At 37.1% G+C, this 72,089-nt stretch overlaps 1 protein-coding gene across 1 annotated transcript; it reads left to right on the top strand.

The window, feature by feature from the left end:
* The first annotated feature begins 16,636 nt into the window (after nucleotides 1-16,636).
* Nucleotides 16,637-67,813, top strand: LOC121423947 (zinc finger SWIM domain-containing protein 5-like). Its single transcript, XM_041619495.1, has 12 exons — nucleotides 16,637-17,051; nucleotides 20,425-20,573; nucleotides 21,781-21,931; nucleotides 43,046-43,216; nucleotides 45,232-45,414; nucleotides 54,540-54,677; nucleotides 55,328-55,534; nucleotides 58,332-58,643; nucleotides 59,042-59,174; nucleotides 59,730-59,887; nucleotides 60,362-61,151; nucleotides 61,720-67,813. Exons 1-12 carry the CDS (start codon nucleotides 16,652-16,654, stop codon nucleotides 62,039-62,041), a joined length of 3,114 nt encoding a protein of 1,037 aa, XP_041475429.1. The 5' UTR covers nucleotides 16,637-16,651; the 3' UTR covers nucleotides 62,042-67,813.
* The last annotated feature ends 4,276 nt before the right edge of the window (nucleotides 67,814-72,089 follow it).

Below are 72,089 nucleotides of genomic sequence, written 5' to 3'. Positions count from 1 at the left end.
CAGTTAAAATATTTCAGCTCATCCAACATTGTGCATTTATTTGTGAGAGCTGCGTTGATGAGAGTTCTGATGCCTTTTGGGTAAAAAGTGATTATGGTGTTTGGCTCTTGTACTTCTTGGGTTTCGACAGCTGCACCTTTATCAACGGTAGTTATTCCAGGATTTTGTGAAAAGCATTATGTATGTATTGAATTTAGGGGAACATTCCATTAAATCCTCCTTTTTCTCTTCACAGGGTGTTAGTTAACTTTATACAAAAAGGGGAGAAAAAGATTGTGTCTAATTGTCTAGTTTTTGTCACCTGATCGGTGGACTGTATAATGCAACACTGCTCAGTGTATGGTATAAATTGGTGTGCCAATTGATGATAATGAAAGAGGAATTCCTGTAAATAATTATGCTGCATGTACGATGTAGAGTATGTCACTATAATTACAGGGCTAGTTGTCCTTGTACTCTACAATGTCCTTAAACATTAGCATGTGAAATTCTTTTTGTCCTGTTGTAAGCCTACAATTCGTGAAGTAAAACTATTTTACTAGTCAGAAAGGTCTATTATCTAGAATTGTAATATGTCATTCAATTGCAGCTCAAAATCATGTGAAATTTTGAAAATTTATCCTGGAATCGTACTGCTTCAGGAAATTAGAGCGATTAGTCCAGTTTGCCACAGAAGGGAACACAAGCAAGGGCTCTGATTCTCTTTGTTTACATTCTGCCTGAATGGAGGAATGCCTAGGAGGGTCAGAGAAAGGTCAGCTATGTTTATACAGACTGAGCTATTTATAGAGCAGGGATTTGCCAGGTTGGGAGAGAGACTGGCAGAGAGAGAGAGAGTGAGAAAGAGAAAGAAGGAGAAGGAAATAAAGAGGGCTGGATGAGTGTAGTCACTAGTCAGACCATCGTGACATCATACTGTTAACATTGTGACATCATAATCCTTGGAGTCAGAATAATGTTCATACTTTGCTTCATGGCGTCGCCTTGGGCTCTTGTTTCCGTCCAGGATAATTGCTGGCTATGGCTTTTATTACAGTTTAACTTGTGTTTTAGTAGAAACAAGAAGTTTATACTTAACCATTCAACGATTGTATTTGAGCTTTGAACCTTTGGCAGGAAAATGTTTGAAGTTGTACACTATCTGTAGTATTGTGTTGTAACATATTAATTGGTGATTCATATTTGTTATTCTTTTATTGAATGAACATTAAATGCTATGATTTGCTCAGTCTTCTTTTATTTTCTTTCTTTTTCTTTTTTTGGCATCCCTCCCCTCCCTCCCTTACTCTTCCCCTCTTTCTCTCTCCTATACCCCCCCATTTCCCTTCCTCTTTCAGCCCTCCTTCCTCTTCTCTCCCCTGAAAGGAAATTCCCTTGAACTTTCTTTATCCCCATTTTCTATGAATTCAACTTCTTCCCATCTGATATGTTTACATATTATATGGCCGACATGTTTATTACAAATTGCAAGACTTTTTATACGTGTAGGCCTGCATGGATTTAATCAGGTCTGCTCTGTTATATTTTTAAGTTTTCTTATAAAAAAATAACTATTCATTTTTCAAATCAATCCTGTTGATATTCACATATCTGTATGCTTTACATACACGTATATGTTTTGTTCATACGAGTGGTTGATGGGTTGTAATGTAAGATTTGTAGTCTTGTATAGCACTTTAGAATATAAACTTCAGTGTTTTATGTGTTCTATTATTATTATTTAGACATGCACCTTACAGCAGAATAATGAATATGTCTTGATTGACCGTGACACAATAATCAAGTGAAAATTGAAATATATTCATTTTATAAATACACATGCATGTATATAGGTCCTACATATACATTTCGATACATGGAGAAGTAGGTCAGACACGCTGTGTATACTGGCGGTGGAATATACTGTACTGCCGTCCAATATATGAACATGTTAACTCATTAGTTATACTGAGCCAAGTCAATTTTGAGTAATTTGTTTTGCGTTTATGGGACTTCCTCTCTCAAAATCGAAATTCACTCGCCACCTCGTGGGCTCCGAGACTCCCTCTGTCCCGGAGAGCCAAGTTAATATTTCACCAAGATAAGGATCAATAATATTGAAGGGAAGGAAATTATAATTCAGAGTTTATTAATCAGAGACATCTATGCAAGTCAAGTACGTTCACAAGAGGGCTCGAAAGAAAGAACAAGGGACTAACATGGGGGAGAGGAAGGGGTAGTTATCATAAATATTTTAAAATGTTTGAATAATGAGATAGAAAGATACTGAGAGAGGCGGAAGAAGGGAAGAAAGAAGTAGTTCATTCAAATTTTGATTTATCGAGATGATTGTTTGCTGCAAGTTCACAATGAAAAATGAAATAATCATTTAATTTTTTTTCTTATGAGTTTTGAGTATGCAGATAAAGACCTGGCAAGAATGTTGGTATGAAATCCTGATATGTAATTTTTTTAACAATTCGTTTATGGCTCTTGCTAATTTTTTCTCATGTCTGTAGTCTAATATGTGAGGAAAGCATATATCATCATATTTAGCCCTAAATGATCCTCTCTCGGAGGGTTCCATTATGTATCAGCTAACATTGTTACTCTCTACAAAATATTTTTGGGGGTAACATTGCGTCCTTCATTCATCCCAATGAAGTTAGTGTAAGATTCACAAGTGAAAAAATGCATCAAGTAATCCTTACGTGTACATTGTTTATTTTTTCTATTTTATTTTTTGCTCTGGTCCCACATACCGTGTTTCCTGCCATGTTATTAAAAATTGTATTTTTCAATAAAGCTGGTCTTTGCCTGGTTTCAAGTTAAGTTAACAAATGTGAATTACTTTATGGTTTGAGCCCAAATTTTGTGGGCATATTTCAGCATTCCTGATTGGCTGGTGGGGGGGGGGGTGGCTCATGTGGGGATGTGCGGTGTGCAGTTACAACAAAAGTTGGCTCTTTTTTGCCCTTTTTTCTTTTGCCTCTTTTTGATCAATTTAGTGAAAATGCATGTAGTTTCCCCAAAGATCCGCCGACCTGCTGTGGATTGCTGAAAGCAAATTTTACTGCTTGGCACAGACTATGTTAGCACGGACCAAAAATGGAAGAATTACTGGAAGGGGGATGACAAATGCAAGTGACGATAGTACAGAGGGTCAAGGCGAGTGTTGGCTTGGGTAGATTGTCTAATTTAATCACAGTCCTTTTAATGGGAAGGCTGCATCCAACGCAAACTGTTATGTGTCGGCCATCTTAATTTGTGAAATTAATCACGGTTGCTTATGGTGAGTGTTAGGACGGAAGGACATCTATGTTTAATCAAATGTTTTTTTAGATAATATGATCAAAACCTGTCCTTCACACTCAAATTTCTCTCTGTAGTCCTTAAATGCTCACAACTGTTCAGTTGGCGCACTTAAATGAAAACTCCTATCGTACAAATGCACTTTAATAGACACTGCACATGTGTAATGAAAAATATCTTGAACATCAGAACATGATAACATGATGATATAATGCACTTTATTTTGTCATCTATCAAGTGCAACTATCCCAAGGCCTATACTTAGAGAAATGAAACTGAACAAATAGATCACTACAAGGTTATGTCATTTAATTACTATTTACGGGGGAAATGTTTGTTTCCAGATTTCAAACTGCAAATATCAGAATTCTTTTATATAATAATTTAGTCTAAAGTTTTGTGTTCATAACAAGTTAAAATTAAGTAGGTCTATGCCAAAAAAATTCAGGTTGTGGGCAAGCATTTTGGCCTATATTCATAGTGCAAAGTTCAGTGTTAGTGTACATGTATAGTCATGTAAAACTCACTCACCTGTACTGCAATTGCAAATATCAATTTCTTTGAAAATGCGGTGCAAGAACGTTGTTGTACATGTTGTACAGCACTGTACATGTACAATGTATGTGCACTAGTAATGTCTGGGGTGTTTTTTTTTTTATTTGGGGGGGATATGACGTATATGTAGGTATTAGCTGTTCATACAGTCACTTAGGATTGGTTTTAGAAATGACTGGTGGTCCTTTCTTATAAGCTACATGTAAATCCACAGCAATAAAAATTTGGTGTGCATCATCATACCTCAAGAAGGAATCACTAGTTGTTCACAAAGCTGCTAGTAACTTTACCAACAGCTAATATGCAATATTAATATAGCGCCTGATCGGGCGTATCGAGCATTCAAGGAATTCCTTCCTACCGGGTACCCATTTACTACACCTGGGTCGAGAGTGGCAAATAAACGCCTTGCCAAAGGACGCTAGTGCTGCAGTGGGATTTGAACCCCGGACCTTGTGGTTCAAAGTCCAAAGACTTATCCACTGAGCCACAACACCTCTACCTTTATGAAAAGGCCCCTTGAATTTTCTTTTGATGCAGTATAATTTTCTAAAATCCATTGCCCTACATATATGCAGAACACAATATTACCATCTTGGTGATTTGTTGTGGAAGGATCGGAACCTATAAATAGTCACCGGTCTTCCTCATACCAGTTTGGAATGGTTTAGGGTGGATCCCACAGGTGTAGGGGAATGTGAAGGTGCCCTTATCGGGCTAGGTCAGGCATTCCAATGCCAGTCCTTGTGGAGGTACCCCTGTTCACACCTGAACTTTAATCTGAAATGGCAATGCAGCATGGATATATATTTTTGCCAGTGGATTGGTGGGTGATTGTTATATATGCACATTTTCTTCAAAAACCTACCACAAATACATAGTTCATAGCATATTACTATTTTCTACATGTAATATGTGGGCTTCAACGGTTGATTGTTGACCAGGGTCCCGTAACACAAAGGTAAGCAATTGTTCGTACGCTTGATTTTTACGATTGATTGTACATTGTAGTCAATAGAATCAATGTAAAAAATGCTTTATGATCAATCGCTAACCTTTGTGTAACGGGACCCAGTTGATGGTACTGATTTCTGTGATTCTCATAGACGTCCTGCATGGACCACATGTTTCAAGAAGGTAAACAGGTTTATGTGTGGTGGTATCGAAACTTGAAAGTGCTGTTCTAATTCATTAGTTCAGTTGTTCGCATGACATTTTAATGTCTCAAATAGACCCATGATTGTCAAATGATTGAAACTTGAATAAAATATGTTATAATTATGATTTCATTAAACTGTTTATGACAAAGACCCTTATTCTAAAGTCAGATGACAAAGCAAGAGCAAAATAAAACCATAAACACTTTATAATTTACTAACGGGTTAACCCGAGGAAGGAATTTGATCTTTGAAGCAGAAGTTTCTCTGAGCTTGAGGGATGAGATTGACTGCCTCTGGGGTCAAATTAGGGTGAAAACTTGGGGTACATGAGACCTTTTTAGGGGGCTATATCTCTCCAAGGGAGGGATATATGCACGCCTGTACATATTAAAATGAGTCATTTGTAGACCAGTGGTCTGTGGAAATCTAGGTACTCCCAAACTGTCAGCACGCTTCATAATCCTTGACAACTTTTACTCTGACTCATGCCTTTCTTCACGAGTTTAGTAGTCTTCCCTCGTTATTGTTTTATGTGAATCAGACAGGTAGGCCTATATTAAAGCAACAATGGTGCATTTCAGAAGTTTTGTTTTTTTTTTGTACAAGTTAAAACTCACTTCTTCCATATTGAATGCACTTTAATGATAATAATGATAATAATGATGATATTAATAATAATAATGATAAACATTATTAGCGCAGCTTTTATATGGATATATTCAGCTGTGCTTGTTCAGAGCTCTTACAATGTATGTCTACACAGCAAATTTTCTTAACTAAAGAGATATGTTTTTAATTATGATTTGAAGAGATTCAAGGATGGAGAGCTTCTTATATCAATTCCATGTCAACTATTTCATAGTTTGGTTGCAGCAAGTTAGATTTAGAAGGAGAATTATATAACACTTGAGAGCAATATTAAACCCTCATACTGTATGTTTTTCCTGTGGGTTGGTGTGCAAAAAAAAGTCTAATAGCATTTCTGGGTTTCCCCAAATATTTAGTTGCAGTAATATGCTTGTGTTTATGTGAATGATCTTTTTTTTAAATTGTTGCTTGGATATTAAAATCAATCTCTGTATATGCCTGTAAGACTACATGTACCTTATCTTAAGTAGGCCCATGTGACAAGGTGGCTGAAGTTCATGTTTTCCTTGAAAGTACCGTTAAGAGACAGTATAATATCTGTCATTATTATTCATACAGACAATTTTAGAGCCCAAATACAAGTGTTATTTTGTTGATGCACTCGACCCACTTAAAAAGTTTGTTGAACTCGCCTAATATTTTTTTCCGAGGTGACACAATATTGAAAATATTGGACTACTAGAAGGGGAATCAGAGTCTCAGGACGGGAGGGTAAGTTAAAAATTATTTGCTAAAATTCTCTCTATGAATAATAATCATAATACTGGATGTCCCATTTTTCGGTCAATACAAGGAAATATAGGACTCGCTTTGCAAAATATTGGACTCCTCTTCAACTCGTCCAATATTTATGCAAAGCTCGTCCAAAATTTCCTTGTATTAACCTCAAGGCAATCCAATATTATATAAGTGAAATCATGAACAGTGGAAGGAGACTGAGTGGAAGAGGACAGTACACTGCAGGCCTGGTACACTGTACTCTATATTCTTTTTTTAGATTGACTGCAAATATGAAAAGGAAAAGATGAATATAAGCATAGATGATGCATTATTCCACTAGAATTTTTCCTTTTCTGTTTTTCCAGTGGACCCGTGGTAGCTTGACGGCCATGCATTAGCGACGACAGGCGACGAGGCCTTTGCCAGCAATAGAATGCATTTAGATCAGTCTTGCAGATGGTTGGTTTTATGAATTCCCGCAGCCAATGGGCAGGGATACCTTGAGAGAGCAGAGGCTCACCAACCTTATCAAAAGTCATTCCCCCAAGAGGAATTGAGAGCAATGAGAGATGGAAAACAGCATAAGAGAGAGAGGCAGAGAAACACGTTGAGTGGAAAAATATCGACAGAGAAGGGAGAAGGAAAGAAAGAATATTATTTGCTGCGAGCTTTTTATCAGTTTCTGTTTGGCTGGTTCTTTTCAAGCGCCAGCCCGCATTACGCACGGAGGTCATGCATTAGAAGTATTTGCAGACATAACAATATTCCCCCACTATACCTCTGCTGCCGTGGAGCAAGGAGACCAGGGAGAGATTGCTGGATGAAAGACCTCGCTTTCTAGTTCTCTTCCTCCCTCTCTCTCGCTGTTCGTAGAACCACTTTATTGGTATGCCAAGCTGGGAGCAACGCAATGCCTGATTGGACTAACAAACGAATGAACGAGCGGGTGAACGAGTGTTCTGAAGTACTCAACTTAGTGGAATAGATCGTCTATTGTGCATACCAACCCTGCTTCTTCCGCCTCCTGCTTTCTTATTCTCTCTCTCTCTCCCATTTTCTCTGTTTTTTAAAATTGCTCCTTATTTTTCTATCAACCACTTTACCTGTATACGTTAAAGGAATAAAGTTCAAGTTCATTGAATTGTCATTTTCTCTTTAGTTTTTTGTTACTTATAGTAATTACTGAACAATACTTTTCTTTCACCATCTCTTACTTTCTCTTCATCCCTCTCCCCTTCCGTTTCTCAACGATGGATCTGCATGAACCACACATCCATCACTGCACACACTTTGCTTTCAGTCTCTTGCTGACTCTCAAACACGTCCTTCCGCCCGCCCGTTCCTTTTTTCCCATTTTGCCTTTGCACGCACACAGCACCAATGAAGGAGTGCAGAGTTCCTAGAAGAGCGAGAGCTTGCGTGACTGCCACATCCCCTAAGCACACACACTTGTCCGTAAAACATCCGTCCCTTCCCGTCTCCCCCACCTCTTCCCTCGTCTCCCCACTTGATGGATTTGCTTTCATTTTGTTTGGTGTCGGCCATCAAACCTGCAGAAGAGAAAGTGAAAGGAAGATGCAGAGGGTGTGTGTGGTTGGATGAATACCACAGGGTAATTCAGCCCTGTTGTAAGGTAACGCTGGTAGAGAGACAAGACCGACCTCAGCATCATCGTTGGCCTTATCCAGCCTCCCCTCTCGTGCTGTGCGACTGAACAAGTAAAAAGCTTTACCATCCATGCCTGTCATGTAGCCACAGGGTCCGTTGGCTGTAATTCGTGGGGCTCGCCCTCAGGCTGTATAAATATTCCAAGCCGAGGGCTGTTTTCTGGGCAGGAGCACGCTCCGCTCTGCCCACAAAATATGTGCATACAGAGAATTTTTCAGGCTTGGAAGAACGCGGGTAAAATGGCGGTTATTCAAGCAGATTGGACGTGGTCAGACCAGTGTCCCATATCTGTGAAATAATCAGCATAATGGTCAATTCAAGAGCATGCAATCAGCATCTCCTTGTATGAAAATGAAATTGTGAAAATACAAGTAATATGAAATCTTTTCTGTGTTTACTTTGAAGTATTGATATCTTATTGTAAATTTCACCTTAAATAAAATAATGCACGCTTTATGTATTTTGGATTTTCAAGCAGTGCAATTGAATAACATGAGGATTTTTCTGTGGAAAATCATAAATGCGTATACAATACTACATGCACGTGTAAGATGAAAAGAAGGGAAGTATATGAAGCAAAGAAAAGCTCTCAAAAACAAATCCTCTAGATGTTCAGTCCTACCAGTAATTCCTCTGGTATTGCCAAAATGGAAACCTATACAATGATTATAAACCAAAGTCTGGTGTCTGTAAACCTCACACTACCAGTCTCTTTCTAGAATAGCCAGAGCTTATTCACAACAACCTATGAAAAAGAATAAGAAGAATCAAAGAAATTAAAAAGCATTAATATTATTACAGTATTAAAGCCTTTTATATTTTTCCAGTGAAAGTTAAGATTGTCTTGCTATTGCTAGTATCTCATCCGGCAATAAAAGTCATTGCTGAGTAGTGGTTATTTGAAAACAAAGGCTTTCATTTGCATTTTGGGTATTGGTTTCGATGCTTCATTGTAAGACATGAACATGCACATCATGAAAACAAAAACTTGTTCACAGAATAATCATAATTGAAAAATGGGATAATGAGCACATTTTTAGTTTCAGATTTTACAAAACCGTTTCTCTAAGAGCAAAGTGCCACAGAGAGCGTTGAAATTTGATAACTATTTTGAGTTATTTTGAAGCTCTACATTGTATCAGAGTTGTAGATGACATTGTAACAAGTATTTTCAAAATAATTCAGGGATTGCTTAGATTTTCTTCTTAAAAGCCAACTACCTGTGTGTATTATGCATCGCATTATTCGTAAGACTGTGCATGAATGTTTTTGATATTTATCCTATTTCATCCTAGAGCTGTGAACAGGGAAAAATTAGTTAAGATATCTATGGTCTGAAAATCAACTTTCAACCCTCAATTGAAAGTGATCATCTTTTTGGTTTGGATTATTGAGATAAGAAAAGGCATTTAATATCCGCAGAAATTTATCAAGCCAAGAAACACGAGTCTTATTTCTCTCACATGAACTTCTATAGCACTAGAAATGATACGAGTAAATTACAACATAAAGGAAGCTATGTAGTATCATGATCGGTAGATATACAAATTTTGTGTATTAGTTGGGCTATGTAAGCGAAACCACATCGTAACAAAAGCCATAAAGCCTTGGATTACTTTGAAATCAATTACCAGAGATAAATGAGAGGGTTGGTATTGTGTTTAGCGTGGGATTTGATCATAAAGTCTTGGTGAACTTACTCATCGTTGAGTACATAAAGTGATCTCTCTTGCATTGCACATACATAGTTATGGTGTCTTTGTGTGCTTTTTTCCCCTTTGCTTTGTGGCAATTGCAGTGGTTTGTTCATTAGCAAATCTGAGAAAATATATTATTTTCATGGGTCAATGTTTTGCCCTATTATTGAATGGATGATGGAACAGTTGTTTAGTCTGATCCTGCATGCTCATTATATTCAAGAGCAATAACTCGAAAGGTGAATCTATGATTAAGCATTTTCCCATCCCATCATTTTCATGCATTGCTCATTTGGGAAAATTGATGTACAGTACATGTACATCTCTTTATTCTCTTACTCCCATATTGCCCTTGTTATTTAAAGTTCTTTAGACTCTATACAGTATTCATTTTTTTTAATTGCACTAAACAAAATGACTTGACTTGACGGGTTGACGTGATTATGTACAGACTTAACGTTCATGACTGAAATATTTTATACATGTAGTCCCACAAATGTCATTTGATGTCGGGTTAGTCTCATTTCTCATTTTTTATGGAAAGACGGTCAATCTATGGGTGTGTCTTATCTTTGAGTGATTAGTACAAGGCATTATAAGCAGCAGTTATTATGAAATGAATATTCCCTTCAACTGGATATTCATATATTCATGGCATAGATCTGGAGGATAAATAGTCCCAGATATGGCCTTTGTCTAGAGATTTTGGCAATATGTACTTGAAGATCACATAATTATAAATTTGCAAACTCTACGTGGCAGTGAAATGTTGAGTGTACATCCTCTTACCCTGTTTATCTCTCTGTACAAATTTGATTCTACAATCACAAGTATGTATTAAAACACAACATGAAATGAAATACTTATGTTATAAAGAAAGTACATGTAAAATTGTTGATTGATATACCTGGGGTGTTTCACAAAAATTTAAGTATGACTTAAGTCGCACTTAAATGCCAACGCGTACATGATATGCAACGCACGATCTTATTGATAGATACGCATTAGTGCTTGTCCTCATGACACGATCTGACCAATGCGGTCAAGCCTTTCATACCGTACGCAACTTGGTATTTAATTGCGACTCTAAAGTCATACTTAAATCTTTGTGAAACACCCCCTGGTTTTCTATGCGAATCTAACTCCCACTTCTGTTATTTTTTAGCATTAGCATCAACCTTGATTTTTGGATTTTATTTCAAATGAGGACGAGTAAAAACACTTGGTCACATTTAAAGTTCACCAGGAATATAAAATATACATGTAACCTTTCTTTATCTTGAAAATAATATTTACCAAAAACTTGACTTTGCCAAAGTATATATTTATTGTTAGCTGATGTGTTTGAGGGCATGAATAAATTTAAGTTGTTTCTTGTTTAAATATTAACTACGTGTTGGCTTAACGTTAACCATTCTTATGTTTTTATATGCCCAAATTCAGTAAATACTCATTCCTGTGTCGTGCTGCTTGAGAAAGCATAGTGCAAGTGGTTGGTACACTTTTCAGCTATGCAAGTAAAAGTGGAAAATAAAATAACAGTCTGAATGCACATTGATTTGATACATTGCTTGCATTCAAATCAATGTAAGGAAATAATTCTAGTTTACTATCAACAAAGTTAGCCTAAATATTGTTTTCAGTAGCCTGAATCCAAGGCTAATGAGAATTGTTCTACAGCTTTGAATGTTATGTTGTGCAGATTCAAAATAGACTTTTTCATGTTATCCATCGTAAAATCACAAGCCATGTTGCAAATACATGTACATGTATAACAGCATGAAAATCATCATTATTCTTAATTTCTAGAAGATTTCCCGAATCAGATCTATAATGTATGATAGAGACATTGAAAATATCAGTGCAATATAATGCTTTTGTACTTGGCCTTGCCTTGCAAGTCCACTTGATGCAGTAAAATGCTCTGCTTTGGAAATTCTGTTATGTTACTATCTAGTGTCATGTTCAAATGGAGAAGTGAATGTGCTTGGTTTGGATAAACTAATGATATAAACAAAACCTCCCCTAAACATAACAAGTTTTGTGGTAATCATTTCAGCTGAAAATCTATTTCACTTGCCTGAAAAAATCCTTGAAAAAAAAGTTTTACATCTTCAAAAGAAAATATTGTGGTTTTATAAACCATTGACCTTTTTGTCTTTTGACATGAACTGATGAACCTTGTTCTTGCATTTCTTTTCCCAAAGTTATTTATCTTGTCTGCTGTGACCAAATTAAGACCTATATATCATATCGACCCTAATGTTGGTCGTTCTACTGTGAGAATTTTTGCTTGCCCAATTCTGGCAAGTAGTTTGGTCTTTACTTCATTTAACACTTGCCCGACTTTAACTTTTACTTGCCCCGGGCAATCGGGCAAGTGCTTATGTAGTACCCTGATTTCAGTTTGGATTACAAGCAATCTTTAAAGAAAACATTTCGTATTTCATCTGCGCTCTGCCAGGACCATGAGTAGCAAACTATGCAGAATAACATCGCAAAATCTAAGAGTAGGGTCCATGCTTACATTATATGGTTTCCATAATACATGGTTGCCATGGTGACATCACTGTATGTGAAACTTGGTTATGTAAAGAGCTTGAATTGCATTGGGTCTAAGGGGTATTGTCACAAGTCTGCTCAAATATCATTTGAATACCACAGGCAATGGGACAAATCCTTTATTTGAATATTCGTTGAGGATGTCCAGTTGGAGGTTGGGTGAATATAAAGTGGGGATGCAATTAGATGGAAAAGGACTTCTTCGATGCTGTATTTGTCATCCTATTAGGATTGATGAAGAGCGTGGTTGAGGGACTCTTCCCTCTCACGTCCATCCTTGGTAGAAATCCGATCGGGCGTTGGACCTAGAGGGTGTAGCTTGATCTAGAGCTGCTTGTCGAGAAGCCCATCTCGGCTACATGCCCTTGCATGTCGGCCCTCTCTACCGGCCATCACCGAACACTGGGCTCCATCTCCAAGGTATTGATTTGGGCGTCCAAGTAACGCGGAAAGCAGATCGGCAGCCCCGCATGTGCAGGAGGGCACTTGAGAGAGGCGAGCGGCCGCATTAGCATGGGGGACTGGAAGCGATCTCGCTGGCCAGTTTTCCCCCCTGCTCCGGCAAGTGGCTCTCTTGTGCTGCACTTTCGATTTTCTCTCCAGGGTGATACTGCCCCGCATTTTAACATCTGTGTATTGGTTTCACCAGGGTTTGTGCTCTCATCAGTGCCCTGTCTCGCATCCCATCTCGTTTTCTCCCGGAATCCAGTTCTCGTTCGATTTTGTAAATTCTTTTAAAGTCTGTCGTTTCTTTGGTGTTGACTTCCTTGCAAAGTTTCCATAACAGGTGATATGTAGGCCTAGATATATGTGTATCATTATCACCTCTGAATGATCATGAATCTGGCTGTCTGCGAGATTGGTCTTTTATATTATTATTCATTGTGAGGATTTGACTTAATTTCGAATGTACTTAGATTTTAAAGTTAGATATATTTGGAAGCCTGATTTTTTTCAGATAACTTTAATGGTTTTGATAGGATAAAACAACCTGTAAATTTTGTATGTCCTTAAAATTAGATCTACACCTGCTATGCCTGATTGTTTTTCTGATAAAATTAATATAAGGAATGATTTTAATAGGAATTGGTATAAAGGTATGTCCATCTGTTCATCTGGGTTCCCATTTTGCCGCAGTATTTCTCCTTTCATCCCTTTTTTTGTGTTCCTCCAAACTGTATTATGGGATATTGCATGAGAGTTTGTGTAAACCCTGCGTGTCTGTAGGCATGTGGTGTGATAGAATTACTAAGCTGTCTTAAAACACGAGACCAGCTGAACTTGCAGGGTGAAACTCTTAAATGCGTTCTATTACTAATCTGGTTCTGAGGGCAAGATTAGCAACGAGTCCCCCTCTCTTAATCTCTTCTCTTTCAAAACCTTGGATTTTGAGTAAGCTTTCTGCAAAAGTAACATTGGAAAATAGTGCAAGGCGCTCTGACTTTCCTCCCAATCTTTAGTGTAGATCTTTACTTGGCAATCTTAACCACTCTGAAACTCTCATTTCCCTTCGAAACTGTTTTTGCATGGCCTTTACTTGTGTGCAAGAAATCTAATCCCATGTAATATTTTCTGTACATTTATATTTCTTTAATACCGGCTATCATATTTTTATTAATCATAATTTTGTGTCCGCAAATGGGTAAGAAGTACTAAGAACAACTGTCAAATAAAGATTGTTATTTGACAGCCAGATGTTAGAATGAATCCTTGGAGTTTTTAGGAGATTGATACGCTTTTCATCATTGTCACAAGTACATTTATATGATTTTTTTTGTAATAAATTAATTCACTTTGTATGAAATTTCAAAAGTTTTTGAATGAAAGTCTGTGTTATTTTACAGTGAAAGGATCCACTCTTCCCATATCTTGTCAACATATCTGACAAAACTAGTTGTCTTTGTGAATGTTCATTTTCTCTCGTGTGATTGATCCTTAATTGTGTGTTATCTCTTGTGTGAACGATACATCCCTTCCATCATCTCACTGTGTTTACCTCGGTCAGTGTTGTGGGTGTAATCGTGGACGGGGTAGCTTGTCAAAGGTTCCCTGCCAGATTTCAGATCTCGCCTGCTTGGTTTTCACCTTGGCTTCAGCTCGGCTTCAAACCCCGCGCAGGCCGACAGGAGGTTCTTGGCTTAAACTTTGGGCCCAGCTAAAGGAACTAGATAGCAAGAGAAAGGGAAGCAGGGCGTGTCTTACTGTATATCACAGTACCTGGTGTGGATTAGGTGACATGCTAGAGCTTGACAGCTTTACAACACGTCGTCATTTGAGCGTAATAGTGATTTAGAAATTATGGGTCAATTTCGATATTGGAGGAAAAAAAATCATTTTATGATTAATAGGGGTAAGGTATCAAGAGGATATACATGTATGAAAAAGGGAAAAAAATGAAAGAAGCTAACCTGCACTTGGCCGAAAAGTAAGGTTAAGTTTACTTCAGTGAATGAACTTGAGAGGGTGGTGTTTTTAAAAGCCTGAGATTATTTATGCAACCATAGTTGGTCTCGTTTTGATTTTGTTTATGCTTTGAGTCGTGCAGTTGCTAATCGCTAGGCTTTCCCCAGATGTACTTGTTTCATGACATTCTCTCTTTATAATTTCATACTGTCTAGATGCTTTGAAGTCATGCAGGTTGTATTGTGCTCCATGCTTTTATGTTTTGTGGCAACCCCCTCCCCTCTCCTCAACTCTTATTTCTTCCATTCCAGACGGATCTTTCAATAGATTTGCCATCAACAGATGAAAAGAATAATTACCGGTGTAATAAAACATATGCTTTGTATGTCGGGATGATTATTCATGCTAAGTGATTTGCTGAAAAATTCAACGATCACAAATAATTCCATGGCCCCAAGCTACAGCTGTAGTAAATCATACTTTTTGCGTTCCCCTGCCTGAGTTATTGTCCGCATGAGAATACTTCTACCATGCAAATATGAAAATAGTAAATCATTCCCAAGCCAACGTATAATAAATGAAGTTGGCTACTGCGCTAGATTTATAAATCATGCTAGATGCAGATCAACCTCGTGCAGTCCCCTTGATTGTAAAGCAGTACTAAATGACTTAATTGAAGTAATTTGTCATTGGAGCCTTTTTTTGATGTATTGTTAAGAGAAAGAGAGAGGATAATATCTTACACAAAAGGAAATACCACTTACAAACAAGAATATGATATCATACAATTTATCAGAATTAATTAGGTCATGTCATTGATTACCGTACATGTTATTGTCCTCATAATGATATTGAAATGTGCTTCTTTGTTCAGGTTTGTACGAATCTATTTTAATCTCTGGAATTCTTCCACAAATTTGACCCTCTTACAATCGTTAATCCTCTGAAATCTCAAAATTTGCATAATATGGCATATGATTTGTACAGAAAATGTACATATATTTAAAAAATCTAAATTGGCGATTAGAAACTTCAAGAGGAAAGGATTACTATGCGATACAATGCAGTCAGGCAAGGGAACTTTACCAAAATGGTATTAAAATTTAAATTATGAGGATTCTTAATGGAAGCACTTAAAAAAGAAGAAAAATATTTTTTTTCACTATGCAGTACCAATACAGTGCATGTGTACATCATGAATTATTCAAGATCCTACTAACCACATTTGAATGCTTGCTATAAAGATAAAATCGGCATGCAATTATTTACCGAAAGTGCTTGAGTACTAAATATAAAAGTTAAAGTTAGGTGTGTACAGACTGTAATACAGTACTTGTAGTTGAATTTCATGGTACGTGTACCTGCATTGCCAACTAAAACCACTGTGGAATACATGTATGTGGCATACATAAAAGATGTATAATGATATGCAAATTTTATCAGGCAATGAATTAACAACAATGCCCTCTATTATTACCATTCTGTACGTGTGCCAGATGGATGTTGAGAATAAAACAATGCCATTGGGCATTTGAGTTATCGGTGTGAATTATGAATTATTGAAAGGATGCCAAGGTGGACTTATTCCAAAATACAGTATGTTTCAGTTATTATTTGAATGTGGCATGCTACAAACTTATCACTTTTGTTCAGTAATTTGTTTCAGACAGCTAGACTAAAATGTGTGTCAGATTGATGATATTGGGTGCTGTTTATTTTCTTATTTCCCTCTTTTTTTTTTTGGGGGGGGTTCAGATTACGATTCTTTTTTTCTCTTGCCTATTATAACTCTGTTTCGTATGATTTTGCATGTTATCTGGTGTTTCCTTTTGTCATTGTTCTCTTTTGATTCTTATCGATCAAAGAGATTGATTTTTAGAAGTGTCTCCTTTGGCATGATACTTAATACCTGATATTCAATTTAAATTGTGTTAGTGTTTCTAAACCATGATCTCACTTCTACAAATTCTTTTTTTTTCCACCTCAGGGTTCCATCTTAGTGGTACGGTCAGTGAACCCAGCGGTCAACTATACGAGCCAGAACAGAGGCATAGGGTATCGATTAGCTTTGATCGCTGCAAGATCACTGCGGTGACCTGCACCTGTGGCAACCGCGACATCTTCTGGTGCCAACATGTGGTGGCGCTCTCACTTCACAGAATCCGGCGGGCGCGGGAAGTCCAGCTGCGCCTGCCCATCTCCGAGACGTTGCTTCAGATGGATCGGGAACAACTCCAGAAATTTGCTCAGTACCTCATCGCCGCACATCACACAAATGTCCTGCCAACGGCGCAAAAACTCGCAGACGAGATCCTGCAGTCAAAGTCAGAAATCAACCAGCTCGCAGGTAACTTAAAGCTTCTGTTTTAGTGAACCTATACGTTTAAGCTTCCTAGGTAGAGTTAAATGTCTTTGTCTGTAGTTGTATATGGCCAAGGAAAGTTTAGTAGGAAGTATGAGATAGAGAAACCACTTGCTGTCTGCAAACTTCCTGACAAAGATTGCTTTCTACCCTCTATTTCCTCTCTTCGAATCAACAAACAATGAAGTTCTTTGGCTGAAAACAGAGATGAAAGTGAAATGGCTAGGTTTAATGTGTGGCAACAGACAATATAATATAATCCCTGGCAAAGCCTCTCATTGAAACCAAAGACTCGGAAACATCTGATACTCTAAAATAATCAAAGTGGTGCTTTAGGATTTGAACGCTATCACGAAGGCCTGCAGAAGAGTGTCATCGGCCTACGTTGTAAATTGTCACAAATTTATGTGAAACTTTTGTAACCAGACCCTTTGTTTTGAGTTTTGAATGTTTGTAAGAGGTTTGGTCTTGGCACTCTTAACCTTCTACTACATGAACCTTGATTCATGGAGCCAGCCCTTGAAGCAAAATGCCTCAACGTTGCCTGATACTGAAAACAGGAGGAGGTAAAAGGGCCGACGGAAGATCCACCAAATCTGCAGGAAATTACTGGAAATGGCTCGATCAGCTGGCGCACCCGCTGAAGATCCACCGCTCCGTTGACAACAAGGAAGCTCGGTGCATTAAAACACTGACTTTCCTTGCTCCTTGGCGGGGCAGCTCTCTGCCAATTGCTAGTTTCCATCTTCTTGGGGTGACACGGAAAATGACAAGGTCTAAGCCACTCTTCAACAATCACAGGTGTAGCATGTTGATACCTGAACGGTTGCACACAGTCAGAAGATTGATCTTGTCATTCCTTGATCTGAACTCCAATCCAGTCATGCCTCTCACCAGTTCTAAATATATATGCATTTGGTGACTTGTTCTGCAGTGCATTTGATTGTAATACATGTACTGTATGTACATGTAGGTCATATGCAGGGAGCCTATTTATAGATATCAATGACTATATGGAAATTGACAGATTGCCAGGGAGTCCTGAAATTCCATTGATCCTGAATATGGGCAGTATTAATGCTGGTTTTTGGTAGGATTATTGACTTGAATTTGAGTATTTCATGCTTAACCCGAACTAGATATTCAAATATGCAGTTATGTGGAATTGCAAATCCTGAGTACAACAAGCAGAGAAATTTTAGCTTTTCCTGCAACTTGGTAATCATTGTTTAACAAATCATCCATTCAAGTTTTAAGTTACTCTGGTCAAAGTTCACTTTTAATTTTGCTACAATTGAATAAAAAATTAAAAGGGTAAATCCTCCCAATTACATGGTTTCGTGGAATAAATTATAATTTCACGGAAGAGCAAATCTTTCTGTTCCTCACAGAGCGTTTGCTGATACTCCATATTCTCTTCCTTCCTGTCTCGAGTTCCCTGCAACAAAATACTGAAACGAATGCCGGAATCCTGGATGTTATTTACTCTACATGTAGGTCAGTGCCCAATGCCGCAGAAATTTCATACAAGAAAAAAAAATTGAACTCCTCGTCTTGTGCCCTCTAAACAGAAAGATGTCAAACCAGTAGGTGGAATTCAAAATAAAAGCCATTTACCACTGCACCAAAGCAAACCATTGTGCTTCATTTAGATGTGGAACTGGAACGGAAGAAACGTGGATTGAATGAGGATATAGAAACGAGTGACCCAATTGAGGCCGACTTTATTTGGGTGTTCGGTAGGGTTCTGTGCTCAGTCATTGATTATAGGGAGGGTTGAATAGGATGGTAAAAATGAATCGTTACCTTGGCATTTCCACCTTCCTCTGGCTTCATTGATTCTCATAAGCTTTGCTGCAATTCTCTCTTTTTCACTCCATATGCAGAGAAGGCTTGACATAACAATGAAAACATGAGCGGTGTGTTGATATTTTCAGTTACGGAATGCATTATTATCTGTATTTCCATAGTGAAAACATTTGCGGAACCAGTACCTTCCTTGGTGAGGGTGCGATGTGGGTTTACTGGGTTAGTGGTTCTGGCTCTTGTCTCTCTAACAGAGGGTCATGGGTTGTAAACCCAGCCATGGCTGTTTTCCTTCAGCAAGAAAATCATCCATATTGTGCTGCATTTGACCCGGGTGAGGTGGCTGTGAATGGGTTCCTGGTAGTTATAAAATTTTATTGTCCTTTGTAAGAAGCACTGTAGAAATCCAGCTATTATTATAATGATGATGATGCTAGAGCAGGGGAAATATTTGATATTGGAAATATCAGAGGGAACACTAACACGCCATGTAGCCCTACAACTGTTTTTTTTCCCGCATGCGATCTGGGATGAAGGTTAATATACCCTTTAGGTTAATGAAGGTTAATATCCCCATTTGGAGCATTATGGCCCAGTGGATTAGTCTCCTGACTTTGAAACAGAGGGTCGTGGGTTCGAATCCCAGCCATGGCATAATTTCCTTCAAGAAATTCATCCACATTGTGCTGCACTCAACCCAGGTGAGGTGAATGGGTATCTGGCAGGAATTTATTCCTTGAAATGCCACTGTAAAAGGCTGCAGGGCTAAAGCCTGGTAATAATATCCAAGTCCTTTGGAAGCACATAGGGGCGTTATGATGGCATGATGTGATATGCACTATCTAACTGCGTTATTATCCCCTAACAAGAATAAGTCCCTTGACTTCTGTCGGTTCATTTGCAATGCTGCATTACAACATGGACTTTTAGAGCGTTTGGATCATTAGATGGCTTGTGAAAATGATTTAATAATTTCCTGCTGTTTGCTTATTACTTTCATTTCCGTGGATGTACATGTAGAGTTTGGGATTTTAATGAGCCATTAGTGGTATTTCAAAGAAAAATTACTGGAGCTGATTTGCAGAGATCTACTAGATTCATTTATATTAGTTAAAAACCTGAGATTTTTCAAATGGACTCAACTTGTGTACATGTACATTTAACCAAATGTTGTGTAAAATATTAGCCACATTGGATTTGATAATTGCATGGATTAGCTGAATTTTTAGGGAAAATTAAATTTGTGAAGATAATTTGCTTAGATCCCATAGATCATTAATTCATTAATTGATGTTCAGTACCTAGGAATCCTAGGATTTCCCAAATTAACTCAACTTTTGTGCACCAACTTTTGTGTATACATGTTATACCAATCACATTCAATCTTTCAGGAAATTTACCCCTTATTGGATGAAGTCATTTGTACCCCAATCTAAGAGTTTATTATCAGTTGATGATTGTGTAGTTTCTAAAGCATTGCAAACTACACTTTTTACCAAATCAATCTGAAAAATGTATCTTTATGTACATTGTATATTTGTGCTTGCCTCAGGTGCACCTGACCCTACAGCTGGAGCCAGTATAGATGACGATAGCTGTTGGCATCTCGACGAAGAACAGGTCCAAGAACAGGTCAAACTCTATCTTCAGCAGGGAAGCTATTATGACTCGGGGAAACAACTTAACTCATTATTTGCCAAGGTGAAAATCTTCAGACATGATGATGATGACAATGATGATGATATTGATGATATTGAAGATGATGATGATGATGATGATGATGATGATAATGATATTGATGATAATGATATTGATGATAATGATGATGATGATGACGATGGGGATGATGATGATGATGATGATGATGATGATGAAGATGATAATGATATCGATGACATTGATGACAATGATATTGATGATGATGATGATAATGATATTGATGATAATGAAGATGATGATGAGGATGGTGATGATGATATGATGATGATGAGGATGGTGATGATGATATGATGATGATGATGAGCAGTGATGATGAGTAGTGATGATGATGATGGCGATGATAGTAATGATACGGATGATGATAATGATATTGATGATAATGAAGAGGGTGATGATATTGATAATAACAAGAAGTAAAGTAACAACATTCAAAGGGCCATTGATATGAATGTTTCAAAGTGCCTAGGTGGAGTGATTTTCTGATATTTCACAACTAATCATAGTTCTAAACTCAACCAAAAAAAAAAAAAAAAGAATAATTAGTGAAAAAATATTATAATTTATATTTTTATAAAATTCAATCAATTAAATTTTCAATAAAATTAGATATTGTATAATTGTCTTCTTTATCCTTGTCTTAATGGAGAAACTAATGTGGGTGGTATTAGCAAAGAGTCTAAATGTACATGGAAATGAAGTGTAATCCCCTCCCCCTTTGCAAAATAACATTCCATATTTTAGCAAATTATCCAAACAATTTGGTTCTATGAAGTATTTCAGACTGAACGTTGGGAAGTTGGGTTTTATTAGTGTTAATAAGGGTGTAATATAATGTAAAGATGAAGTTAAATTATTAATAATTTACAGTTTATGAAGCAGTTTGTCATGACTGGCAATCACTGTGGTACCTCAAGAGCCAACATAAATCAATGTTTTTTGTTATCATGGTATTAATGACCAAGTTATCATTGATCATAAATTTCATGGAAAGGGGCCCTGCAGTTTACAACATTGTTAAAAAAATTGTGTTTGTTGTCACTGGTGCATTAGGAAACTCTGTTCAGAATGGAATTTAGAAAAATAAGAAGTATTTTGGCATTCCTCTTCATTCCATACTTTCTGTATTAAACTTATCCTCTTAAACAGTGATCTTTCTCTAAAGAAACGAAACATTTCCCATTTTCACCAGGTACGAGAAATGTTACGGGTTAGAGACTCCAACGGAGCACGCATGTTAACGTTAATCACAGAACAGTTCATGGTAGACCCTAGGTTGCAACTATGGAGACAACAGGGGACGCCCATGACAGACAAACACAGACAACTCTGGGACCAACTAGGTAAGTCTCTCTCTTGAAGTGTTCCCCAAGAGTTCTTGGCCCTGTCTTACGAAGAGTTGCGATAGACTTTAATCATTCTCAAATTGTGATCTAAATTTGTGTAGTTTAAGAGATATGAATTTTAGATCAATTGCAACTCGAGTCTGACTGAAGCTATCGCATCTCTTGGTAAGATGGAGCCCTGTTGGCCGAGGTATATATTTTTTTATTTTCCAGTGTTAGAATGAGGCTGAGCACCAGCAGAGTGGTACTCCTGTCATAATGCTCTATGGCAGGTTGTACCTACGGTCACAGTTGTACCGTAGTCTCACCAGCGGAACTGAATCCAGCCCGACCAAAGCTATTAGGTTATTACCATTGGCATACCATTGGTCGGCTTAGAGTCTGTTTTGTTAGGGTTGACTGTAACATTACTGACTGAAAGGGTAGTTGCCATTCGATATCCTCAGTAGTAAGCTGGATCTACACCTTCTGTTTCCAGGACTTCTCAGGTTGTATCTAGTGTTTCTAGCCAGGGTCTCTGCTTGGACAAATAAGACTTCCCTGGAACATCTGTTTGCAGAGTCGAATGTAAAAACCTTGGCCTTGATCATGCACTAATCCTAATCAAACCTTGATCGTTTTCTTGCTGTATTATCAAAATAGACCCATATCATAAATTACAATCCTAAACCTGCTTGTCCCATAAAAGATGATGGAAGAAATGCTACAGAACCAACTGTTCAGTACCCGAGAACTACAGAATGTGTTCTCTGTATTAACTCCCTTTTCAAGCCTCTGTGATGTCTGTTTTGGAGTTGAAAATTCATGTTCGGTTTCGAGCACAGAGATTTGAATCAAAATAATCTTTAATTATACTTAAGACATTTATTTTTCTTTGATTGTAAACTGATATCCTCATAAAATCATTTTACATTTGCTATTTTTGCTTTTTGAAATGCTTCACACTTTAAAAATAGAATGTTGTAAATTAAGGGAAGTCCTATGAGATCAGAGACTGAATAAGATGATCGTGCTAGATTATCTAAGGGGCATCAGTATAGGGCCAATATCAACAGAGTCCAAGTCTCTGACCTGTCAATATATGATGCTAATAATGTTAGAATACAGACTTCCTAGGGGGATGAAAAGATTCAATTTCTGAATTCTTGGCTGCAAGTTTTGAGCCAAAAACGAAAGCCAGTTGTCGAGTCTATTCTAGCATGACGGAGCAATTTGTTTAATGGGTGTCATCGGTATTTCATTTCCATTGTTTCCATTTACTTGTCAAAAGACATCTTTCCATGCTAGACAAAAAGTCCCGAGCGCTGTCCAAGATGTTTTCGATTTGACAAGACTCTGTTAGTTGCCTGATCTTCTGGCTCATGAAGCGGTACTGTGTTTGTGACATTACAGATGCGTGTCTTCCAATTGTTCTGAAATTAATCTAATTTGTAGTCTGCCTTACATTAATAATCAATAAGATTTTTCTTTAATTCGTAAAGTTTCTGATTGTGATAGCCTTGTGGATGTTTGCCCTTCAGTTCTTTGAGAAGATGCTCATGTACAAACATGAATAGTTTCTAGCAAATAACGATGTTTAGTTTTAAGTACAGTCCTAATGATTGTTTAGCTATTATACTTTTCCTTGAAGTGTTCTCTAGGTCCATGCAATTCTCAAAAGCAAACTGAGATAACAGTGTATCTTGAAAAGCACTGCATGTGTATTACAAGTTAATATAACAAATACCGGACTGACAGTTGTGTCGATGTGAAGTTGCACCATGAGAACTGTCTTGACATTGGACATTAGTCTGTGGCACATGGAGCAGTGTCACATGTTACTTGGAAAGAGCGGAGACACGTTTGGCCTGAATTCCCACAATGACAAGGCATCGGGACTCTCCTGTCCGCTTCCGCAACCTCCCCCTTTTTCCTGACCGCCATTCTTACGTATCGTGATTCAGACGGACAGAGAAAGAAGGAGAGAGTGACAAATTCAAAGTACGTTCACCCCTTCTCCCAAGACTTTGCCACAAACCAGAGGAAAGAAAAAAAAAGTTGATTAAGACTTAATTAGCAGGGGCTAATGAGAGGTGATGGCTGTGGGCCTAATCACCTTCTCATCGCGTTTGGGTGCTCCGTTGGCGGACTGCTGGCGTGTAGTGGGAGGGCGCCAAATTGTGATTCTCTTCCTGCCTCTTATCAGGCTCAAGGGGGTGACGGAGAGAGAGAAACATGTGAATCACTATTTGAGGCAGTTTGGAATGGGAAGTAAGGCAAAATGAGGGTGAGATTGTAGAGGTAGTCCACAAGGTTCGTAATAGAAAGAATTAGAACCACAGCATCGCTGATTCTAATTAGACCAGCCCAGCCACGGAAAAGACAATATATGGAAATGCCCATGGTGCGTGCCTCATGGCAGAATGAAGTAAAACTGATAGGCTGTTGCAAGGGGAGCACGGCCGAGTAATCAGATTTTGGCACACAACCCCAAATCATATTGTCTGAGTGTACGGGGAAAGGATGTATGGCGATTAGGGGCTGTGCTCATATGGTGCTTTTGGCAAGGATATTTTTGGTCAGGATGGTTTGTATTTCTGTTAGGAGATGAAATCAGGCTGCGCCCATGGTTAGATAACACTTCGGTTTATCACACTTTTCCTGTGAGCCCTTACGTTCTTGCTCTGCATTAATATAACTCTTGCTTTTATAGTACAGCACTCCGTGTGAGACGAACAGTGAGATAGAAGTTAGTTTCACGCTATTTTGAATCCTTATGTTTCCTGTTGATGTGTACTTCCTAAAAATATAGGTCATATTTGTTCTTTAGATTTCTAAGGAAATTTTATCAAATTAGTTACAAGTTTTGTGTATTGTCCTCTCTGTGCATGTATATTAGGTCTGTGTTTTCCTAGAGTAGTATCCACAAGAAGGACAGTATATATTTTTAGATCGCGTTTTAAAGGAGTGATCATGAATGGTTATTGCTTCAAGTATTAGGTAATGGTAAACCACAGAACCTTTATACATGTACGTATAGGTATATAGAGATTGTTTCTTGTATGAGAATTGACTGAACTTTAAATCCGTGCTGGTTATTTAGTGCTGCAATGAAATTGGGTTACTGCTCTGTTCAGAAACAATTGGCCAGAGTTTGATGGAAGAGAAAGGAAAGGCCTGCGTGTGTTTAGGTTATGACACATGAGCACACGTGGGTAGCTTGCCGGCGAGATCGATCTCTCTCCCACAACGCAAGGCTGCAGAACTGAGGAAGTTGGTCATTGCATGACGTGATGGCCCAGTGTATTTTTGTCTGGCTCGAGTTCTACTGGCCATGCAGCATCCCCTCGTTGAAGCGCTAACACAAGCCAGGACAGAACGCGGAGCCCTTAATCTCGGCCTGCCATCAGATCCGCGGAGCCCTTGCGAGTCATCGCCATACCTTAAGCCAATTTGCTCCCCACGATCCCTTCTTAGTTAGGAAGACCGTGAAGGAGAGTGAAAGAGACGAGCGCCGCGGGATCATGCAATCAAGCAGCGGTTTCCTGGTTAGCCTCTGTCGCTGCATTATGATGGGCAGCAGCTTACCCCTTCACAGCCCCTCTCCGCATAACCCACTCCCTTCCCTCTTAGCTCATCATTTTGTTGATTGGAGAATGAGTCTCCCATCCTATTGTATTGACCTTTCTGTCCATTATGGTGGCTGCAAACAAGCCAAGAAATGCCAAATTTCTTGAGCACAGTTGACCCACTGGGAAATTCCATTAGAATGCATCATTCTGTACAGTTCCTACTTTGGATTTCTGGATATATAACATGGAGTTATGTACAGCCCCACACCCTTGTTTATGTAGGGGACAGAATTATATAGCATGAGTTGTATTTGTGTGTTTCGAATGTATTTGACAATAGTGTGAAATGTTTGAACACAATAGCAATTTTCATCGTGACCTAAATCTTTCTGGATAATATGCCAGTTGTGTGTTTGAATGGCATCTCTAGTTCTCTACAATGAATTCCAGTACAAATTACAGCAGGATATAATACCATTTCAGAAAAACTAATAAAATGCAAAATGATGAAATTTACAACAATTAACTTTAATATTAGCACGTACACATCTCATAATATGTAAGCATGGCTGCACTACTGTGCACATGGAATTTCGTTCCCTGAGTTATTTTCCTCATTTTTATTACATCTACATATATTGAAATGGAGGAAAAGAGCCTCTTGTTTGACCCCGCAAAGAAATCAGCAAGATACTCCTTCAGCATTCTTTTGTCATTTGCTTGTGATTAATCTATTTCACGAGAGCATTAATTACTGAAGGGGGAGGAGAGACAGAGCAGCCCTCTTCTTTGCCTCTCTGCTCCTCGCAATGCTCGTTAAAGAAGAGGGATGAGTAAGAGAGGATTGTGGGAAGTCTCCTGTGTAATCCACGAGGAGGTGATGCGTTATGAGGGGAGACAAGTGTCGGGTGAGGAAGCAGCCTGGAGTACTCCGCTCTTCGGCTGCACCGCACATAACACGGAGGGCTTCATGTAGAAGCTGCAGGCCATTGCGTGTAGTCCCACACATCCATTCGCGTGTCATGTATGAACTCGAACTGTGGTGAAATTATTAGAGGGGGGCAGGGGTTTCCTCGACTTTGAAAGAAAATTGCAGGAGACTGATGAAGCCTTCTGAAGGAAGGTCTGTGTTGAGCTCTAAAAATCTGGGAGATTAGATATCGATTGTTCTGAACAAATGTTAAAAAAAGTTGTCCAATGTTTTCACGGGAATGTGAGTCGTCTGTATAGTTTGAGAACCTTGCATTGCCTTGCAGCTAAGCAGACATGTATCTTTTGACTGCGGATGTTATCACGGTGATTACTATCCAATTTTGTCTCGATTGCGCACATTTCAATGATAAAGTCTTTGTCTCATTTGATATTGAAACCACAAGTATTTGCTTGAATACCATAACATTTCCATTGCGTTGCTCTTACCATGTGTGTAATTTTTTTTAAACACTGTTTCAATCTAGTGGAAAGTCTGTCCAACAAATTATTGGCAAGACTTGATAGGCATGAAGACTAGAGCCCCTTTGTAAATCATGACTGATGCCTCTCCTCCTCCTCTGCCAAGCATCTGATTTCTACTTCATTAAGAAGAGACACAGGAGACAGGGGAAAGAGGATCTAAACGAGAAGCGTGTGTTTATAAGCAGAAGAATCAGCTGTCGTTGCGGCACAGTTGGAGATGCTTGGCTTGCATCAGCGTCGCCTACAAGCCCTGGTGCCAAGGATAGAATCATCCCCGCTTTTCTCCCCCCTTGCTGATTTTCTCTCGTTGGTTGAGGGTTCTGTGGAAGGCACGCCCTCATGTGAGCTCCTGCTTCCAGTCATTTCCGTGCTGTCTTGTTGACATGGGGGACTGGGATACTCGAGGAAAAATTGAGATGTTTCACGGAAAGGGATTGAAGGATAAGAAAAATGTGATTGTTTAGAAGTAAAAGACTTAGGCACCCATATGATAAATTATCAAAGAATGAATAATACTCAATATGAACAACTAAAATGATTGCTTAATTCTATAAGTTGCTGACTGGTGCTCTTCAAAAGTGTCCTGTAAAATTGATTTCCTTTATAGGGATATTGAAAGGGTTGCACAATTACAAGAAGGTGCATAAATCCACCCTTATCAACTCCCTCCTCCCTCTCCTTTCACACCTATCTTAACATGTACCCCTGGTGACATTCACACAAGGATTTCTTCCCTGTCCCCCGATCAATCATTTAATGTTAATGTGAACAGGAAATATGGCAACATTTTATATTCCACTCCAATTTTTGTACACATTAAGATACTATATTTGGTCATAGTCGCCATCACTATAAGCAATCACTTGTTTTGTTCACTGTACGTCAGTGAAGGGGTTCCAAATGGGTGTCACATTGTGGCATTGAGCAATATGCAGTCCAAATCGGGTATCTGAATGAGTTTTTAAATTCCCAACTATATTGGTAGTCTAGTTTTCAACCACTGTATGACTGTACTGAGGATCGGAAGGAGGTACATCATGTATTGCAGAGGAAATTCCCTGCACCACACTGTATGATCAACACCTTGTATTCCATCCATTCCCTTATAATATGTACAAGGTATATTCACTCATTCCTGATAGTAGCCTTTCTTGACAGGCTGTGTTGTTCTGGTAAACCTTCATTTCTCTCAAATTCACTGAGTGGTGAAATTGTCATGTTTTCTGATTTTTTTTTCTTTCTTTCAGGCCACTCTTCTCTTGGGGAGTGGATCCAGTTTCCTTCAGATCATTGTGTATCTTTGACTTTAGAATGCCATTTGCCTATTTCTAAGCATGTTGCATAGTCCTTGAAAGACAGTGATGATCAGTGACTATTTGTTATAAGCTCCTAAAATCCTTCTGATTGACTCAGGGCAAATTTATCAGTGAAAAAAAAAGCACTGTCAAGTTCATTCACAAAACACTTGGCAGTTCTTGAACACTGAGCATTGTTCAAACGTGATTCATAAAGCAGTTGATACTTTCCTTGAATCCCTGAGACTATATCTGTAGGAAGGACCCTCCCAAGTTAACATAGCCCCTATCTCACCCTCTTCTTCTTTGTTGGATAATTACATTGCCTGTCGGTGGCAGCTGTGGCCCCAGTTGTTGCTCATTGGTTTAATGAACAGGACCACTTGTCACTTTTCGCTGTCGACTGGAATCAGGGGTTGTCCTCCGATTAGAGTGATACAGTTCCTTCCTGTCTTCCCAATTTGCTTTTCTTTCTCCCCTCCTGAGGTACGAAACCCGCGACCCGAACCGATCACGGCTTCTCAGGAACTGACTCCCTAAAGAGACAGAGACAAAGAACATCTTGTCACATGCTAATTTGCTCAATTATGGAATGTTCAGAAGTCTGTACTGTGTCATGTTTGATCTGTGTAGTCATGAAGCTTCTGCCCCATCAACCGTTGTTTGATAACAGATCGTGAAAGAGGTGTTGAGACCATCATTTCAATTTTGCATTTAGAGTTCACAGCAAAAACTGTGGTGTTAACCGGTGTACATAGAGGACCACACCAGTTATTTTACACTAGTGTTAAATTGGTGGTGTTAGTTTTACACCTATAGGTGTTATTACAACACCTTTTGTTGTTACATTTACACTCTTTGGTGTTACGTTTAATCTCTAGGGTGTAATTTTCACACCTCAGGGTGTGGTCCTCTATTAACACCAATTGGTGTCAGTTTTAACACTGCTGTTTTTATAGTGTTGAGACTGTCATACATAAAAGAAAAGCATTGTGAAACAAGCTAGAATACAATAAAACACAATAGAACACAAAAGAACACCTTGAAACATTAATTAAATACAGATTGTGCAAGTTTCAAATTCTGTTCTGTAGTCAGACATTTTTTTTTATGTGTGACAAGTTGAGATCCATTCTGTTCTTTTAAGAAATCTTTAATATTTCCATATTTGGGTTATTTCAGACATTAGTTTTCATTTTATAGAATGAATGAACCAACTTATAGAGAATGCATATACAAATACCTTGGTGCTTTTGCTTCTCAAATGCCTTTGATATCAGATGTAGGTTAATATTTCTTTGAATAATTAATTCAAATTGGTCTCTTTCCATTATCTTTTTCTGCTCAATTTTCTTTAAAATATTTTTCCACCTAATTCAGATTGATCAACATTAAACAAATCCTTTTATGCCGTTCTGTTTCTAATGTATCATTAGAGAAATTTGGTGTCACCCCCCTTCTATTTCAAAGTCACAACTGCGTACATATAGGGCAATGTTCCAGATAGCATCACATGGCTTTGATTGAGTCTTCATTTATTCAGTTCTCACTGTAGATGCGTTGTCTGTATTTTATAATTCCAGCAAGACATAAAAAAATAAGGACCCCATTACAGTAGAGGTTACTTGTTCAGCAAATCAGCCACACATGCGGCCTATCTCAAGCAATTACTGAAAAGGGATTGACAATTTATGTTTCAATCTTATCTCTTTGTAAACAAAAGAGGTAGTTTGTGATTCTTTTGATATTGTTTCATTTCATCTTACAAGCTGTCAAATGAAAATTTAGTCTTACAATTTTGTTTGAACAACGAAAAAATACTGTTTTTGTCAAACCCAAAGATTTTATTTGTGTGTTTAGGGTGAGAAAGATTTGAAGGGAATGTTCACCCAGACTGTAAAGTTTGAACGGAACCTTCACCCCAATAATAAAGCAGAATATTATAACCAGGTCTTTGAAAGATTTAGGAGTTCAGTATGTCTTTACTCTAGAGTTAAGAATAGTAAACACATTTTGACAATCTTATGTAAAAAGGTATAACCAGAAAGCAAATGTTATACAAATTATACAAATTGAAAGGTAAATATGAATTTTTAAGAATGCCATTTGTGTGTACATTAAACTTGTCATCATAACTCAAAGCACGACTGAGTTCTTTTCACACTCTTTGAGTCAGTGTACTTTATAAATGATCTAATTAACCTCATCCAACAATCTCTTATGCAATACAATTAGCTACATGTGATTAAACCCTTCCATGTGTCCAAACTCTACGCAATTGCTTGACGGATAACAATAGCGGCCTGCTCATCACTGGTTATTAGCAAACGACCCACCCCTCAATTAACATGAATCTCGGATGAAACAACTATTCTTTTCTTTATGATGTCATTATCAATTAATAACATTAATGCCAGTTGAGGATTGTTGTCGTCAAGATTCCTGGCATCACTGGTGACAAAAGATTGACTTTTTGTTTAATTAGATTAAGATAATGGCTTTGATATCTGTTGATATATGTCAAATATTGGCAAAAATATTCCACCGGGGCTGGGATTCTTCGATTTCATGTTTTCATCAAGGAAACATAAGCCATACATGGTCCTGTGTTGTAGCCAGGTTCTAGAATAAGGTTGAATAATCCTCTGATTCTTGGTAACTATCAAGAGCTTTGATCCAATCCTGATTCTATGGGGCATCCATTAATATAACCACAACCTTCACAATCATGAAAGTGTAATGCAACCCATGGATTGAAAATACATGAAAAGATAAAGAAGATCTCCCCTCAAAATGTTTTAAAAGGCCCTTCTAAGTTGCAAAAGATCGCTGTTACATTAATTACAATTTATTTGAAATCTTATTTTGAATGAGCAGAAGTCTGGGAGGTTTATCACTCACATGGCAAGGGGTAAAAGGAATGTACATACAGTTCTTGATATCTTGGCAAGTTCTATTGTTTAATACATAGTAATATTGCTATTTAAGATATTATGCAATGCTGTTTAATGTAAACCTTACAGCAATTGTTTAATAGTTTAAAACATCCATGCCTTAATAATCCATAGAGAATTAGATTTTAAAAAAAACTTTGTTGTTAAAGATTCAAAAAGGTCATTCTAATTTGCAAAAGATCCATTAAAGTTGATGTTGTTAAAACATTTTAAAGGGGAAGTTCACCCTGACAAAAAGTTTATTGTAAAAATAGCAGAAAAAATAATAAAAAATATTGCCGAAGGTTTGAAAAAAATTCATCAACTAATTAAAAAGTTATTAGAATTTCAATTATTTGATTTGTGACGTCATATGCGAGCTGCATTCCTACATAGCGAATGGTAAAAAATCAATGAAATGTCATTTTCTCAGAAAATTGAAAATGGTTTTCACTGTACCTTTTGTATATCAATAGATCAATCATTTCACACCTGATCATTAATAGAAAACAAAATTAAGTCATCAGGAACCATACAAAATTTTAAATTCATGAATTTTATATTACATAACACATGGGGCAGCTGCTCGTTTATGACGTCACAAATCCAAAACTTTGAACTGTAATAGCTCTCTTACTCTTTAACGGATTTTCCTCAAACCTTCACCAATATTTTTTACTATTTTTTCTGCTATTTTTACAACAAAGTTTTTTTCTGGGTGAACTTCCCCTTTAAACAACTTATGGGTTCATACAGTATTAGAATTGTATAAAAAAATTAAGTGTTTTTACTGTGTAGAGATGGATCAGAGGCCCATTTCATATAGGACTTACAACTGTTGCAACTTTGCCATTATGGCAACTACCATGGTAATCTTGATTGTAATTGGCTGTTGAGCCCTGTAACCATGGTAGTTGCCATAATGGCAAAGTTACAACAGTTGCAAGTTCTTTATGTAACAGGGGTCCCAGATTCTTCTAATGGAGCGAAAATGACTACATTCACTGGGGGAAGTCCATCCTGCCATTAATTGGTTTTGATAGAAGTGGGTGCATTGAGAAGAACTATTCAGTGGTAGTAACACTGAAAAGAGATTGAAAGTAACAAAAGTGATGGCTTACAAATCACAGTCAAAGAAACAATCAGAAAATCCATGCAGTTTTTAACCCCCCCCCCCCTTTATGGGTTCTGAAGAGATGATTATTGTTTTCCTGGTAACATTGAGGAGTATCAATGGGTGTTATAAGGAATTAATATAGGACAGGTTTGAATAGTTGAATACAATAAATGGCAACAGCACTTATCATTACATCATATTAACACTACATATTGCATGTTATTTCATGTAAAAATTTCAGTGTTAAATTTTCTAATATTACGTGTTTATAATTTTTTGCTCCCTGAATTATAAGTATTTTTTATATTGTCTACATATATTTGCTGAAATTATGATGATGATGATAAATATTGATAATCATGATAATGGTGATGATGATGATGACGACGACGACGATGGTGATGATGATGATGATGACGATTATTAGGCCTATAACACTAAACAGTGACAATAGCAAACTATTTTCAGGTATTGGGCAGAATACAAGAAATACCACTCTTTGAGAACTGCATAATCAAACTACATTATTGTTGGGAAATATGGCATTCTGAATTGTGAGCAGAAGATTAGTTGAGATAATGGATGGCAAATATTGGGCACAAAGAAACTCCAGTATGGATGCGGCTAGAGAATTCCGCCACCTGTGTACATTCTAATGGGAGTGGATAATAACCATTATCAACCATTACTTGGATGAGAAGAAAAAAACCACATCTGAGTTTGGACAAACTTGTTGATTGAAGCCATATCGGCTGGTATCGCATATGAAAACTAAGACCTTGTTGTGTGTTGGATTTACAAATTGAAATTAAAATTCATATTCAGTTTTTTCCAACAGAAAAAATACTTATTCAGTATTTACATTTGTAATAAAATTCAATGATATATAGTTGAAGAAATTTACAAACATAGAATTAGAAATATTTTTTAGGAAATTTCTAATTGAGAACTTATATCAGAACACTGAGTATCTGTAGAAATGCATTATTAATCGTAATATATCTAATATATATAACTTTCATGAAAATGAATTTGATTAGCCATCTTCCATACATGTATACAGTATATTCATTTTACATGTACGTATATACCCTTCTGACGTGTTGATTTTTGATGGTGAACACATACTATTTTACTGAAATATAGTAGGTTACTCAATCTGAAATAATTGAGAACAATTAATGCTTGGTGGAAAAAATATTTTTAAATGAATTTCTGCATACAGTTGTTCCCCTCATTATTCCTTAATTTTTACCCTTATACTCTCTGCTACCGGTAGAAACATTATTATTATCAGCCCCTCTATATTTTATAGCCATATGTGTGTGTGTGTGTGTGTTATATCCATAAAACTGAGGCATAATTAGTAACATCCTATGATTAATATGCAGAGAATTTTAATGAAATCTGCAAATCTGTTCTTAATGACTTGAACAAATTATTACATCAATTGCTCTGCCATTTGTGCGGTGGTATCACGTCGGCGAATCACCCTGCGTTGCACCGAATTTATGCGACATTTCCTCCAACTTACTCAGAATGTATAGTTGAATATCAGGCCATGATTTGGGGTCTGTATTGCTGTGGATATTTACCCCACCCCCTCGCTTTTCTTGGTACTTAATGAATTTATTCCCCCACCTGTTATGTATCTCTCTCTCTTCTTTTCTTCTGTTTAATTTACCAATTACCCCCCCCCATCTCTCAACAGGCAATTGTACATTTTCTTTTAGCATAATGTTGAGTACAAACTTCATCTTGATTCACTTTCACACAAATTACTGGGATCTCTGTAATTTGTCGTCTTTAAAGCATTATATTTATATGAAATTTGTAAAAAAATAGTAATACTCTTCGCTGTGGTTATGGCCATTTGAAGTCTGGATTAAGTTCAAATTCTAAAGATTTGTATTACAATTTCAAATCAATTAAAATCTAATCTTGAAGGTTTAAATCCAATATACTAGGCCTGATCATGTTTTTTTCTTTCTTGTTGCTCCTTCCCACCCCCAGATCTCCTCCTCTCCATCCCTCCCCGTGGTGTCTCTCCCCCGCCCTCCCCTCACCCTTTATCCTCCCATCTTCACCCTCTAATTCCCTCACTCATTTGTCTAAAGCAATTATCAGGTACCAGGTCTATGTGACACTTATCAGAGGAATATGTGGAAGGATTCAATTAGTTTGTATCACCAGGTTAATCTAGGTTCCTTGTAGGTTTTAGTCCATGCTAAAAATATTGAGCATATAATTTTATTTTTTCAAGTTGAGTGAGTTCTCCAGAGAGAATCCAAATGTTCTTCTGCAGTATATCAACTGTAAATTATGGATAATTGGACTTAAACGACATTGCAAACAAATGTCAGGTGATTTTATTTTCATCCATTTGTATTCAGACAAATTTTGTGAAAATACATGTACCTATGAACTTTTATCTATAGATTGAAATTTTACACAAGTTGCTGCTTTGTATGTTACTGATGAATTAAGATGTTAGGATATTAAGACAAAAATAATGAGAGAAAAAAACTTCTTGTATATAATCATCTTACATTACATCCGTTACTTTTCTTTGAAACAGAAATACTTACACTTAATGGGACGGAATAGATAGCTTTATGAAATTTAAGCCCCCTCTGATACTGTTTTGTATAGAACATAAATACAACCTTTGTTGTAAGAAGAGAGGGTAGTTTGACTGTGAAAAAGTGTAGCAGAGTTGAAGGGTTGATATTAACGTGGATGTTAGAGACTGTTCTCCTTTCGCTTTCTAAAACTAGTTTACTAGAAACTGGTTCAGGAAACCAGATTGGAAGATCGCTTTGCTAGCGTTCCCACTTGATCACACGAAAGTGGTTTTCAAAATCACTTCGCGTAAAGCAATCTTGTTGCTATGGAAATGCTCTCAGTGGGGTGACACGTTTCGCACGAAATTCGAAATCGCAGCATAGGCATCATAAACCTGTAGTGTGGAGTAGCGTGCTCAAAATGTGTGAATATCGCTTCATGAAGAACAGTTAGGTCCTCACACTAAAACCAGTTTAGCAAGGCAAAGCCATCTCAAAAAGTACATCACGAGGTGGTTTTCCGAACTGGTTTGGAAGATCGCTTCCAAGACTGCTTCGACCGTTCTCACTACGCGTTTTAACTAGTTTCCACTAAACTAGTTTTAGGAATGTCGTGAGAACGGTGCCATAGTTTGCTTTGAAGAAAGGTCGAGTTTCACAGTCCAAACCAGCATATTTGCAAAAATATGGGTTTTATTCTGTGAAAGTCCCTTCCTTGCTGCTATCATGATCCATGGGGTAACCTAATCCAGTTACTACTACCGCTCTCGGTTCGGTCAGCGAGAATTGGTCACTCAGGAGTAACTGGATGTCCAGATATTAGTGTGACGGAATAGAAAGAGGAAAGAGAGGGGTAGATAATGAGTAAGGAGGAAAGAGGGGGGGGGGGTGTGCGAATGAGAGCTAGGGTTGGAGAGAGAAATAGAAGAAGAGGAGAGAGGGAGGAAGAGAGGGGGGTAGAGAGAGACAAAGACAGATATAAGAGTAACAAAAAATACACACATGCCAACAGAGCACAAGAAAATGAGATTTCATAATTTTATTGTAGCAGTAGACTGAAGGAGCTGAAAGAGAGAGTAATAGGAAAAATAAGGAGAGATGGTCTGGGTATCGGGAGTAACGGCGTAAAGCTAGAGAAAAAGATGACGAGCGCGTAGTGACTGTCCTTGCTTGCCTTATCTTGCCCAGCATGAGTGCGGCGGTTGATTAGGAGTGCGCGTTGTCAACCAAAGCAGACTATCACCAATAGGGTAGGATTACGCTAGCCTCCTTCATCATCGCTCGCGATGCAGATAGCGTGAGAGGGAAAGGGGGAATACAGGAATAATTCTGTAAGCGCAGGTACCATTACCTCTGCTCAATTCCCTTTGGGAAGACCAAATTTCATATCGATGTGGGTAGTATCGTTTTCTGATTACGACTATTTTTCTGCTTCCTTTATCTTGTACATGAAGTGAATGTAAAAGCAGATAGCATGGAGAGTAAGGAGAGACCTGCCTGGGTTATCATTTTAAACCATGTGCAAAATAGATTTCCATTTTATCAGTTACAAAAACTCAAACACAGAGAAATCTTCATATTCATTTCAGTCTTGTTGGTATTCATCACAAAAAAGAATATTTTTGTATCTTTATTCTTTCTAAAGTTATTTGTTAATTTATGCAAGTTTAGTAATTGTTTTCAATGAATATAGTTTTGAAATATTACTTCCGGCATACAGCAGTGATTTGTCAAAGGGATATGGCTCCAAGTACAGCTCGGTATTATGATATTGTATTGACCAAATATTACCTTTATTTATGTAGGTCAGCTCAGCAGGAGAGAATTATTCGGTAAATCCTCTAAACCAGATAATTCAAATTTCAGTATTCCAAATCATCTCAAACTTTTCCTTCTGTAAACATCCCAAGTAAATCTCTTTCCAATTACTGCCAATATGCAGCTTGTCATTTATTCATAGGAAAAACTGAAGAAAAGGATGAATTTAAAGAGTGGGCCGTGTCATTTTCCTGACAGATATTTGCTGCGTGACTTGGTGTATTCTTTGGCGACAGATTAAACGGTCAGTCGGCCTGCGTCACCGTCACGGAATCATGGCAAAAAAATCCAGCCATATTCAGCCCTGAAAATTGCAAATAATTTTAGAAACAGTTGTCTGAGCAGTAACTGGAGGAGCTGTCACATTTTGTGCAAATTTTTGGGCTGCCGCGGCAACGGCTCTTCAAAATGTCGTCGTTTATCATCTTCCACTCAACTACTCATTCGCTTCTTCCTCTCATCTCATCTCTCTCTCTTTCTTTTTCTCTCTTTCTCCCTCTTTTCTCTTTGTTACACTATTTTGTTATTTCCCATTCTTTCTCTTTCTCTTCCTATATTTCTCTCCCACTTTGCCTCTCTCTTACACTTTCAACGATGCCTTTCCAAGGAGCTCTCCTTGGTCTTTCCATCTGTCTGTATACAGGGAATTGTTAGTGGACTAACAAATAGTGTTTCGTTCATTAATTTTCTTTAGTTTTCTTTCCCTTTCGACTTTCTCCTCTCCTCTCCCCCTCTCTCTCTTTGTGACTCTCACTCTCATCCCTTCCCTTTTATCTGTATATCTCTCCTTATATATATATATATGTATATATATCACTCTCTCTCTTGTGCAGTCTCTGTCATGGTGTCTCCCATTTCCTTGTTCATATTCATTTTAATATGCTTGTCATTCTCCAGACAGAGAAGCGTGTAAAAGGTCTTGTGACATATCCGCTGCCCCTCTCTCCCTCTCCTTCTCTCACATTGATGCAGGAATTCTCTACAACACCGGAGGGATACAATCTAAAACAGACATCAATTCCTTGGTCTGGTAACAATGATTTGGACTTCATGCCTATTTGCAGTGGCACACTCATTGGTTATGCATTGGAGATGTGCCGAGAATGATTAGGAGGAAATTTAGAGAGAATGATCGTGCAGATGTATTGTTAGGAGGGAGGAGTGTAGGGAGAATGTTCTCCGTTTTCTTCTTTACTGTCGTCTTTGTATCATCAGTTTGGCATTGTTTGTACAGGATTTGCTCCCCACCACTGCACATGATATGGGCCGGACTTGAATTTGCATTCATTATTCCAAGAAGTCGTTGGGAACGGGTTCAAAAAGCCTGGGAGACTAGACACGGGATCCAGCCCCGTTTTTCAAGCCAGATTATATCTCGACATCATTTGAATAATGCACCACTTGGAGGCTCCGTCACATCATAGGAATTTGAGCGAGCCTTCTCATTTATCCAAGACGGCGGGGCTTGAAAGGTATCCCCCTCCGTCGTAGAGGTTGTAGCCCTCCCCGCTGACAAGTGGAAACCTCAATATGCGCAGTCCATGTAAACCACCCCATGCCCTGTTTGTGCATGCATTAGTAGCAAGGCCCTCCCAAAGTTATCATTTGAAACCAAAGCGCTGTGACCAAATACATCACTCCCCAACCAAGCCCGGTTGTCACACGGGGGGCATCGATAACGGCTGCGGAGAGGGAAATCGCGTCTAACGATAATACGGCGCGCTGTGAAAATGTTGGCTCTGGCCCCAAAAACTCCTCCGGTTACTCGGCGACGTCCAATGCATTTGCAAATAAATGAAAGCGGCTGCGATGCGAGGGTACTTCATTATCGACGGGCAAAGCGTTGCAGCCTGCTTTAATCAGTATGCCTAATAACAGTGCTTTGTCACACAGGCTCAGGGCACCTGAAGCGCGGGATGACTCTCTATCTATCTAGTCTTATCTCAAGTACTCCGATTCATTTTATTGTCATTTTAATTGAATTCACCCACAGGTACCCCTTTCATTACGATTTAGCCATATATTTCTATGTACATGTAGGAGCTTGAACTTGTGTGATCGATGCTGGTATCATAATAATTTATTGTCTTTTTAACCCCTACAGAAATTTAAGAGGCTGCAGGCTAGTAACTCTAGCATGCGACTAGCAGGGCGCTCGCTTAATAAGCAAGTGCATGCTAGCGAACAGTTCCTGCTTGCTAAAAGATCGCTAACTATTACTCTGCACGCATATTACACACTTATTAAGCTAGCCGCATGCTAGTTACTAGCTTGTGCAAGCTTGTCACAAGCTTGCCGCAAGCTTGAACATTTATGTGAGGGAATATTCCAATATCCAACACATGCGCAGATGGGGAGGGATTTTTGTTCGATTTTTTGAAGCCCCCCCCCCCCCACATCATCCCTCCATCTTATTTCATTCAATTCACTTTCTAAAAATACCATGTTTGTTTTATCTTCTTTCCCTCATTCCTCCCCTTTTCTTTATTTACCTTTTATCTGTCTCACTCTATCTGTCCCTCCGTCAGCTTTTCTTTCTGTGTAAATGTCTGCCTGTAGGTCTCTCTCATCTCATTCTCCGCTAGCTTCCCTTGTACGATTTCTCCTATTGAATATCTAATTATTGCAAGGTATTCTCGTATTTTCTGCCCGAGCAAGAAATAGAAATCTATGGGCGAATGTCAAATCGTGCTATGCCAACCGGCATCCATTGCAACTGCTTTGTGTGTTTCATTATCAAACCATTTTCTATCGGACAAAGAATGAAATGTTAATGGCTCTCTATCCAAATGAATAGGCAAATCAATATTATATGGATGAATTCTTTTCTGACATGGAGGCACTGATTCAGGTTTAAACTATAAAGAAATTGATCAGTGCAAACCAACACGGATTTATGGTGCTGTTTATACTTGATTGCATAGATCCCATATTTCAAAATTGCCTATCAAACTCTTAACAGAATCTGAGTTTCTTGTAAATAAAATTATGATTTCTCAGATGCAAAACTTCATTCAACCTCACAAGAGGAAGTATTGGGTTTGCTTTTATTTTTTTTAAAACAAAGAAATGGATTGATAATAATCAGGTGAAACACGTCATGGAAGGCTTTAATCATTTAAGTGACTGTTGCGTGGAGTCTAGCAAAGCAGCATGTATCTCCATTGATTAACGATGCGGGAGTTCTCATTTGAATAATGAAGGTACGCTGGACCGGTCAGGTTTATAGGAGCGAGTGCTGACCTTCTCCTGCATGGCTTTAGGCCTTGGCTTCGAATTTACTTTATTCATCAAACACTGAATTTGATAATACATGTACACCCGGTCATTTCATGGCTAATGCAATATATCAATTGAATTTAATGAAAGTATGCTAATGCATATATCTCATTAAAACATCTCTGGTAAATGAAACACATGCAATATGGAATTTTTTTCTGTATGATTTTGATAAGTAGTCTGAATTAATTAAGCCACTATACTGAAATGATTCCTTTGTGAGAATTAGTAACTTTGAACTTAGCCAAATCTATTAACTGCCTAATAGTTGGCTATATTCTAGTATGTTTTTTTTTTCAAACAGGTGACCTATATCATTTTCACACTCACTCATCTAGCAATACAGAAACAAATATTTGCTGAACAGTTTAACATGTATTTTAATCAATGTATGCAAAGTTAACAATCAATATTATCAATCATATTGCAGGGCTCAATATAAATTTTACCTATTTTGCAAAGTGTATTATCAATCAGTTTGATGCAACCTGCAAAGAGGGACATATCACAAATTATTTAACTGTTGAACGTCTATGTAAAACAGTTACACTGTATGTTATCAATCATATTTCAGGGCTCGGTCAAATGATCACACTTTACTACTTAACTTTATTATCATGCAAGTATAGACTCAGTTGGGGCATCCATAAGGTCGAGTTTACGGGTTACCAGAGTTGGATGCAACCTGTCACGTTACTTATTAGGCCCTACCCTCTCCCAAGCCTAGCGTTTACCTCTTCCTCTCACAGGTAGAGACCTCTTGCAGGAAACTACAGACCGTTCCAACAAAAATAAGGGCACAGCTTGTAAAACAAGAACCAGGGAACAAATTTCCATAAAATACATGTAAAAGAAAATACTGATATAAGTTTACTCCATTATTGTCATTATCATCAGTGTTGTTTTCATTTGATAATGTATTTGTCATTTTAATAATGATCATGATTCTATTGATGACTCCAAGCAGACAGGTAATGTCTATATTTATTTCAAATGGAAGACATGTGGCCATCTGTGTGATTGTTAAAATTCAGGTCAAAATAGGAGATATACATTGAAGACATGTACACGTACGTTGTGAAAAAAAATTAATTTGGCCTAATTCCATTGGGTAGAGCCAACATGTGCCATCCTTTATAAGTTGACATATTTTGTGGATTGTGTTTGTTTGAGTAGCATGTAGTGCCCAACTGGTACATGAACCTGAGACACCTCTAGCCCAGTTCCTTGCTTTCCTTGAACAAATATTGAGTGAGTTGAGAGAAAATAGATTATAAATCATATCTGAAGACACAGTTCAAGATTAGGATGAGGGAGTGTATTTCTCTCCTGTAGGGGGATGTTACCATTTAAAGATACATGACATGTTTCTGTTTTATTTGTGACTCTATCGACAACAACAACGATGCAGGACTCGGCTTGGTTGAAGATATTCTTGATGGTAGTTAAAGAGATATATTCACTGGTTGCAAGGAGAGTGTTTTATCTCTCAATCTCGGCCATTTTCTTTTTTGGCTTTGGTCCTATCCAGTACCCAGGGAGCATCTCATGAAAGAAAATGATTTTCACCGACTGTTGTTATAAGCTACTAAAATCTTTGCAACTGATTGGCTCAGAGTGTGAGTGAATAATCACTGAATATCTCGTTCTTTTTTTTGTTGCTAGCCATAGAAGCCAAGCTAAATACCTGTAGACTCCCCCCCCCCCTTATATATGGAGTGTCGACTGCAAAACCTACAGTTTACCTGAGTATCTTCATCATGAAGTACTCCTTTGGCTATGCTTGTATCCTTAATCCTAACTTGATTTTACCAATTCAATCAAATATAAGAATGTATCCATCTTTAGAAATATACAGAAAATATGCATATATCATCAATTTTCTCTAAAACATAGGTGAACTTCAAATCGAAGGATTCATTGTTGAACGTGGATATCTTCAACTTCCTTGGGTGTGAATTGCAATTTTGACATATACCATGTTTTTAATTCAAGACAAAAGTGCTTTGAAACAGATGTAGAGGGGAAACAACTGTTTCCTCCGATACTCGCCAGTGAATCTTGTTCCATTCTTTCATAACAGTACATGTATATCCGACAGCAAGCATCTGTCCTTTGAATTTAAGAGCAAAAGCACCACTAGGAAATTATCGGATGGGGTGCAACTTTTACGATCACCATGTTTGGAATTTCACCAAACACTGTGGAACACGAGAGGCGACAGATAAGAGGAGATAGCCGCGATGTTTGTTCGAAATAAAACCCATCTCTCGCTCAAGCAGGTGTACATTAATCAGTTGCATGTTCGTATGGAGGAAGCGAGATAGCGCATCTGAGGGATGGTTTCGTGCACCGTATCCACTTTCTCCATGTCCCAAAACATCTTGGATGATAGTTTTATCAGATACAACCAGTTCACTTTCTTTTTCTTCCTGATATCTTTCTGTTCCGCTATCGTTTCCCTTGTTCTTTACTACTATGATAAATGTCATATTTCATGCAACCAAACTGAAAAGACGAGGTAAATGGCTGCAATGTGGTGGTTCAGCGTCGGGAGAAAAGGTTTCTTACAGATGCAGAAAGTAAATTCAAATACATTATTTTTTCCTTTGAAAATCTTGAAAGCATTCTTGTCATTTGAAGGAATATTTGTGCATTTTATTTTCTTGTTAACTCTATCTTGACTTCTACACTGTCATTTTCAAGGATTAAAAATATATCCAGATTGCTTGTGAATATTTAGTATTCAGAATCTTGAAGATTTTTGTAATGTATTTCATTTAAAAAGGCCAATATTTCACAAGCATCTGCTTTTGGGGGGACCTAACCATTTTATTGCATGTATTATGCTTTGTAATTGATCTATATTTCATATTGGTTTAAATAAAATTAATTGAATTTATTTTTTTTTGTAATCTGAAAGCATTCAAATTCCAATCTTAAATCTAAATCTAATGTCCAGCTGGTCACTACCGATCTGATTTATTTCAAATCCTTGAATTTTAGAGTGCATACATTCAAAAATAAATTTCAAAAATCATTTATATTTTATATTACAATTTATCATTTATATCATTATTTCATTTTTGTTATTTTCAGGTTTACTATGGATGGTAGTGGTAATGAATCCAGGTTACTCAAAACGAGAGAAAGAACATTGGAGAGTGAGATTACGGCAATGGAGTTCCAATGACCTTTGCCCTCTGGAAGACGCAGACGCTCGTAGTAATATTCCCAACCCAGGACCAGGTGCAATAAACAATGTGGCAGGTAAGGAGAAAATGGCAGTTTGTTGTTTGTTAGACATGAAGCATATTCTGACCCCCTTGATCACAAGAGTTAAATTTCGAGAACTTGTTCAAAATTCCAGATGATTATTATCCGCATTCAAAATGACTAAAAGAAGACCCTTATTGGTAAGTTATTGAAGTTACTGGCTATTGCAGTATGGTCTGATAATAATGCAAGTTTTTGTTTTCTTTTTTTGTGTCTCCTTTCTCTCGTTTTTGTCTCACCTGCGAAGCTGAGTGAGACTATAGGCGCCGCTTTTCCGACGGCGGCGGCGGCGGCGGCGTCAACATCAAATCTTAACCTGAGGTTAAGTTTTTGAAATGACATCATAACTTAGAAAGTATATGGACCTAGTTCATGAAACTTGGCCATAAGGTTAATCAAGTATTACTGAACATCCTATTAAAGTTTCATGTCACATGACGAAGGTCAAAGGTCATTTAGGGTCAATGAACTTAGACCATGTTGGAGGAATCAACATTGAAATCTTAACCTGAGGTTAAGTTTTTGAAATGTCATCATAACTTAGAAAATATATGGACCTAGTTCATGAAACTTGGACATAAGGTCAATCAAGTATCACTGAACATCCTGCATGAGTTTCACGTCACATGACCAAGGTCAAAGGTCATTTAGGGTCAATGAACTTTGGCCAAATTGGGGATATCTGTTGAATTCCCATCATAACTTTGAAAGTTTATGGATCTGATTCATGAAACTTGGACATAATAGTAATCAAGCATCACTGAATATTTTGTGCAAGTTTCAGGCCTAATGATTAAGGTCAAAGGTCATTTAGGGTCAATGAACTTTGGCCGAATCGGGGGTATCTGTTGAATTACCATCATAACTTTGAAACTTTATTGGTCTAGTTCATTAAACTTGGACATATGAGTAATCAAATATCACTGAACATCCTGTGCGCATTTCAGGTCACATGACCAAGGTCAAAGGTCAATGAACTTTGGCCGAATTGGGTGTATCAGTTGAATTACCATCAAAACTTTGAAACTTTATTGGTCTAGTTCATTAAACTTGGACATATGAGTAATCAAATATCACTGAACATCCTGTTCGAGTTTCAGGTCACATGATCAAGGTCAAAGGTCATGTAAGGTCAATGAACTTTGGCCATGTTGGGGTTTTTTGTTGAATAACCATCATATCTCTGTAAGTTTATTGGTCTAGTTCATAAAAAGTGGACATAAGAGTAACCATGTATCACTGAACATCTTGTGCGAGTTAGAGTAGTATTCAAAGTCAGCACTGCTGCTATATTGAACCGCGTGATGCAGGTGAGACGGCCAGAGGCATTCCACTTGTTAAGGAAATATATATATATATATATATATATATATATATATATTCTCTCTCTCTCTTTCTTTTCTTGTAACAAATTGATATTAAAACAAGTTTACGATTACTTATAATAGCACATTATAAAAACATAAACTTTGGGGATGATAAAGCCCTTACCTTTGCAACTTCTTGAAGACTCTAGGTACCTTCATCTCACATTCAGAAAATTATGAGAAATAAACAGACAAAGTTGACAAAATATGTATGTTTGTGAAAGAATTACTGTCTTTGTGTATAATGTTCCTATGCAGGTTCCATAATTTAGTCAATAAACATCAGTTAGATCAAAAGAATGAAAAACAAAATACTTTTAAGAGCACCAGTTTATATGAGATTTTTATATTTATGATGCAGTAAAATCCAAAATAAAAATTTTGTGCCCTTTCATTATTGAACCAACAAGTTTTGTTTTGTCTATACCATGCTATTTCAGTCGAAATCATTATGATAATTTTGTAAACGGTGAAACTATATATCTTGTCAATATCCCTGTTTTTTGTGTTATTAGTTTCAATTTCCTATGCCCACAATTACAGTATGATTATACACAAAAAAAGTGATTTTGAAGAATGCCTTGCTTTAAAACGAAGGAGAAATTAAATTAAAAATGATTTTTCCGCCATGTTTTCCCTCAGGACCGTCGGCGAATGGCGACAGACCGAGGACGATCTTCACGAGGGCGATAGAGGCGTGCGACCTTCAGTGGTGTGATAACCACTTACAAAATGTCTTGAACAAAGACTACTTCATGTGTGTGCACCATATCAAAGATATGGATTATGGACTATTCAACCAATCAGCCTTCCCACTTTGGTCAGGTTAGTACGGAGCTTTCGTCAGCTTTCAAATAATAATGTCTCTGTTTTCCTCATCTTGCAGCCATGGATATGACGTTATTTTCTAATTCTGGTGTCTTGTTTTTGTGTTTTGTCTCGCATCACAGTGGTTCTCTAGATCTGTCTGCTGTGCATCCTTGCTTTCTGTTCTCTCCTGCGTTTCTCTTTTCTGCATCTGGAGGTTGTTTTCACTTTTTCTTCAGGGTTTTTTACTTCAATTTTTCTTGTTGTCTTCTGTTGACTTTGTTTTGTCACTCTTTTATGTCCCTCTCACTTTCTTATCTATTCACCATCAACTTGAAATCGTTCATTTTGATTCCTCTCTCTCTGCCCATTTTCCAATGAAGTATAGTATTTTTTCACCCCCCCCCCATTACTCTCCTCTCTCTCCAATCAAACCTTTTGTATGGCTTCCTCTAGTCTGCAGGCACAGACACTGATTGGAACTTAGATCAACAAGTGGGTCTTCACAAAACACTAGCGCATATAATACTTGCTGAGATCAATGTCAGAGCGAGAGTGCCTCCAGTACAGAAGTCATTGTAGGCTGGGCATTCAGACCATTTAGCTGGAGTGAAGGGTTAGCGCAGCAGATTAAACTACCCCTTTCCTGTCTTATACATCCTCTAATCAATTTCTTCTTCCAAATTTCTTCCTCCAAATTGATCGCCTTTTCTCCCGCTAGTAATTCCGGCATTGACCCTTCTGTTTACTTTTTTTCTGACCTTTTTCTGTTGTTTTCTTTCTCTATCTGACTGATACTTAACTTTTTAACTGTCATTAGCTCTATCTTTCATTTTGTTCTCTGTAATCTTCATCTGACCTCTCTTCCTTTCTCTTACTCTCTTTTCATCTATCTCCCCTTCTATGTTTCTGTCCCTCATTTGCATCTTTGGGAAACAAAATGTAATCTGGCACCATCCTTCGTAGTGTTGCTGCAACCTCCGACGATGCATCTCGCCGGCATCTTGATATTATTGCAAATATCACAAATGTACAAAACTTTTCCGAAAAGAACTCGGTAAAATTTCTCAACAATACAGCGCTACAATACGTAAACACAAAAGACGAAAACTATTTGCGCGATCGATCGAGTTTGCAGAGCTGCCAGATTCCCTTGATGACGTATAATCACGTGACTAGTGAGCTCGAGAGTTTTCGATCTTTTTCTGGAGGCGGGGCTTATGAGCATGAGAAACTATTAAATTAATTTCTAAAACCAGCAATATTTTATTAATCCTAGATAAATAAATCAAATTAATAATGTTAAAATTCTTAGAAAAACAATTGAAAACTAATAAGAGCAAAATGTAGTTGCATGACTCAGAACCTTTAAATCAGAATTCTCTTGAATTCATCCAATCCACCACTATCACCATCATTCTAGCTATTTTATCATTCCTTTCTCAAAATATGTTTTAGGCTTCATTTTCCATCACCTCTATCTCAAATTATCTCCCATAATAGTAGTTTGTACCATGTCTGCTTCTAGTTATACTTATTTTAAAACTTAATGACGCTCTCATATTTCAAATATTCCTGTGTACTTGTTTTCTAACCTCGTGCATGTTGATTTGTTTTTCTCACATTTTTTTGTTTTTTGGTTTGTCTCATTTCACACACCTCCATCAGCCATTCCCCTCATTCCGCTCACACACCCACGGTGTACCTCCCATTAAGCCGGGACCGGTATCCAATAATAGAAGGGGGTAAGCTATTACCCTAGTCCCTCTGCATAATTCTAGCCCTAGGAGGGTATTACGTTTAATGAGTAGGGTGGATGCACTTTCTAAGGTGTGGATTGGAATACTCAATAGGATTGAAGCTTAGTTCAGAAGAACCGTGTGTACTGCTGTGTGATGTATGTTCACCATTAGCAATATGTGCTGTGGATACAGGAATTTTGTACAAGAGAGGGATTGGGAGGAAAATGATCAAAGCTCTTTAAGTTTTTCTTCTACAATGTTGAAGTATTAAAAGAGGATAGTTGCTCCCCCCACCATCTATCTTATGCAGCTTCTGCACACCAGTAGAAAACAGTCTGCCATAAACTATGTTCTTGTGTCTTGCAGGGATAGAGTGAGGCCACTTTTGAAAACATTCTTCCATAGACGGTGTGCACTTGGCCCGATGCCAAGGCCAAGTCCAGCCGAATGTGGTCTTGAGGTCGGCCTCGACCATATCCCAACAGTGCAGTTACGTTACGAAATTAAGATTACAAAATTCTATAAGATGCATCGTATCAGGATCCACTTGTCCACTTTTATAAGTTCCACACTGAAAGAAGTTTGCAGCCAAGGGAATGCCTTTATTTTTCCATCAACAAAATGGCAATCCCCTGGATAACTAGCCGCCAAGCTCAGTGAATTGCACAGCGAAACTTATATGAATTGAAAGTAGACACACATTTGGAGCGAAATTCAGTGTTGTCAATTTGAACTCATGATTGCAAGTATTCAATTATTTTTATTCCAATCATATATGTCATTCTGCTGCTGCCTTATGCATGCAATGCTCATTTGTTATTAGCATATAAGTCAGTTGATTCCTCTCCCAATATCTTAAGACTAACCATGAAGCATGTTACTATTAAAGATTCATTACATTTTTTATCAGAATGAGGCTTTGTGCAATCAGTAGGAAAAAGCAAAGTTCAATGATCATAAGAATCTGGAAATCATAGTTAGGGCCCAGGGGGATGAAAATATTGGTATTTTCTTTCTTTCTTTGATAATCATAGTAATAATAATAGTGATAGTACTTGTTTATATAGCAGCTAGTTCTTGAATTTATCAGAGATCTTGAAGAGCTCTGCAATATTGCAGCATAATCACCCTTGCTTTAGCAGAGCAGCTGTTACTTTTTCCATGTGTTTCAAGGAACAATTCCTGCCAGGTGCGTGTACCCATTTGCATAACCTGGGTTGAGTGCAGCACAATGTTGGTAAATTTTTTGCTGAAGGAAAACGGGCCATTGCTGGGATTTGAACCAGGGGTGTGAGAGTTCAGATTTTTATCTGATTTGAGATTTTTTGTTTTGATTTTCAGCTGAATTTCAGCTTTATATTTGGCTTTCCTCTACAAAAAGTATAGGAGCTCTTTCTATTTCAGACTTTTTCAATACTCTTCAGCTTTTTTCAAATCTTTTTATTTGTGACCACTCACATCCCTGATTTGAACCCAGGACCCTCTGTTTCAGAGTCCGGAGGCTAATCCACTTGGCCACAATGCTCCACAATCAATCGTTCTTTCAATCTTTCCCTCCATCCCTATCTCCCATTTGATCTACATTCTCTCTTTCCTTCTCTGCCAGTTATAAGTGCATTAAGGGTGTGCTGTCGGCCAGGCCTAGCTTGTCTGCTTGCTTACTGGCTGGCTGAGAGCCTGTCTGTCGATGCTCGCCTCTCCCTCCAGAGTGAGTGATGCTTGTTGCCGTGAGCGATGCATCCAAGCACTCTACCACACAACCACCAGGGCATGCCTAGTTCTCATTCACAGACCTTCATAGCATAGTAGAAAATCACATGTATTTAAATATTTTTCCCTTCCATAAACTACTTAAATCCTTGGTTATTGAGATATATATTGAATCCAATAAATAGGTGTGCCCTGCTATATACATGTAAAAGACATTTCACAATATACTGGAATTATCCATAATAGACCAAGTGCATCAAAACTGTTTACCTATATAATTATGCGAATTGTCTACTGAAGATAAAGCAGTTGTGGAGGTTTTTGCACAGAAGGTTTGATTTGAACTTTGTTTCCATTGCAAGCTTTTGAAATTATCCCAAGTAGATGTGTACAAGTTTAACTGTTGGTATCACAGAACATAGATAAATTAATACAAGTGAGACTGGGTAGAAGACTAGCTGTGAGGTTCCTGCAGCCAATAAAAATGCTGAGATAATGGTCCACATGATATTCATTCAACTTGAAAGCTAATTCATTAGCAATCCGCATGGAGAGATGGACAGAGATTAAGAGGACACGAGAAAGGGATAAAATGATGGAAAGATGGAGACAGAGAGATAAAGGGGAAAGAAACAGAGACGGAGACAGAGTTTAGAGGATTTAAATGAGATGTTTAAGAATGATATGCTTTGAAGATGAGGGTATCACATTTTAGTTGCATGAATATTCATAATCGGATCTCAAAATAGATGTTAAATAGAGATAATGAGAGCTGAATAAAATAAAGGGGGAAGAAATAAAGTGCTTAAGGGAAAAGGGATTATAATGAATAGGTTGGGGTATTTACACAGCATATTAAAAGAAAGGGGTGCTTAATAAAAGGGGGGGGGGGAGAAATGAATAAAGGATGAGAAGGGAACGGGTTGATTGAGAATAAGAAAGACATTGATAAACATAGAGAAACTGCTATGGCAAAGAGAGACAAAATGAGAAGGGGAGATATATGAGCGTGAGGAAGAAAGCATCATCAAGCGTTTTTGATGTGAAATGAACGGAGCTCCGCTAATTTTTTGTTTTGTGTCCGTGGACATTGTTGGGCAGGGAGCGAATGATTGGAAACCAACTGTAGCGTGAACCCCAATGCTGATGGGCATTATGCCCGCATTTTTCAAAGTAATTACGGCTCATTGCCACGCTTTAAAGTGTTCTATTATAGATCACACATTGTATTGTAATTCAGAATAGTCTTTACATGGCATTATTTATTCACTATAATGGAATATCATTATATTATCATGAAATAGAGCCATTCCTTTTGAGGAGGAGGATGTTCATGGGCGTAACAATTTTATTTTGTTTGAAAATGTTGCTATAGAATGTTCAATGATTGTACCGAATTTGTCAAACATTTCATTTTCTCCCTTTATTCTACCTATCTCTCTGCTTTTAAGTCATTTTACTACATCGAGGACAATTATGATTTAATGTCATACTGTAATTATAAAGGTTAACTGATTCAAAATTTTATAGGAATGATGGAAAAATAAGTCTGGATTTATTTGTATGATAAAACGAAAGTGCAAAGTAGCAATACTTTAGATTTTCTTTTCATTACAAAATGTTTCCAGTTCTTCAATTTTAACACAAATAATCAAAATCACAACAGATTGATGCCTCTGATTCATGCGTAGCATTGTGAAATCAAATTATTCGAAACTAGGTATAAATATTTGTGCAGTAAATTGTGCCTACCCTGCCTAACGCCGAGCCCCAAATACGTTATATGTTGGATAATCAGGAGATGGCGATATTATCATAGAGTGGCCATGAATCGATTACTGCAGGTTACTTGCATACCGACAGTTGATGAGAACATGCCTAGACTACAATCCAGCTACCAGTCTCATCTTTTCCTTGTGGATGGGAGCATTTTCCTCAACCATACAATTTATTCTTTTGAGGCATTTGAGCTTGGAGCACTCACTTCTTATAACATAACTACGTTTCCGTGACATGTGATTCACGGTGTGTGCTTGAAAGCATGACAGTTTCAATACTACCAAAGAATTATGGTTGAAATGGCAAATATTGAATGTACTGTCATCTCTACTTACATTGGTAGTATTCCTTCAGTATAAAAACAGTCTCAAAAGCATATAGTTTGAACTATTTCATCTTTCGATTATTTGAGAAGCGATATGATTAAATCTAATTTAAAAAGAAATCGGATTCATTTCTTTGATGATACTATATAGAGAAGCCTATGTTATGGAAATGAATCCTTACTGCTAATTTCAATTTAGTACCTCATTTAGAGACAGTGATTTTCGGTTTAAAAAAAATGGCCTTTTCCATTTCTGAAAATCTGTAATTCCGTTTCAACTTTATCTAAAAATGGAAATTCCATCTTCTCACTGAACATATACACAACAAAAACCTGAATTCCATTTTGCAAAGGTGAATTCCATTAATTTTTACATGAAAATTGTAAGAACCAAACAGAATTTCTATTTTATTTACCTGCAAATGGAAAATTTTTGTCCGTGCTCATCTAATATATTATATATGATTTCTTTTCCAATATGGATTTAATATCTAATTGTATGTGTAGGAGTAGATGATTGATATGAGTAAAATAGAAGTAAGCCTACTTGAATTAATTTCTTGAGTTTTAGAAGCTAATTTGCATCCTGTTTGTGTGCATGTTTACATCATAGCAGTGCCACAGTAGGGAGTTGTACGTTTTCTTGCAGTAAAATAAGATCAAACTCTGCCTCTCGGAAGAGTCCAAACCCCCTTTCCTTTGCTTTCTCTGAAGTGAGAAAGGGTCCCACTGGTGTATTCTTTTTTATTACTTCTTCCTGACCCTATTCACACAACCAGAGTCATGGTATATAGCTTTAAAACACTTCTGTATGTTCGCTGTAACTTAGAAGAAGATTATGTATGATAGGAATGAGGAGGCGGTTTGTTTTGTGTTGCTATGTCAGTCCACTGATTGAACTCTAAAGATGGCGAAGTTGGCTCTGTTGTTATAGGGTCTGCCTGTCAACCTAAAGATGGTGGTTTGGAGTCCGCCCCAGGCGGATGACTGAAGCCTGCATTGTGTGTAAACGTCTCACCCCTGTTCCATAGATGCAGGCTATGTAACAGTGGAAAACATCCCGTTCCTTGGATAGGATGCTAAATTGAGGTCCTGTGCAGAGGAGGGTTGCCACCTTTGCACGTTACGAACCCGTTGCACCGATCGTATTAGAGTGGGGGGAAACCCCGGTGTAGCGGTCCAGCTGCACTTCGCCAATCTGTTATATCGGAGGAGAGACCTGCGGGTGGGTCACTGATTCAGTTCGCTTTTCACCTCCCAGGCATGGGTGATGCCAAAAAATAATAATTAGAAATACGTTCCATCTTGCGTAAACATACCAAGATGGGTCTTCGAGCATCATTTTGAAAAACAGCCTTAAAAAATCTTGCCCAATGCATTCATCATTGGCCAATCACTGCATACTATAAATGGTTAAACTCTGTCACATTGCTTTTGTGCATTTGTGATGCTTTATTTCTTTTGGCAAAAAAAAATGATTTTTAAGATGATATTTTCATAGCTGCTGCAAATATTAGTTAAAATAGCTTCTGATTAAGTAGTGAATATGAACAGGGTCGGTACATAAAGGTCAAATCTGTAATCTCCTTTTCTCCCCAGTTCGCACATTAATTCCAAATCTCGGAAAAGAGAACCGAGTGGTGGAAAGGCAATTTAATTTGGATTTGGAAATCAGAATAAATGCAGATGGAGCGGTGAGAGACTGGATTGCCACATACACTCACAATATTTGTGGAAAAACCATCAACTTCCACAGAAATTGCCTGGGTCAAATATTTGAATGGTTTTCTGGAAAATTGAGGAGGGGAATGATGGGAAGAGAGAAGTGTGTTGTAGATCTGAGAGTGAATTTGTGACTTGAAGTTTGACGGAAAAAGAAGCCGGAAATTGTTTTCTGATTTGTCTGATTATGAGTGGGAGAGAGAGAGAGTGGGGGGGGGGGGGGGGGTGAGAGAGGGAGAGAAAGACATGTTGAGTTGAAAAACCTTAATGAGCTGTTGTTGCCAGAAAATAGTGTTTACAGGTTGTTGTTTCTTATAAGTTGTGAGTGGTGATTATTTCCATGGAAGTAGCAAAATGGAAAATAAAGATTCTTCAAAATGTATTTTCATTTCATGTGCCAAACGATGATAGATAGGCATTTCAAATTGAGCATTCTAAATTTCGTTACCATGGTTGTTGGTTTTTATATTCAAAAGCTTGAATTGAAATAGTACTATAACAAGAATGAGTGAGATGAACAGAAATGGTAGAATTGATAATGAGTAATATAATTTCCGTATACAGATGTTTCCAAGGGCAAGATAAATGAAAGAACAGATATGGAAGAAATATAGGCTTACTAGTAACATGCCACACAAGAGTAAAATGATGTACATGTAGTAAAGTTTAAAATAGGAAGAACAATATCCTTTTTTTTTTATCAGAAGTGAATTATCAAGTTTAGGATTTATTGAGAAATAGTAAGCAATCTGAGAATAATATTAATGTACAATATGATGTTCTAAAATATAAGCTATTTCTATTAAAATAGAATTCGTTTAGGATTAGTTCAGTTTAGAATAAGAGGTGCAAATACATTTGGAACATTCCACAACATTCTCATATCTGTTAAAATAGGTTTGTCATTCCTCGCTCAGTATGCCACTCTTTGAATAATGAACCTATCCCAGCTCTGCAGTCGTCAATATACGACCTCCGTTCTTTTCTGTCGGTGCGTTACTTTTTGACCTCAATGGCCTTAGTGACACCGTTAGCAATCTGTGTGGCGTGTGCAGCCTTTGTCGCCTTACACAATGCCATAGTTTGATTGATGGCTGGGCCCAAGTTCTCTTATTTACTCGCTTTTCAAGGTTTCGTTCCTCTCTCAGTTCGGTCGAGTGCAGCGGCATGGAGCCGAGTTAGAAGATCTAGCATTGCGTGTTATTTCACCTGTGTCATGGATACATGTTGGGAATATGGGATTTATGTGAAGAATGAGAGGCGTGGAAAAGGATCTTTTTGCCCCCTTTTTATCGATGAAACCCTCCCTTTTGATATGCCTTTATGTGCTTTGCCACCCAGTTTCAAGAAGTTTTTTTATTGGAATGATTCTTTAATTTTGTTCTTGAATATTAATAGGTCATTGTTGCTATGTACCACTTTTCATTGAGAGATCTGAGGGGGCAAAGTTTTCCTCAAAAAACTCATTTTGTGTGAAAAATATTCTCACCTGTGAAATGTGATTATGTAAACTTATGAAAATTTAATGACTCCTGACTCAAATTCTATGAATCCATTTTTTCTATGGCTTTTGTCTTTGAATTTTAATTTTATGTGTCCCGTGAAATTTCATGACTTCTGACTCTCAAATTCCATAAATCCTTTTCTTTTATCAGGCTTTTGTCTTTTAAATGTTAATTCAGACTACTGAGGGTTTTAGTAGTGGATATTTTCATATATATATAATTTTTCAAGATGCAAGCATACAGTATATAACTGTCCAGTATTCTTGCTCTTTGCTTTGATTTATTGAAAATACGCGTACATGTCTTACCGGGGTTAAACTTTGTTTTTTCTCTTTTTTTCTTTCCTTTGTATTCTTTCAGAACATTTACCAACAGCTTGTGCCAGAGTAGATGCTCTACGTTCCCATGGTTACCCGAAAGAAGCATTACGTCTCGCCGTCTCCATTGTTAGATACCTCAAGAAAGTACAGCAGGACCACCTCAAACAAGCTAAACACAGTAAGTATATATTTTATTTTTTTAAATAGTAAGTAGATATATCTGACCTGCCACCCTGTCCTGTGATACCAGAGTAATTGTAAAACAAACTCTTTGTGTTTCTCATTGCTTGTTGAACTTTGCAACCTCAAAATTTGACAGTATGAAGAAGAAAAATTGCTCTTTCAGCTATGCTAATTTTGTAGTTTTTACCTTTTGAAGACAAAGTAGGTGTTTTAGCTATTTACCGAGAATCTTCCCTCTTTACTTATCCTTGGTTTTGGGGGATGGCTGGTAATATATTACCGCATACTGTATCTCACCCAGAAATTTGTCAAAGGTCAAATCATCTTTTGATGGGTGTTCATCTACTTTTATTCCGGTTTTTGAAATATACCTGTTATTGCATTATTGGGTTGTTTTATCAATTATGCAGACTCTACTATCATTATGTTTCGAGTTTTATGATTCAAGTACTGTTCCTCACACTTTACCACCCTTGACCTAGTTTTATGGAACTTGGTATCGATAACAAATGTAAGACTTTCCCCAACTTATTTGCTCACAGCCAATCAAAAGACAGCATTTCAGTAGCTTGCAATGCTATCATTGATTGCATTTTTTTGGGAAACAAGGCCCTTGATCATCTCTTCCCTTTCCCTACCCGTCAGGTGCTCGCAAATCAAAACGGAAATGCTCTCAGACGAACATGACGGCCAGCGAGGTGTTCTACAACAGCAGTAGCAGTAGCAACATCGTGCGGGATGCAAGCGAGGCGTGGATCGGTCATCCGTTGGATCCCATCGGATGTTTATTGGACACCCTTCTTGAGGCATCCAGTGCTAACCCAGATGCTATGGACGGTGGTGATGGTGGTGGTAAGTATTTTGTTACCCCCCCCCCATTGAAGACCTGGGGGTGTTTCACAAGTATTTAAGTGTGACATTGAATTGCCCCAGTTGCATGCCATATATAACACATCAATGCTTTGGTCAAATCTTATGTGCACGCATTATATATCATGTGCAAGTCTACACCAATCTTGACTTCAAGTCACATCTAAATCTTTGTGAAACACCCCCTCCCCCCTCTTTGTGGGCATTTCATAAAGCTATTAATAAAGTTATGCACAACTTTATGATCAACTGGAACATTTTGTACATGTAGGTGCTAAATCAGTTACCAATTAGGCATTAGGTATATATATTAGGGACACCAATCGCGTGTTAAGTCATTTGTAAGTTACGAACAGCTTTATCAAATACCCCCAAGGTCTTCAGTATGATGCAAGTCCACCTCTTGGCCTAATTGACTTAATATGAGAAATTGCTGCTTATTCACATGTCCATCTTGTGTGTCAGTCATATACCGAAATTGAAGTACCACAAATGAATGAAAAACTGACCAGAATTCCTCTTTGGACAAGCACATTTTGTTTTCTTGACCTACTTGAAATGAACTGTCATGGACTTAGGTCATTCAAATATACAGATACTCAATGTCTTGCCTGGTATAGCAGCCTTTCATCTCAAATGCATGGGCATTGTGCACAAACCATTTTATGAAAGCTATTCTACAGTATTATTTGCACTCACCAAATTCTTCTCTGAACACTGCAATTATTTTTTTTTTGCTGAAGATACCCTGAAAGACAATCCCATCCTCAACTGAAGTGCATTTGTATGGACAGAATGGAGACCAAAAAAAAAACTCATTCAATGCTTTATTGCATACATTGTAATTGTGCTTGGTAGTACAATTTGTAAACATGATGTAGTTCTTTCATTTGCAAGAATATCATCATCATCCTCTGTCTCCTGTTTATTGCATCATTTATAGAGTGATCACCATCTTTGTGTACACTACAAAATTTGTTTTTGGACTTCCTTCCAATGCTGGTGTTAGTGTTAGTTAACACCTGATGTTAAAGATTGCATGCTGAAATAACTTTAGTCAGTTTCTGTTTTTATAAAGAGATAAATTCATTTTTTTCACTTCATATTGGCAACATTTACATGTAATACAGTGAAATTACAACTTGTAGTATTCAACCAAATAATCATTAAACTATGTAGTTTACTCAAAGCTATATTAATGAATAAATCATTATAGAAGTAAACACAGGGACAATTTCAGCACCTCTAGAACAATGCCTTGTTCATTCAGCCATTTTTGGCATACAATAGCAGCAGTTTCCCCCTTCAAGATAACAGGGGTTTCTGGAGTGTGATTTGAGTTTGTAGTTCCAGAGATCTTTTCTTAATTTCCATGTAGGAAGCATTGTAAGGAAGGCCACATGCCAGATATGTACTCGTTACTCAAACGGAGAACGCTAGAAGGAAATCGACATGGGCACAGATTGCTCATAAAGTGGTACCCCCATACTCCATAGAACAGTCCTGTAGGGGTTGTGAGGGAAAGACGTCAGAAGAACCTTACTCTCTTCAGAGTTTTGACTTTCACTAATGGGGATTTTTAGTTAGAATGATGTAATTTCTAAATCTAATTCTCAGCGGTAATGCAGAGCGATGATCTTGATCATCGATCAGTTTTCTTCAGGGAAAGGATTGTGTGAAATCTTGTAAAGTCAGGCTTGCATTTCCATCAGTTTATTTTCTCATGGAGATTTGTGTTGTAAGGCTCACAAGCTTCCATTCTAGTTTTTCAATAGACCTTTTTTGTTCATATACATGTACATGTATTTGATAAAGATATGTTTGATGTTTGATTTATTCATATGAAATTTATTTTTCAAATGGATTTAAAAGGGAAGTTCACCCTGATAAAAAGCTTATAGTGTAAATAACAGAAAGAAATAATACAAAATATCGATGACCGTTTGAGGAAACCAATCAAAAATTCAAATATTTGTTAGATGTTTTTGGATTTGAAATGTGCGAGCAATTTTCCATGTATTGTGAAAGTGAAAAAAACAAACAATGAAATTTCATTGTTTCTTGACACATACTTCCATCTCAAGATCATCATTATGTGTACATGTATGAATCCTCGTCATCCGTTACCTCGGACATAACCTAGATTATGATTGAAATCTTTTAGTTTCTTAACATTTTCATAGTTCTTCTTTTTCATGTATGACTGAAATTGCTGATGCACATGTGACGATCATTAATTATTACAAGTCTATGAATCCCCTACATATCCTGCCTCAGACCTGACCTGAATCATGATTGAATTCTTTTTGTCGATTACATTTTACAAGTTCTTCTTTTCCTGAGATGATTGATTTGAAAAGTAATGGTGTACATGTTAGTGAAGCCATACTGCATATAAAGCCTTCAAGATACATGCACAGTGTGTGTGTATGTAATTCATGTCTACCGGAGTGCAATGGAAAGCCAGTTCGCAAATAACAATCCCCAAACTGATCTTTCTAATCAATGTAGACATACTCCTTGGAAAGGGAATCATTAAGCTCTAGCAAGGCAGCAAGAAAATTTAATGTTCCCATGGTAATTGGACTTTGATAGGCCAGACTGCCTAGATAAGCTTTGAATTATAAAAATTTGCTATGGCTAACCCATGAGGGTTTTTGGACTGTGTATTGCACACTACCAATCTACACTATTATTGTTATCATTATGAATAACTGGTACTTGGTATAAAGTTAATGATTTAAATACAGCTCCTCTTTTCTCTAATCCTTTGGTCTAGGCTTGTCAAGCGGTCCCTCAACCAGTGGGTCATCGTCCACCCAGTCGTCTTCATCCTCGGCAAGTCATGCGAATAACAAATACAGGCACGTCAGAGTGACTGGGTCCAACGATCCCTTGGAGTCCTATCTCACGCTCGCGTACGAGGTAGCGGTCATCGGGCTCGGTCAGCAGAGGGTCATGCCCATGGGGCTCTACGCCCAGGACAAGGCTTGCAGGGCAGAGGAGGAACTTATCACAAGGCATAGTGAGATTCTGATGGACCATGATCTGGTCCAGGTCTTACAACAGCAGGCTAATACCCTGATGGAAGGTGAGGGGTAGTAAGGGGTGAAGGTACCAGTGGAAAGGGGGGGGGGGTAAACCAGGACCAATGGACATTTCGTGGGGTAAAGGCACCTGTGAAAAGGCGGGGGTGAACCAGGATCAATTGGCATTCAGAGGGGCAAAGATACATGTAGCAGTAATAGGGGATAAACCAAGATCAATGGACATTTAGAGGGGTAAAGGTACCGGTGGAAAGGGGGTATACCAAGATCAATGGGCATGTTAAAAGGGTAAAGATACCAGTGGAAAAGTGGTATACCAAGATCAATGGATAGCTTATAATATCAATAGCCAGTGAAAATCACTGGCTATTTAGTTGCATGAAATGCTCACTTGGTAGGGATTTTTTAAAACAAACCAATATGATTTCTTATTTTTATTCAGGTACTGCCAGTGGTCTTGGTAGCACAGTACGACCTGAGAGCTTTCCAATGCACACATTTGGTCGATATCTCTTCCAGACGCTCCTCCCATACAACGCAGACCTGGCCTATAAGGTTGGACTACGCGCCATGAGGTAAAATAATCATTAGCTTTCGGGATATAACTTTTTTTTAATAAAAGCAAAAGATTGAAATTACTTTCTTGTGCTTCATCCAGTTTTGATGACATTTTCAGGGTGATGTCTGTTTGATTTTTCATATTCAGTTTGACTTGCCGTTGGATTTGTCTTTTCACGTCAATTCAGTAATAATCACATAAGTAAATATATGTTCATGAAATTTGAGGATCAAATACCATACAAAGCCAAAATTTTATATGATACGAGTTATAGTAGTTAAGAATTTATATAGGGCTTAATATAATGGCAAATGTAGATAAATGCCCTCTCAAAGGGCGCAAGTGCTGCATTGGGATTCAAACCCGGACCTTTTGGTTCCAAATCAGGAGACTTATCCACTGAGCCACACACCTTATTTCCCCAGGGGTTCAATATTAAAACTTGTTTATTTGGTATAATATATTATCATTATTATTGGCAAAGACAAAAGATTCATTATCGAATTCTTTGGATTTGGTAAATATATCTCCCTGTTGTAAATAGTAAGTAAATTTCAACCTCTTCAAACAGATTGCCTATCCTGGAGGAAGGGACATCGGGAAGCGGTGGATTAACTGCTAGTAGTATGAACGCTGTCCTGATGGGTCGATATCCTCGATGGTTTGTTCTGGGTCATATCGAGTCTCAACAGTGTGAACTGGCTAGCTGCATGATCACCGCCGCTAAAGGTAAGATGTTCCTCATTGTCTACAATTTAGATGGGACACGCAAGTAACTTGGAAGGTTCTCGGTGGTTACTATGAACACTTGCATGAAAATGTAATAGACTGACATGACAGAGATCAGTTGTCAAGCACAAGTTCAATAGTGAGTGCTGTTGCCTCTTTTTTTAGACAGCTCTATTTTAGGTTTACTTTACCACTTTAATCAGGGTGCCGAGAGAGAAGATAAAATGAGTGGTAATTTTGAATATTGGATGTGTTTTATTTTGTGGAAAGAGTTATACTTATTCCATGTTGTGTTGACAAAGATGGCATGAGCAACAACAGTGAAGGTTCTTTCTATTCAATTCGATTCAATTCAATTTGATTTTATTCCATACTATATAAAAAAATATATCAACAGGTATCCTTTTGCATGGATTGTAGTCTGTAATACATAGAATAATATAATGTAAATGAATTCATTTCTTGATTTGTCAGATGATCCTCGTCGTCTGCGGAATGTTCTTGAGGCCGCCCAACGTCACATCCACAGCGCATCGCAGCTCTTCAAGCTCGCACAGGATGCCTTCAAGGTGGCCACGCCCGTCGACGGCCCCACCCACTGCACCCTCCTCAAGGCGACCTTTGACCTCGGCCTGCACATCATGCGCATGACGCTGGCCAACATGAACTGGAGGCGGCGGGACATGGTGCATTGGATGGTCCGTTGCGCCACCGAGATCGGAATCGATGCCCTCATCACCGTGATGCAGTCGTGGTACACGCTATTCTCGCCTACGGAAGCGACGACAATGGTCGCGACCACAGTCATGTCACCTACCACCGCCATTAGATTGAACTTAGACATAAGAGCACAGGAGGAACTTGCAAGGTGTGCTCGGAGTGTAGCTTTACAATGTGCCGCGAAGGATCCACCTTCTTGTGCACTATGTGCTTTAACTCTATGTGAAAAAGACACTGTAGCCTTCAAGGCCGCCTATCAAATAGTCGTGGACGCAGCGGCAGGAGCCATGAACTCGCAGCAGCTCTTCACGATAGCACGGTACATGGAGCATCGTGGGTATGCCACGCTGGCCTACGACCTGGCCGTCTTGGCCATGAGGAATCTATCTCTGGGGTACAACCAGGACACGCATCCAGCAATAAACGACGTGTACTGGGCGTGTGCACTCAGTCACTCGTTGGGCAAAGAGCAGCTGAGTAATATGATCCCTCTAGTGGTCAAGAGTGTCCAGTGTGCCTCTGTCCTTGCTGATGTTCTGCATAGGTCAGTAACATTCTTTTACAATAATTTTTTCTTGTGTGTGTATCATTGATATCAGTAGCTGGATAGAGCTAGAATACGCTCTTTTGAGGCCATTAAAAGTACTCAATAAGGTCAAAAGGTCATGCGCACAAAGTTTCACACTTTTTTTCTACTTTGTGTGCATGTTTTTTGTTACTCGTTGGTATAATACTGGCCCATATTATACTGTTAAATGTGTACTTGGAGTACTCTTGCTTTGCTCGAAGGTCGAAGGTCATGCGTGTGGCAACATACAACAAGCTCCATCCAGCTTTTGGATATCAATGGTGTGTATTTACTCTTATTGAAAACTAAAAACAAACAAGATGTAACAACAATCAACTTACAAATATTTTTAATGAGTTGCTTGAAAATGAATGTATCATGACATAGATAGGAACTTGTAAAATTTCAATTAACATTAGAACAAGGTGCTATTGAAAGGGTTTAGATTAGGCCTTCAAATCAAAAGACCATGAATAAAGATAATTCTTAAAACAAGCCAATCAACTGTTCTCTAATGAAGTGTATTTTATCTTTTTGTGTTTAGATGTACTTTAACAGCCCCTGGTGTTGGTTGTCCGCCTGATGCCAAACGTCGCTGCATCAAACTCTTGCCATACGACAAAGATCCCATGCGTCAACTCCTCGATGCGGCCATCGCAGCTTACATCAACACCGCCCATTCCCGCCTCACGCACATCTCCCCGCGCCACTACGGCGACTTCATCGAGTTCCTCGGGAAGGCCAGGGAGACGTTTTACCTCGCGCCCGATGGCCACATGCGCTTCACAAAACTCATAGATGACCTTAAGATCATGTACCGGGGGAAAAAGAAACTCATGCATCTTGTCCGGGAGAGATTCGGATGACGCTGGGCCATAGAGGGCACCCTTGCAACCCCAAACCATGGCATGACGTCGGGAGGAGGCGTCGAAGTGTTTGTGCCGGTTGTGGGTATCCTATGGGTGTGACATTTACTGCAGGGGCAATATGCAAATTTTCTCTTTTTGTTGTTGTTTTATTTTGTCAAATTCCTAGATATGGAAAAGAATATAACCGATTCTAGCCACACCGTTTTAGTATTGTGTATTATTGATTTGATTCATGTCTCGTGTGTCCATGTTGTGTAACATGTTGTTGTGCCATGAAATTCATTCTTAAAAAGAAGTGTTCCACAGTTAACGCAGGTTACAATTTGTAACAATCCATATTGACTTACATGTTGAACAGCAGTATTCTGATTGTCATCCACTTAAGATTTTGTCTAAGTTTTTGTCAAATTTTAAAGAAGTTTCTCTTTAACTTTAATTCTGAAATTTGAAGTTCAACGAAATAATCTGAGAGAATTAAAGAAAAGCAAGTTTTAAAATTCAGAAAATTAACCATGATATATACGGAGATTGTTTAAAGGCTTATTAAAGCTTAAAATATCTTTCTCAGTCAGAAAGTCATCTTTTACTCCATTATGTCTCTAAAGGAGTTGAATTAAATTTCCTTTCCCATTTTTCAGTGTTAAGTAAGATTATTTCTTTGGTCTTCAAAACCCTTGAGTGAATAAAATCATTAGATATAAATTTCTACTTCCAAGTGTTTTCTATTACAAGACCAGACTTTTTGTCTAAGTATGTTTTCATATGTTGTTCAAATTAAACAGTAACCCTGCGTGTATTTCACGATCTCTTCTTACATTACCTGTTTAATATGTAAATGTAAGTAAGAATTGCATGGAATTAATATATGTAAATGAAAAATAGATCAAATTCATTGCCTTTAATGTAATATATGATATTAATCTATAATACCAGTTTAAAATCATTGTAATATGTTCTACATAGCCGTTCACCATGGAAAAACATTATGTTGGAACATTTCACTTCTTGATGTTGCCAATATTACTCATAATTCATTGTTCATCTCTAGTAACATTGCCAAAGGAGTTTGTTGTAAAGACAATTCTTCATCTAGTTGTAGGGTTTTAATTGCCAAAAGATGCGAAATTCAGATTTCTCCCTACATTAGCAATTCAACTTCTCCCAGTGTAATGTACTAGCTGTCTTAATGAAGTGTTGTAATTTAAACATTTCATTAAGACAGCTAGAACATGTGGGTGAAAAATTACTCATGACTAAAGTAGTAAAAGAGAAAAGTCTCCTTTCCTAATTTCATTGATGAAATTTCCTCTTATTCTGATTGCGGACCTTTCTGCTATTCATCAATTAACAACTCTATAAATATACCGGTAGGAATGTAAAAGTATCATTATTGAAGTACTGTGACATAATATCTACAATATATTATCTTTATCAATGGCTACAGCATGCATTTGTAATTCTATAATTACTGACCAATGTAATGAGAATATTAAATTTCTATTCTACGAGACTTTGTGGGTCTTTCAGAAAGCTGTCGGCAAGTTAAGAATGACTTAACACAACTGGTAATCATTTCTTGTGAGCAAGTCAACACCAGTGAAAATTTTGGTTTCATTATTCACCACAAGAAAGGATCACGGTCATGCATAAAGTCATTTGCAATTATAAAAAACAGCTTTAGGAAACACTAACTTTGTCTAAAAAATGAAAATGGAATTTTATTTAATATTTGATATAATGATGGACTATTGAATTGATGATTTTGATATTTTGGGTGACCCATATTCTAGGTATATTTATCCTTTATTCAATTGATTGACTTAAGTTACACGAGATGACCTTTTTTTTGTTTTGAAGAAGACTACCTCATTCACCTCATATTATAACATGTACATCAGAAATCTTATTATTCATTAAGTAATGGTTATTGCCAATATATTTAAAAATGAAAAAAATCATTTTAGGCTTAATGCAGGGAAATTTTGTTGACGCGTTATTATCGATAGTTGCGGATTGATTGAAGTTTAAAGGAATCTACTACTTCGGGAGAAATAAAGATGAGAATGAAATAATTTCCTTCCATTTATGCATGTATCAGTACCGAAAAAGGAATTACCTACACGTTTTATAGAGTACAACCGTTTGTAGTGGCTTCCCAAAGAAAGACATGGATTTTAATTCTCAGTCTCTCCCCCTGAATGGCTAAGAAGTCCATAATTTTAACAATTAAAGGCATGACTAAAGCCATTCTCCCCATAAATCAAGTCCTCGCTCTCGGGAGGCGAACACCAAACATCGTACTTCGAATTTCATTTCTTTCGCGTTATTTTTCTTCATGCTGCAGAAAAAACAAAATAATCATAGCTGCGTTCGTAAGATCATTTCAAGTATGAAAACCATAAGAAGTTGTAAAAAGTTGTTTCAGTCATTATGTATTTATTTATTGTATCATCACAGAGAAGAAGACCTAGTCTTTACATGAGCTCAGTTCTTTGTGGTTTGTTGTTGTCATGGTAACATAATCACAAATTATATTTCTCTTTTACGCACATTTCAAAGTGAAGCTGTAAAGTGTTCCTCTTATATCTATATATATAAATATATATATAGTTTCTGAAATTGTGGCATTACCTAAAATTGTGCATAATGTATATGTTGTAAAGCTGCTTCTTTTTTTTAGTTTTTTTTTTCAAGAAAGAAGTGTGATAGTCTATCAAAAGTGGTTTATATTCTAAAAAAATTTTAGTTTCCTTTTTCTTTGCTATTTTGTGAAAGGGAAATGTGCGGCTTATGAAATAGCGTGCCTCGGTTCCCTTCCATTTGGTTTACAAAAAGAAGTCTGAGTTCTCTTCAATAGCAGTGATAATCCACCCGAATTGTTCTCATTCAAATGAAAACTTCATGTTAACTCATCGCTAATTTCATTTGCTAATTTTAGAAGGATATTTTACACCTAGTCATGTGTTACTATCGTTTTCTAAAAAAGGACAAAAGTAAGATAAACTAAATGTCATCAAATCAACAAACTGCATGCTGGCAGTTTGTCAAATCTTTTAAGGAATAACATCAAAATTGAGTTAGAAATCTACTTTCACTCTAATAGTGAGAAAGATTTAATAGCTCCTCTGGTCAATTAATGTTCATGTAGATGTCAATAATAACAAAATGATATGAGAACTCAGATTCGTATTATGAACATTTGGAAGGGTCGAGTCACCATCAATAGTTTGCATACTGTTGCTTGATTCACTACGTTGTTTATTTATGTTCAAATGTTATGATAGAGATTTGAGTCAAGATTTTTTTTCTCTTTTTTTTTTGCCACCACAATTGGATAAGAAGTGGAAGTGCCAATATATTTTGACAAAGATTTTTTTTCTAAGGAATTGGAGATGAACGACAGGTGCTATTTTATGTCAAAAAAAACTTTTTGAGGGAATTAAGTGCAAGGAAATGTTTTTGTGTACAGAGACAACTAAAATACATTATATTGATGTTTCAAGGTTTTGTTAGATATCTAGTGTATAAAACATGTACAGCTGATATCAGCTGGATATGATCATAGACAATATTTCTAAGTTAGTAGAGTCTAAATATGTTCATGTTTTCACTTTTTCTTCTTATTCTTTTCTTCACATGACCAAATTGTTTGCCGCAAGATATATATTATTTGTGTGATTGATTCTATAGTGTTTAGATGAGGTGTTTACAGATATATTGAAAGATATGGGTTGAGCCCATTAAGAAAGGGTGTTTTTTCTAAAGCAAAATGCAGGGATATCCTGTTATTTCTCTTTGATTTTTTTTGTGAAATATTTTGTTTCAGAGAAAGGCAATGCCAACGATTCGTTTACAAAAACAATTTCCTTTATTTACTGCTTTCATAGAGTACTACTGTTTTCAAATAGCGGGTCATTTTATGGGAAAGTTTCTCTCGTATGTTTGCCAAATAAACATTCACACTACGTGGTATAGAGTTCCCAAATCAGGATTCTGTTACATAAATCATGCAATCGAGATTTACAATCGATTGTACTTGTCCCCTTTAAGAAGCTATCGCCAATTGCATTTTTTTTTTTTACTAATAATCACAAGCAGTTATAAATCACACGTCCAAATGCTTGTTTATCCCGTGTCATCTCAATTCACAATCTGTTGCTACTCGTGACCATGTGTGTGCTGTGGATAAGAAGTGACGGTTACGTCTGAATGGATGTGTGATCAATTACTGACCAGTTTTAACTGGGCTGAGGAGCTTAGATCATGCATATTGCCTCACAATTCAGAATGCATTATAATTCATTATATACCACAAATTGACAATCTGGATTGTACGCTGTGACACATCATACAGCGTTCTAATGAGCTCATACCGTCCGACTAATATCACAAGGTCTGAATGATATGCAACTGATTCTGATATCACCCATGAGTGGTGGTAATTTTCAGTGTTTGTTTCCTATAGACTCAAATTACAAAAGATCATGCAATTTATGATTTTGCAGTTTTTTCCTAATTTTTTCCATAAATGTGCATTCATGCAGATTGCTTCAAATAAAAAAAACAATACCAGCATTCTCTGTTAGAATCTCCACCAAGCAAACTACAAAGATCATCTAGTACCAGCATTGTGGAAAAAAAACTCATGAATTTGCTGAGTAACATTTATAAGCCAGAAAATATCTGCACGCTAAAATGTTAGCTTATAGAGTGAATTCTTTTGTGGAGCAGTTTCTAAAGTATAATATCTATTTCTGCAAGTCATGCGTTGTATGAATCTTTGTTAAAAAAAATGATTTGACAAATATTAATACAAAGAGTGATTTTGAAAGCAACGTGATTTTGTTTTTTATACAAAAACCTATATAGGTAATAGTGAAAATGAGAAAAGCTATCATTTTGAATTAAGTTCAGCGTCACATTGAAAAAATGCTTGCTTGACACCCCCCCCCTTGATCTTATGACTGGATGTAACATTAATTTGGCATACAAACTTATAATTTTTGAAAAATTATTTGAATTTCAAATTTGTCTGTACTTGCGAGGATTATATTCTTATGTATGTAAGATATTACTTGAGATTAGCCAAATCCCTTTGTGTATATTTTGTACCATTGATTCATCATTTCAATGCAAAATATTTTTTTGTCATCTTTTTGAGCTTTTCAACAAGAGTTTGGAAAGATCTCTCAGAGGATATTCTGAGAAATTTTAAAACTGAAGAGATTGGAAACTTAATTGGAAGATTTTGTTGTGATTATGGTTTGAATCTCCAAAATAGGGTTTCCTGTTTCTCTCTCTATCTCTGTGTACTGTTTGCACTCCTGAATGTTGCGAATGTTTCTGTCGTTTTTTGTAGTATTGTGATGAAAAAAATATGATCATGAAAAATTATTAAGCTCAGGGCATGCCTCAAATTTCCAATTGTAGATTATTTGTTGGAAGGATGGAGAAAAGAAAAACATTCTTTGTGAATTTAATGGTTTTCTTGTGATAATTTATTATGCGTCTGGTGTAGAAAGAATCCACTGTATGTGTAGTTAGGAGATATGTAGTCTTGTCTGCTAGTATCAGATATGAACTATAGTAGATAGATGTTATTAGTCAAAAAAATCTTACTCATTATGATGATGATGTTGATGATGAAAAAAGAAAATGATTAAAAATGTCATAAAAAATAGAAAACAAGTGGATTGATGCAGTTGATAAATTTTCCAGTTTTATAATAAATTATTTGAACCAAGTATGAGGAAAGGACTGTATTGATCAGAAAAAATATATACTTTTGTCTCGTCTTATTATTTCAAATTGTTTTAAAAAATATTTTCTCTTTCTCTTCTCCCTTTTCCATTCCTCTATCACATCTGATAGTGTACAACACTTCTCAGGGATTATGCCTTGCCTGAGGACTTATATTGGAAGAATTTTTCCTATTTTGGTAATAAATCCCCCACCCTGTATTTCTTCTCTCATAATCCTCCCGTTCTCCTTTCAATAATGCCACATTTTGCGATATATGTGAATCTGGCAATATATGGAATGGATTTATTCAAAATCTTGACACACTTCATTACTTGAAATTGTTTATGAAGTTAATGGAAGTTACTGAAATCTTCTTTTCTGTGACATTCTTTCATGAAAAATGCGATCAAAAGATTGTGGAAAGATAGATGATGAAGCCTACCAGATGGCATGTACAGTATACATGTAGTTGTGTTTCTAAGAGTTTTGGAATCCGAATATAATGTTCAGAATGATATGATGATTGTGATGGTAAAGATGGATAGTAATGAAGATGGTGGCAATGATAGAAGTGAGAGTGATTGATTGGAAGGCGAGATGATACAGATTGTTTGAAGAGAGCGAAGGTAACTCGTGAATCCAATGATGCAAAAATTTTCCATGGTACTTTGCAAAACTTACCACATACAGGGTCTCTGGGTTTCCCCCTGTCCCCCCCCCCCCCCCTCCCCCAAAAAAGAAAGCTTCATAGAGTCCAAGTAATCATCAAAATTGGGCTGGTAGCTTTAAAAAAGTTGCCTACAACGAAATTATTCATTTCTATTTTTTGCCTGTCATTCATTGATATACAAGCAAAATCATCAACATTGATGCACATGTACCGCTACATGTACATATGAAGATGAATATGTATGTAAATAACATCAGGACAGAAACAAGCACAAAATGAGTAAAACAAACGTCTTATTGTTCTAAAAATTTTATTGAGTACAAAAATCTATGTCCTGCAGTATCATAACGATATACAATAGACAACGTACAAGAAGAGTGAGATATGGCCCGATATAACAGTCCAACTACAATTTACATACAATCTCAAAGTATCAAATTGTGACGTCATCACAATAATGCATTTCAGCATTTTCATGATGGTTGTTCGATAAAGCGAAAACCTGAACACAGCCATGAATGGTTTCATGGTTGCCCAAGGTAGGGCATGATGATGGGTAATGTAGGTATTGATACAACCATGCCTTGAAGACATGGACCCATGGGACTAATTTCCATCAAACCTTGGTTGTGGAGGGTTTTCTTTTTATCATGCTTTTCCAAGATATATCAAACATGCTGAAATGCAAAAAACAAAAATGTTTTGTGATGATATCATCACTTTGATACTGGACAAGAAACGAAACAAAAACAAACAAACACAAACATGACTAAAACAGAATCTGTATTCCTCCATAGCTAGTTAGGAAAATGAATACTCATTGATCCAAAGCTTTCTGGTGGGAGTGCCACAATTTTTTTCTTAAATTATGAACTACTTTATATTTCAACAAAGGATACATCCAAAATTTCATCGGTGTTGATGGTGCTCTCAAGAATGGGTCACCAGTCTTTCATAAAGTTGTTTGTATCTTTCAAAGGCATTTGAGAAACAACCAGCTGAACATTAAGAACACCTACCACCCAGAGAGCACAAGATATTGCATATTAGGTCAAGTACATGTACATGCCAATTTAGCAGCTGATAATCTTCGAAAGAGTGGCATGATAAGTTCCATATCGCCTCTCTTGTCTAAGGGTGACTCCTGGTTGATTATTCACAAAATAATTTGAGAAATTTTCCATTTTCAAAATATTGCGCCGTATAAGACAAGTTTTTAGATTGCATGATGACTTCATAAACTCCTAAGGTTTCGATGTTGCAGAATAGACAGGCTGTGAGATCTGACATTTCCTCGGTTTTGATTGGCCGAGAACCACTGTTACCATGGAAACTGCTGGATAAACTATCCAGCGAGTCCTTTCGTGAAACACTCCCTTATCCTGGCTCTTCTTAACTTATACAAATAACAAGTCATCTTTAGATGAAAATTTAGCTTTATTCTATTAACAATATCCTCAATTTTCAAAGATCTAGCTGCATAAAAACATGTGACTTTTACTGTTTAAGCCTAACTATATGCATAGAAAAGATTCTTATTTCTTATGACACTGTTTACCTATATATTCTATATTATACTCTTGAGATATATGTACATTTTATTAACAAATGGTTCAAATGAAAGCAATACAATTGAAAATAGGGGAAGACACATTACATTTAAATGGCAAAAAAACAGTTAATGGAGACAATTCTTCCAGACTTGAACAAAAATAATTCCAAACTTAATTTAATGAAATGTGGAGTCTTCGCAAAAGGCAAGGAGACCATGTTACAATGAAAATATTTTTAATTTACAAGTGTAGTCCAACCAAACAATTTATTTAAAACTAAAAGAGGAAAATTTCAAGCATTACACTGAAAAAGGAAAGCTTATTTTTCACCAAACTATTTTATATAGCTGGTGTTATAGTCATTTTCACTATTGTAACTGTTCTCTAACTTCTGTTTGTTTGTGTTTACCATCATTATCATAGCCTCGCTTAAAGGACAAGTCCACCCCAACAAAAACTTGATTTTAATAAAAAGAGAAAAATTCAAAAAGCACAACACTGAAAATTTCATCAAAATCGGATATAAAATAAGAGAGTTATGGCATTTTAAAGTTTCGCTTATTTTCAACAAAATAGTTATATGAACGAGCCAGTTACATCCAAATGAGAGAGTTGATGACATCACTCACTATTTCTTTTGTATTTTATTATATGAAATATGAAATATTTTGATTTTCTCGTCTTTGTCATGTAAAATGAAGTTGCATTCCTCCCTAAACACGTGGAATTCCATTATTTTAACATTTTGTGCTTCAGGCAAGGATGTCCCAATTGTCAAATTCGTAAAAATTGAAATATTGTATAATTCAAACAATAAAAAACAAAAGAAATAGTGAGTGAGTGACATCATCGACTCTCTCATTTGGATGTAACTGGCTCGTTCATATAACTATTTTGTTGAAAATAAGCGAAACTTTGAAATGTCATAACTTTCTTATTTTACATCCGATTTTGATGAAATTTTCAGCATTGTGCGTGTCTGATTTTTCTCTATTGATTCAAATCAACATTTTTCTGAGGTGGACTTAACCTTTAACCAGTGTAATATAGAAGCAACTTGAGCATCTAACAAGGTGGATACATATATGTGCACAGATAACCTATGTTATTATTATTATTATTATTAGGGGCAATTCCATAAAACATGTACATCTGACCCAATGTATGTGGGACCTTCATGAAATTTTCTGTCTCCGGTTTCTTGTTCTTTTGACAGTCTGTAATGTTCTCAAATGATCATGACTTGGTCAGTTTATGGAGTGAAGTAAAAACCTGAGAAAAATGGGGGTCAGTTGTACAAAAAGGTTGATTTTTTTACGTAATTGCCCTTTTTTAATAGGAGAAAAATACAATATTTCATATCATAAAATACTAAACAAATAGTGAATCAAAGACATCATTTGTTCCTTCATTTGCATACTGACCAGGAAGTGCATACAAATGCTTTCTGAAATTAAGTGAAACTTTAAAATACCATAACTTTCTTTTTTTACAAGTTTCAAAAAGCCTAATTCTAGGGAAAACGTCCTTTTTAGTGTCACCCTCCCCTTACAAATCCTACTAAATTAAATAATATCTGACTAACTGGCAGCTCTGCTAATGAGGAATAGTTTCTCCCTTTATTTGGAATGCACTGATCCCGGGGCATTGATTCTGTCACGCAGGACAAATTAAGCTTTTCTCTTGAAATAAAAGAAAGTTTCATGAACTTCATCCTGTAGTGTGCAAGGCTTCCTTGTAATTCTTCTTTAATGACTTTTACATCCTTATACAAAAAATCTTATTCTCCTTTGAGAAACATTTGTCCTTTCACCGAGAGAAATCATTATTTTCTTCTTTCATAATTTGTTTTCTGCAAAATGACATTTTATAATGAGGTCACATCAATGTGAGGAGGCATTTCCACCCTTTATGTTTCTTTGTTTCTTGGCATAATTTTCAAATCCACACTAGTGCGGGTTTCTACTGAAAGTAATAATCAAACTATTTTTACACATAAAAAAATATGAGTTACAGCTATATTTATGGTGATCCAGACAGGCATGTGATATGTCATATAAATTTGTTTTATAAGTTCATA

Source organism: Lytechinus variegatus, chromosome 11 (assembly GCF_018143015.1).
Source record: "Lytechinus variegatus isolate NC3 chromosome 11, Lvar_3.0, whole genome shotgun sequence".
In the NCBI taxonomy this organism is placed as follows: domain Eukaryota; kingdom Metazoa; phylum Echinodermata; class Echinoidea; order Temnopleuroida; family Toxopneustidae; genus Lytechinus; species Lytechinus variegatus.
This window is presented reverse-complemented; position numbering and strand designations above follow the sequence as displayed.

Excerpts from the sequence above, each read along its gene's own strand:
- LOC121423947 (XM_041619495.1), top strand. The coding sequence starts at position 16,652 with ATGATCTCACTTCTACAAATTCTTTTTTTTTCCACCTCAGGGTTCCAT. Across the intron at positions 20,574-21,780 it reads TTAACTCATTATTTGCCAAG|GTACGAGAAATGTTACGGGT; the intron begins GTGAAAATCTTC and ends CATTTTCACCAG. Across the intron at positions 54,678-55,327 it reads CCTCAAACAAGCTAAACACA|GTGCTCGCAAATCAAAACGG; the intron begins GTAAGTATATAT and ends CCTACCCGTCAG.